This window comes from Episyrphus balteatus, chromosome 4, assembly GCF_945859705.1.
Source record: "Episyrphus balteatus chromosome 4, idEpiBalt1.1, whole genome shotgun sequence".
NCBI lineage: Eukaryota > Metazoa > Arthropoda > Insecta > Diptera > Syrphidae > Episyrphus > Episyrphus balteatus.
Window position 1 is genome coordinate 26,884,076 of NC_079137.1, and position 72,089 is coordinate 26,956,164.

General features: G+C 32.4%; 1 protein-coding gene across 3 annotated transcripts; it reads left to right on the forward strand.

The window, feature by feature from the left end:
• The first annotated feature begins 6,502 nt into the window (after positions 1–6,502).
• On the forward strand, positions 6,503–59,054 carry LOC129920110 (probable serine/threonine-protein kinase nek3). 3 transcript variants are annotated; one of them, XR_008773191.1, is made up of 6 exons: positions 6,506–7,419; positions 44,629–47,765; positions 54,398–54,571; positions 54,635–54,884; positions 58,262–58,409; positions 58,587–58,700. XR_008773191.1 is itself a non-coding variant. In XM_056001307.1 (5 exons), the coding sequence occupies exons 1-5, from the start codon at positions 7,092–7,094 to the stop codon at positions 58,832–58,834; spliced, it is 4,137 nt and encodes a 1,378-aa protein (XP_055857282.1). In that variant the 5' UTR covers positions 6,507–7,091; the 3' UTR covers positions 58,835–59,054. The 3 variants fall into 3 exon arrangements, 2 of the variants coding, with proteins under 2 accessions (XP_055857283.1, XP_055857282.1); XM_056001307.1 differs by lacking the exon at positions 58,262–58,409 and having other exon boundaries at positions 6,507–7,419; positions 58,587–59,054; XM_056001308.1 differs by lacking the exons at positions 54,398–54,571; positions 54,635–54,884; positions 58,262–58,409; positions 58,587–58,700 and adding an exon at positions 48,556–48,665 and having other exon boundaries at positions 6,503–7,419; positions 44,629–47,817.
• Positions 59,055–72,089: the final 13,035 nt, after the last annotated feature.

The following is a 72,089-nucleotide window of genomic DNA, read 5'->3' on the forward strand; positions in this document are numbered from 1 at the left end:
TCCAGCCGCAAATGGGATCAGCTCTCGTTCTTCTAACAGCGACAACTTCCTTTTCTTCTAGTCGTGTGCAATGCTTGCAGTCTTGCTTGCACGGGCGCCGAGATAATGCGTCTGCATTTGAATGCAGCTTTCCTCTTCGATGTTGAATCTGACATTGATACGTCTGAAGTATCTCGATCCATCTTGCTACTTGACCCTCTGGATTTTTGAAGTTCAAAAGCCAATTCAGTGCACCATGATCTGTGCGAAGAAGGAACTTCTGTCCATAGATGTACTTATGGAAGTGCTTTGTTGCCAATACTAGAGCTAGAAGTTCCCTTCTGGTCACGCAATAGTTTCTTTCTTGTTTCGAGAGTACCTTGCTGAAATAGGCAACGACCTTTTCTTCTCCGTCATGAACTTGCGATAAAACAGCACCAACTCCAACATTACTTGCATCTGCGTCAATGATGAATTGTTTGCCTGGAGTCGGATAGGCCAGCACAGGAGCTTCACATAACCGCAGCTTCAGATCCTGAAAGCTTTTCTCACACTCACCTGACCATTTAAAGGGTTTACCCTTATCCGTAAGTTGGTGCAAGCTTTTGGCGATTCTCGCAAAATCCTTCACAAATCGTCGATAGTACGTTGCCAGACCCAGGAAACTCCGAAGTTGATGCTTGTCCTGAGGGGTTGGCCAGTTCTTCACAGTGTCAACTTTTTCAGGATCAGTCTTCACTCCTTGGGATGAGATGATATGCCCCAAATATTTAACCTCGGTCTTGAAAAGTGCACATTTCTTTGGATTCAACTTAAGATGTGCTTCTCGTAGCCTTTGGAATACAGCCTTTAGGTTTTCACAATGGTCATCAAATGTTTTCCCGTAAATGATGACATCATTCAAATAGACTAGGCAAGATTTCCAGGTTAATCCATTCAAAACGCACTCCATCAAGCGCTCAAAAGTAGCTGGGGCATTACATAACCCAAACGGCATGACATTAAACTGCCACAGACCATTTCCTGTGGAGAAAGCCGTCTTTTCCCGATCTTCTGGATGGATTTCTACCTGCCAGTAGCCACTCTTCAAGTCCAAAGTCGAAAACCATTGTGCTCCTTCCATTGCATCTAGAGTATCGCTGATTCTTGGCAGTGGGTAGCTGTCTTCCTTCGTCACATCATTCAGCCTGCGGTAGTCGACACAAAATCGAGTGCTTCCATCTTTCTTTTTGACGAGAACTACCGGTGATGCCCAAGGGCTTTTGGAATTTTCGATCAGCCCATCTTTCTTCATTGTCGATATCATTTCTTCAACTTCACCTTGTTTGGCCAAGGGGAGACGTCTTGCTGGTTGACGAATCGGCCTAGCATCTCCTGTATCGATTCGATGCTGCACCAGTTGTGTTCGGCCGTACTTCCCGCTGGGTGAAGAGAAGATATCAGCATATTCGTGAAGAAGCCTTCCAGCAACATTAAGCTGATGTTGACTCAAGTTGTCTGATTTAAGAATTTGAGTCTTTAGTTTCTCCGAGTTCATTGTCATCTGTGTGTCCGCCTCGTTGATCTTAGTTATTGCGGACACAGATTCGCATTGCCCAACAACTTCTCCTTTCTTAAGCTTTATTGGGTACGGTTTGATGTTAAGTATCCGTACAGGTACCATGTTGTTCTTTGGTGCCACAAGAGTCTTTCCGATGATGACGTTTTGGGAACTTTGTTCAACTTCTGGCTCAACCATGAGGTATCGATGGCTTCCAATATTCCCCTTTAGTTTCGTCCACACAAAAACTTCTGAAGAAAGAGGCAGGCACATGTCTTCTTTGATGACAGTTCTAATTGTGGTTGAGTTTTCGTTGCCAAAGACCATTGGAATCTCTACGTTTCTGTATTTCAGGACTTGATAACCGATATCTAAGATGATTCCATGCTCCTTCATGAAGTCGATTCCAATGATGCACTCATCACATATATCTGCCACCAAAAACACATGGGAAAACTTTAGTTCTGCCAAACGGATCTCAAGACGAACTTCTCCGACACTCTTGCTGCTTCTCCTGTGGCGGTCTTCAGACGGTAGCTGTTGGTGTTATGTAGCCATGTCATCTTTACCAAGTCTCTTCGTACAATAGAGGCGGTGGCACCGGTGTCAATTGTAGCCACGTGTTGTTTGTTGTTTATGGTCGCCTCCACTGTCAGACTTTTGTTGTCTCGTTTAGTCTGTGAGACTTGAATTGTGGTTCTGGGGCCATCGATACCAGAAACCAGCTTCTGCCCCTCGAAGTTGGTTCTTACTCGTTTTCCCGAGTGGGAATCAAGCTGAGCATGAGTGTTGGTTGTATCGCTTACCTGTTGTTGGGCAATATTCCTGTTTCCACAGTGTTGGCAAGCAGTTCTTCTTGGTGGCAATCTGCACTGCCGCTGGAGATGTCCAGTCTTGTTACAGTTCCAGCATCGAGCAGCTCCGTCTCGCTGGTTTCTTTGAAATGCGAGTTTTTGACAAGAGCATTCCTCCACTGCAACTTCTCTTACCCGATGAACGCCTTGAGAAGCCTGTTCTGCTGCTTCCATAGTGAGTGCAAACGCTAATGCTTCAGGAAGGGAACGTTTTCCAGCTGATCGAATTGCTCGCTGAAGATTTATATCAGATACAGCACGTACAAAGGCTTCTGTAGCAAACTGATTGATAATGTCGTCTCCTGCTGTCGGATATGCCAGATGAGCTAACCTATATCTGCTTGGAGTTGTTGCAGAGTTTCTCCTCTTTTCTGGACTCTTGTATTGAGTTGGACGCGGAAGACCTCCTGCATATGGCCATCTCCAAAGCGTTTTTCAATGACCTGGACAAGAGCGTTAAAGTTACCATTCTTTTCTGGTGGTAAAGTTTGTAACAACTCAGCAGCAGGACCTCTAAGAGCAAGCGTCAGCGCTATACATTTGTCTTCGTCATCCCAGCCATTTGTTGTGGCAGCTGCCTCAAACTGTTTCTTGTAGATCGACCAAGAACTTTGTCCATCAAATGTTGGTGGATGCATTTCCTTCTTCTTTGGGTACTCACCAGAACTTTCTCGGATCTTAATTTTCCGAACCTTGTCAAGTTCCTCAGTAATACTTTGCATTTTAACTTCCATTTTTTCAAATTTGTCATCTTCTTTCTCGAGTTTTTCTTCAACTTTCTCGAACTTTTCTTGAGATTGCTTTTCAACGCATTTGATGGAAGCATCAATAGCAACGAACTTGTTCTCGATCGCGTCAAGCTTACCTTGGATGATGTTTTTCTGTTCATCTAATTTTTCGAGAAGATTCTGTTGTTCACTCTTTTGCTCTGTTCGTTGTTGTTCTATTTGTTCAAGAAGATTTTTCTGTTCATCCTTCGTTCTTCTGGGTTAAATAATCCTGCAGACAAATAATGAGGTCATTTTTCGATCCAGCAGTAGGAAGACCTCGCTTAGTTAATTCCGCCTTAAGCTCAGTCAAACTTAACTGATTTAATGTTTTACCCATTTTAACTTTTTAAAATGCGAGCACTTTTACTTATTTCAAAATGTTTTACACTTTGTTTATTGTTAAAACACACGCGCACTTTTTATTTTATTCGCGAAATTATCTGATTCGCACAAATAAATAAGTTTTATTCCACTTTTCTGACACCAATGTAATGTTTTATTACGGGTTCACAATAAAACTTATTTAATTTCCACTTATATTTCCGTTCAAATAAGAACACACTTTATTTCAACTCAATTTACTTTTATTATTCGCTCAAACAAACACACTTTTAAATCACTTTATTTACTACTAACAATTCGCAACACTTTATTTCACTTTGTACTGTACTCTTTCACTTTCAAGATTAAACTGTGTCCGGTCGGTGTCTACGCTGCCCTTTTATACCGGAATTTCGAGATTCGAGAATGTCTTCGAAGGTTCTCGTCTTTGCTTCTCGAAACTTCCTTTCCAGGAGGGGGCGCTTCATACTTCCAGTCTAGTGGGATATTTTGGGATGTGTTCAGATGGTAGGTAGTTTCTTAATTATTAAAGGTCCGTTCACATTTCTACCTTTGCAGTAGTAGGTAGTGTGTTCAGACTTTTATCTTAAAAGTAGTTCAGTAATTCATCATTACAATACCATTAATTCTAATCAAATGGAATCAATTTTTTTAACGTTCAGAGCTCTGAACGGAACTCACAATAATGTCAATAATGGTCGCCAGAGGCGTACACACTATTGGGCCAAGCGGGGCGGTGCTCCGGGGCCCCAACGCTAGGGCCCTGACTGGAGACAATGCAGAGAAGGAAACTGTTATTATAAATAAAGTAGAAAAAATATTACCTCAGGGACCTCAAAAAATGCTACTAAAATAATCTAAGCGACCAACAAATAATACTTCTGGGGCCCCCAAAAAAAGAGAAAGGCGTATACATATCCTTTAAAAAAATGTCTATATCGAAATGGCCCCTTAAAATTAATATTGTCCCGGGGCCCCGGCAACTCAACGTACGCCTCTGATGGTCGCATTCTGATTTCTGAACACACAGAAACAGTTTTTTGAATGAAAACATTAAAAAAAACTTTGAAGCTTTGAACACTAGACAAAAAAGATTGAGTTTGAGAATTCAAGTTCTGTTATTATGCAAAAAAAGAAAAACGAGTAACAAAATGAACGATGTCGATGTTTTGCAGATTTAACGTCGATGTATCGGCGATGTATCGGCTTAAGAAACATCGATGTATACATCGATGTTTTTAACAAAAACATCGATGTATCGTTTGCATGCCTAGCTGCATTTTAAGACCATGACCATTAACATTAGTTGCGTCGTTCTTGTGTTATAAGCGTTTGAAGGTAGCCATATTGATTTTTTTTTTCGAATTTTTAAAAATCAAACGTGGACTCTCTTTTATTTTTATTTGTAACTTTTCGAAAAAAACTTTGGTAAATTTATGTATATATTTGTTTAACAATCTTATCATGATCCATTTAAGAATTTTTTCTGAAAAGTGCATTGCGTATATACCGAAATATTCACATTTCAATGCAACCATGTCAAACAAATTTTTGATTATTTTTTTCTATGAGAGCTTTTTTCAAACCTCATTTGCTCCACTTTTTTAGTAGGTGAACGCAGCGTTACCGCTAAGCGACTTTAGTCGCTATTAGCGACCTTTTCGAAGCCTTAGCGACCAAGCGACGACTTTTTATTCAAAGCGATCTTTTCACCAATTTCATTATAGCGACTTTTTTTCTAAAAATTTTATTTCTTTTTTACCTCTCAACATTTAGAGCTTCAATTTCTTTTTTCGTTCTGAAAGTATTCTGAGCTTGTTCAAAGCGCGATCCATGGACTCAGAATAAGTTATTTTATTCTGAGTCCATCGATCGCGCTCTGAGCAGACCGAGTTCAATGCTGAACAAGCATTTAGCAATAGAAATTGAAAAAAATTTCAAACAAATAAAATAATGTTGCAAGAGTGCAGTAGTCGATCTAGAATTTTATTTTAATTTAAAAAAATTGATTTAATGGCGTGAGAAGATAAAAAAGATTGATATTTTTTGCTTTTTTTGATGAAAACTGATTGGGTTCAAAAAATTCTAGCTCTTTTTGTAGATGTCGTACAAACATGGTCTATATTAATATTTTGAGCTGAAATAATAGGCTTTCAGATGGTATAAAATTTATTATAAATTGTCATTTAAAAAAATGGACTTCAAGGTAATTGAAAAAAAATGATTGGGTTCAAAAAATTCTAGCTCTTTTTGTAGATATCGTGCAGACATGGTTGATATGAATATTTACAGCGGAAACAATAAAATTTATGTAACAAAAATGAATTTTTTACCTTTTACGCATTGTAAAAATCTAAGTATGGCTTTATTCTTTAGAAAAAATATTAAACTTTTTAATTGCGTAATTTTTTTTTCATATACAAAAATTGGTATAATGAGAAAAGAAAAAAAGATATTTGATTTAGCTTTTTCTTGTAAATTATGATAGGATTCAAAAAGTTATTCCGTTTTTGCACAAATCATACAGTTATACATATATATGTTAGGTCTTAATCTTTAGTTTAAGTACTTTACTATACAATTTATTATATCTTATAATTTTTTTTGCAAGAAAGTTGGCAAATAAATAATTATTAGATAATTTTTTTAACAAAAGCACACGACCTGTTTACTTATGACGATATCACGTAAAATGATTGTCCGTAAACCGGCTTTACAGACAACCACTTTTTAGTTTTTAATTTTGGTAATTTTTTTTGTTAATAAAAACTTTGTTTCAAGACAACTTGTGTTTGTTTTTCTATGTAAAAACATATGAAAACGGTTAAGCGACCTTTTTTTTCATATAGCGACTTTTTCGACAAAAAAGCGACTTTTTTTCAATTTTTTAGATTAGAGACCTTTTTTTTCTGAAAGCGACTTTTTTAGCGACCTTTCAAAAATTTTCAACGGTAACGCTGGGTGAACGCACCCACTCTAACTCCGAAGTCTGATGCTCATCAGTAATCGAACAGACCTAACACAAAAGACGTTTATTTCTTGGTTTTGTTGGTTTGGTGATTTTAATTTTTTATTAAAATGTGGAATATTACTGAATTAAATAAATGAAATATTTTTGTACTCATCAAACAAATGTTGGATGTCCTTTATTCGAACAAAAAGAATAAAATTGTTAGTAATTTGTCAAAAATTAATTCTAAATGGTGAACAAATGGCGTAGCTTTTTAATCGTCTACACAAAAAATCAATACTCTTCAATTTTCGTACAGTGCTTCTGTGGTTTGCCCTTTTTTCAAAGTTATTTTATGTTCTATTTAGTCAAACAAATTAATTTAAATTGAACATGTATCATAATGTGTTGTTAATTTGTTGTTTTTAAATATCATATTTAAAGATTTAAGAGAAAGGATACCAATCCAATTATTCAACTGAGTGCATTTCCATTAGATATTCCGGTACCAAGAAACTTGAAAAAGATTCATTATTTTTTTATTGGGCAACGTTTGCTTTTAACTAGTTCGACGCGCGCAACGAATTTTTTTTTTATCATAATTTACTGAACTAGTGCACAGGTGGTAAGAGAAAATTCTCGACAATAGTTAAAACATGGCGTCACCTGGATCAGATTCATCGTCGTCGTTGACAACGCTCGATTCAACAATTCCAGACATTAAGACTTCACCTAAATCCCAAATTGTAGCGGCGTCTTGCTCGTTGCGCAAAGAACATACATCATCATTGGTTTTTGATAACGAAACTTCAGTTTTTCGCAGCTTAACTTCTCCTAATAATCATCATCAAATGGATACAACTACACCATCACCTCCTAACGTTGGTTTTGATATACCTCAGTGGAAGAAGGATTTGATTCAACGCAGAAAGATTAACATTGCTAAAACTATTGCAGCTGCAAGTGGAAGTTGTTCCAAAGAAGGTAATTTATTAAAATTAAAATAAAATACCTACTTAATGAGTAGAAAAAAAAAAAAAAGATTTTTCGTATATGCAATGCAAACCCATTTGATAGAGAAACCTTACAAATTCCATTTAAATACAAACAGAATTAAGACAACAAAAAAATATGTTATGCGTTGTGTCGTCTTGTTTTTCATTGTATTTTTTGTTATCTTATGAAGAACACAGAACACACATTGAATCATGCATTATATAAATGAAAAGCTTGAACGACTAATTAAAAAAATATATATTTTTTTTTTTTCAATAGAGAACAACCAAATAATTCATAATTAACTCAATCGCAAAACTATGTTGAAAATAATATTGAATAAGGGTCAAAATCATGGAGGTGGGAAATTTTGATGACCGAATTCTTAAAAAAATCAACTTTGTTTTATGATACAAATTTCATGCTCAAATGTTCGCTATAGCCATAATTTGTCGGCTCATGAACGGGCAGAGCACAAAAATGTATATTTTTCAATTTACCGCAAAACCCCAAAAATTAGTACAAGAAAAACTTTCCTCGAAATGGTGGTGATCTCTTCAAAACTACTTTAGGGGTCTAGGAATAGTATCAATGTGAATGATGTATTATGATACTAAGATAGTAGGTCTTAAATAAATCAAATATAACTTTATTTCTTGGGGCAGAGACCGATTTCTACAATAAAAATGCTTTTATGCACCTCCGAAACACTTAGGCCATAAGTAATTTTTTTGTAATTGTTTTGATAAAATTGTTTATTACAGCCATACCCGTAGGGTCGAATTACGGCATACGTTCGTTAACGAATAGTTGCTATGTGTCCCTATCGTTTTCTAAAAATTAAATAGAGACAGAAATAATCAAAACGTTAACGTATGATCGTAATCGTGTGTCGTAATTACACCAGAGTAAAAATACCCAAAAAATGCAAAATTATGAGTGTAAGACTACATTATTTATTCAGATTCTAAGAGCGTTCCCGGAAATGACGTTTTGACCTTAATTTATTTTTATTTTTTATGTAACAAAGTAAAACGAAATATTTTTGAGATTATATTGTAGTGGCCTCGATTGATGGATCATAATATCACCAACAAATTCAAATTTCAATCTAGCTATACCCCAAAACAAGCGTTCCCGGAATGACGGTTAATTGATGTACGGTACTTAAAAATGAAACTAAAACCAGTTTCTAACATACATTTTATATATTTATCCATAAAAAAAGTGTGGAGTAATAAATCTATATAAAATTAACTTTAAAAAAAACTGGTTGCAGCACCCTTTTGTACGTTAGATGATAAAAATATTGATACATTAATAAATTTTGGGTCTTGGGACAACTTTTATCAGTGTATAAAAAATAACAAAACTTAATTTTTTTGTAAGAGATGTACCAATTAATAAAGAGAAGATATTGTGTTGAGTGTTTTACGCATTATTTGTTAAGCTTGTCAAAAACAACCACCTCGGAAAATTTCAGATTGTTAACATGTGTACATACATGGGTAAATTAAATATTGGATGGGATAAACTTAGAACTAGTAGAGCACAAGCCAGCATACTCTACATGGGATTACAGGCCTTTAACTATCTTCCAATCAACATTAGAAATATCAACAATTTGAATCAATTTAAAAATCAAATATTTATATATGCCAAAACTTATATTAATTAAAATTTATAGGTCAATTATTTTGAATGTAACATAAATATCAAATGTAAATTATCATTAAATATAAATGGCCACTGAGCCAAATAAGTTCAAAGTTCAAAAAAAAAAAAAAATACGTAGTTTCTGAGATACAGGAGTTGAAAAATCATAAAAACCTTAATTGACTGACCGATTTAACCACAGATGATTAAAATATCTAGTAGTATCTTAAAATTAAGTGTTATTGAAGAGTTTGTAGTCTATACAAAGGAACAAATTTGAACTTAAAAACTTTCTGTTCAGGATCCGTAGTACTTACCATCTCCTTTTGAAATATAAAGTAGTGTTGTTCATACCTAATATACCTACAAAGTTTTAAGCACTCAATTACCGTAAAACCGGGTGACTTTGGCACGTTTTCAAATTCAAATGTGAATAACTTCTGCAATTATTTTTTTTTTAAATAAAGATTTCAACCAATTTACCTACTTCGCTCATTCTTTAGGTATGATTAATCTTGAATAAATCTGTCCGACAGTTCTATAGATAAATGCCAAAATATGGGTGGCCAAAGTCACCCTCCATTCCGGGTGACTTTGGCCGGTAGGACGTTTGCTATATTTCCAATTCAACTACAAGTAGCACGTCAGTCTAATCCAGCCCAAATGAAAGAGCAGATTTTTTAAAACATGTGGGTATTGTTTTTATTTTGGTACACAGAATTGTCGGTTTTTATTTGATTAAAAAAAAAAAAAACAAAACCTTAAAATTAGCATAAATTTTGATATCCTTCAAAGGATATGGATAGCGGTCAACCGTTGGAACAGGAAGTTTCTTCTCCAGATCACTTTTGGTGACTTGTGCAACGTCTTTTTTCTCTGGGTATATGAAGCTGAGCCCAGCACCTCTTCGCAGGAATGACACTGTAACCTCATCGTTCAACAGATGCAGCCGACGTAAAATGTTATTTTTTTCTTCACTGTCTTGGCTTCCGGATGTGACTTATTTTTGAGTAGCCGGACTGATCCGTGGACATTTCTTCAGTGGCATCATCGGGTGCATCTACATTGGGAGAATGTGTTAAAACGCTCGACGATAATGTGAAGTCCGCCATAGTGACACTAGCACCTGGTTCAGTGTTAACTTTTTTCTTTCTTGGCTTCCTGGTTGAGGTATCCGGGGTCCGAAGGCTCTTCATATAGTCCAATACTGAATCGCTAATGTTCATCATGTTGCTGGAAGTATTATCTGTTCTTGATTCAGTTTTGTCGAGGTTACTTAAAACTTGTTGCCTATCGCATGGATAAATTCCAATTGCCCGGAAGCCAGATGTCATATTTTCCCTTGCCTTGTCGTTCTCATGTAAGCTGTCCCAGACTTTTTTTTGAAGCCTAGGAAACACATCTTTCGGCACTGTTTTGTTTTTCCAGTTTGCCATCTTATACGCTGTTAAGGTTTTTCTCCATAATAATTTTAAGAGGTCGAAAGAAGGCTACGTCTAGTGGTTGAGCTGCCAAATTTTGATATGTATGATCTGATAACATTTTAATTATATTGCCAAATATCAGTTTTGTCAATATATACCAATATATAAAAACAAAGTCTAGTGCAAAAATTAAGAGGGTGACTTTGGCCACCCGGCCAAAGTCACCCTACCATATGGCATTTTTTATAAAAAAATTAAAATTAATTTTTATGAAATAGTTACAAGGGTAGAATGAAAGTAATTCAACTTGCAAAACAATACACATAGCGGAGTTAAAGTCATTTTGCAATCCTATTTCTGCAACATGTTCAAAGCATCCAACATTTTCAGGTAATTTTTTTTTTAGCATTTTTAAGAAAACAAAATTTTAGTATAAATGAATATCTAATTTTAATTAAATAAAGCTAGTATGATCACTTTTTAATTCATCAAATTATACGAATTTACAAAGAAACTTGAAAAAAATCAGACAAGTCCTTCATATATTAACAATTTTTTAAAAAAGTGTCCATGTCAAAGTCAAAGTCACCCGCCAGGCCAAAATCACCCGGTTCTACCGGTACTTATTTTGTAAGAAACAATAATTGTATGGATCAGAATCAATACCCATTATATCCCAAATTATATTTTATGCCTAAGATACCAGATCAAAAAGTGTGTGAAAAATAGCAAAACCGATACATTTTTTGGTTTACTAAATTTATTTTTCTCCATTTACTCGAAATCTCTGAAAGAGGATAAAATGAGTTTTGATTCTGATCCACACAGTTATAAATGTACAAACTTAGGTAGTTTTAAGTTTCAAATTAGATAGAAGATAATTGAAAAATTGGTACAACCCATAGTACACATAAAAAGGTAATATCCACATTACACATAATAAGGTAATATCCACAGTACACATAATAAGGTAACATCTTCCGAACGTTGTCAAAGTTTGTTTGTCAAAAATGGGCACCAATCTTTTAGGTCAGCCTTTAATTTTTATATTTCAATCGCAGGAAATTTGTTTTTGTTTTAATTTATAAAATGTCTTTTGAAAAAAATATAAATTGAAAAATAACAAATTTTCTTCGTGTTTCTTCTCGGAAAATGGTCAATAATTGCTAAAATATTAGTGGTGTGCGTGGTACAACCCTTTAAAAACATAATATTGTGTCTTCTTTTATTTCTAAAAAATGGTAGATAAGTGAAAATTATTATAAATTCTTATAGTCTAAGAGCCCACAAAAAATTTTGAGAATAGAGTGATAACCAAAATGTGAGTATGCAGTTTTATAGCCTTATGAAATTCGGTCATATCCACTTTATAAAAATTTGGAACTTTCTTCAGAGTCACATTAAAAATCGCATGCCTTTATTTCCATATCATTCGACAATTATTCTATTTTTATGAAAAAACAAAGAATGCCATCCTAGGGCATTTATGATATAACATACCGTTGGGTTAAATCAGAACATTCGCTTCCTAATTCACGAGATCTTATAATATGTAGGTTAATTTATAATTTTGTTTTCAGGTACATTCCATATTTGTGCGTTGAACAGAAAATATAAATTATAACCTTAAGCCTGGTATGCAGATCGAGATAAATTTTAGCATATTTCTAATTTTAATTGTTCAAAACAAACTCATAATAAAATACATTTTACCTCCATACAAACTGTCGAAAAAATTAAGCCGAGCTAAAATTTATCTGAGCATCTTATCGATAATTTTTATGGGACCTAACATTTAACTCGGATCTGTGTACCAGGCTTTAAGCTTAAAATTATTAAAAATGTCGAGGGCCACAAAGTTACTCGTTGTGGGCCGCAAGTTGAAAATGCATGGTGTAGGTATTCAAAACTTCCTGATTTTTTACATTATATGTATATTAATTGGGGACGCCCCCTAGATTGGTTCCAAATCAGGAAAAAAAGATGCCCTAATTCATTCAAATTTTTATTCCTAACCCTTACTGACCCTATTTCATTAAGAAGTTTTTGTTTTGTTTTGTTTTTTTTTTTTTTTTTTTTTCAATTTTTCCATATTTCATCATTTGCTTTTAAAGGAAAAAAAATTACAGTCTAGAGCCTCTTCAAAAAACCAGTGGCGCCCACTTTACTTTTATACTTTCATACGGTATCATAATAATACTATCATACCTATTATACGTTTGAATGATCAAACATCCGCCATTTACCCAACACTGGACACAGATTATCGCCCCTGCTCTAGTAACAACCAGTACAAACTTCTTATCAAAATAGGGCCAGGAAGGGTTATAGGTCGTTTCAAATCAAAAGTCCTATGGAAAATTGAGCAAAAAATAAAAAACTCATTCGCTTACTGGAAGGAAGCATTTATGAGGCAGCTGAACTTTTTCTTAAATTACGATAAAATAATGAAGAACAGTTCTTGATATCCCTATTTTAATTAATTGATCCGTCTGTGAGATTCACTGGGTTAGCCTCAGAAAGCGGAGGCAAGTCTCCCGGGCTTGCATCACTCCATATCCGCGGACAATACAAAAAAAACATACAATTATTTAATTATTTATCATTTGAATGCAGTTGGGATAACTTTGCCGAAGATATTGTTATAGGACTAGGTGAAGATGGACCAGAAATGTCCAGTTTATATGATAGCAATTCATAACTTAAAATTCTATTCACATCTTTTCATTTGTATGATTGGGCAGTAAATATCTTATTTTTATTTTTCAATTATTTTGGAGTCGTCACCATAGAAATCATTAATAAACAAATTCAGATTTTTCGTTTGTTTATTTTTTTCTCTAGCATTTCTTTCATTCAAACAAGCATGATTTGTTGTTATTTTTGAGTTAATTTGCCATTAAATATTTTTTTAGGTTTCGATGGCTTAATTGAAAGATAATAATGCCTAGTTACTGGATTATTACAAAAAGTTAGTCAAATATCATACCTTTAATTTTTGTTTATCGAAAAAGGGACTGAAATTCACATTTTTTTCTTTTTTTTTTTGGAAAAAAAAAATTTTTTAAATTTATGTATTATTAATTTTGAAAAAAAAAATATATATTTTTTGGAATTGATTTAGGGGGTTTAGCACTCAATTTTCGCAAAAAAAAGTAAAATAAGTACCACCCTAATGCATATGTGTAATATTCTGTGTCATCCAAAAATAAAATAAACAAAACTCCTTAATCTTGTGAGAAATTGCGTTGGGTATAGGTACAACACCTATACCCAACGCCTATATCTTCGCTGTTCTGATGACCAGATTGTTCGTGTGACCAGTGTTGTTGTGACCAGTTTCTATGAAACAAAAATTGAGTTTTTCTTAATAATTTTAAACTTTTTAAACTTAATTTTCAATCCCTTAAAATAAAACTTTAATAAAAAAAAACCCAACCATAGCATATAAATGCATTTTAATAAGTTCCACTGCACATTTATTTTTAATTTAAATCGCAAATTGAAAAAAGACTATACTTCACTGTATTTTTTCTTTTTTTCGAATAATAGGAACACAGTTGACTTAAAAAGCATAAGAGATAACTTTATGATTTTCCAAGAAAAGGCAGGGATACCACCCACACTACCAATTTTATGTAACAATTACACATAAAACACATTTTTTCCAATGCCAATTTGGAAAAGAAAGTTCATTTGTTCTTCAATTGCCTGCAGTTTTATTTTTAACTGCGGTCGTACTGCAAATGCTCAAATAATCAAAAATCAAGCCTCAAAAATCAATCAATCAAGGATTTTGTATTGAAATTAAATTCACTATTTATTTATTCTTAGTCTATTTAACTGAAAAGTTAATATTTCCCCCAAAATGGGGAAAAATAAAAGCTCTATTATACCACTTAAAAGACAAATTGTATAGGAATAAATGAATGCATATTCAAGTCAAAACCACTAACACTTTAAATAGTACCTATCCGAAATATAAGGGTTAATTAAGTACCTTTGATGGTTACCGCGAAAAAAACCGTGCAAGACCACAGCTGCTGAACATAGAAAAACTACTTAGCTTCCCAGAAAACATATTTTTATGCCTGGGTTTTTAGAATTTGGTTGTTTCGAGTGACGAATTTAAATTCAAAGCCAGGATAATAGAAACATGTATATCACTCCGACACAAAATGATTAAGCACGGTGGTTCATCAGATATAGTTTAAGGATGCTTCCCTCGTCTGGAGTTGGTCCTATTGCGGAAAATGGGAAAATAACCGGTAAAATATATAATATTTTGAACACTCATTTAAAGTGAGAAAATCTATTGGGTAATATAATAAGTGCGGTTGCTGCTAGAAACAGCAGTAACGCATTCTCAACGTGCAGCCCTATCTGGGGCAATTTCGATGTAGGTAAGTTACAAGATTGCTTGGTTATATGTCCAATCGGGTTGATAAAATAGTCCGGTCAAATTGGACTAAAAAAGGAGGTGAGGTTACAATATTGGAATTATTTAAAATACCATTGGAAATCCTTATTAATACGATTTTGCTTACAGTAGCATTGTTGGAAACACCATCATAAATGATATCTAAAAAGTCCTCATCGATCCGAGACCTGGAAAAAAAATTTACTTGAGATCAAAGGTCACAAAAAAGGGTTTTCACGATTTTCAGCAAAACTTTAAGTCTTATCAAAAAATTTTCGACGTAAAAATTGTAGACTAGATTATTATCTATAAAAAGTGTCATTACTTTTTTTTTCTAAGACTCACCGTTTTTGAGATATAACGATTCGAAAAAGGTGAAGTTGAGTTGTAATCGTTTCGTCAACTTTTTGAATCGGTATATGTACCTCAAAAACGGTAACTTCCTTATAACTCTAGGTATGATAAAAACTATTACCACCTAGGTTCCTTTAGATTTATTTTTCACCACAGGAGTTTAAAATTTTTCATAACAGACTATTTTTTACATTTTGCAACGAAAAATAGATTTCAATGTTTTTTAAGCAAAAGGTGCAATATCTATGAAATTTGTATACTGTTAATGTACTCAGCCAATTATTGTAGAAAATTATAAAAACAAGAAAAAAAGAAAATTAATTAATTCGTGGTTGTAGTGAACGAAAACATAAGATGATAAAATTTAAAATACACTGAACGAAAAAAATCCAATATTTTATGAACTGGCTGCGATAGAACTTTTTTCTATCTGTTTTTAGAACAGTCATAAGTGCAGCTATCAGCCGTTTTAAGGTTGTCCATTCTCTACCGGACACCCTGTATATATTCAGACCTATTCTAAACGAAAATTCTCAGGGAAATGTTCTCGGGAGAAAGGCTCCCAATCGAAAAAATGGAGAAAATTCCCATTTTTTTTTGCTTTCCACATATTCTTAACCATTGAAGAACGAAATTTAAGCTAAAAGATAATGAAATTTCAGGAACTTTTCAATTAGGAGTTTTTTTCAGAATAGGCCTGATTATGACGATTACAATCCAACTTCAACTTTTTGAATCGTTATATATATCTAAAAAATGGTGGGTCTTAGGAAAAAAGTGTTTATTGATAATAATCTGGTCTACAATTTTTGCATTGAAAATTTTTTTAGTAAGTTTTGCTGAAATTTGTGAAAAACCCGTTTTTGTGACCTTTGACCACAAGTAAATTTTTTTTCAGGTTTCGGATCAATGAGGACTTTTTCGATATCATTTATGATGGTGCTTCCAACAATCCTACTTATTTTCAGCTTGCTGGGAATTTATGTTACCTCGGATGTCTAAATTGACCGGACTTAAATCTCAATAGTTATGTGTATAATTTAATGAATGAGTAATAAGTAAACAAGTTTGAAGTTACCAACTCATTCATTTACACTGTGGCTCCTTAAGCACAGACAAACAGGTAAAATTGTGGGACAAATTTTTCTCGCATTCTTTACAATACCATGTTTGGTTGTTATCTTAAGTTTGATTTTTTAGAAATGTATTGTTTTGGCGAAGTACCTTTATCGCAAATAAAAAAGCTCTCAAGATAAATAAACATTATATTTTATTATGAGTCAACTAGAAAGAGAAGCTTGTCTATTGAAGCTTTAAATAGTCAACGATATTTCGATTAAAAAAATGTATCGGATGCCTTTCTGGACTTCTTTTTAAAACTCATCTGGAAAAGAAGTTGTTGTCCATATTTCTTCTTGTTTTTTATAGATATATATTATAGCCAGGCTTTTTTGGTCAGTTTGTTTTTAAATACAAAAAAATAAATAAATAAATCTTAATTTCATATTTTTCCTAACGTTAGTATTTTGCAGTACTGTTGTAAATTGACTTTTATGAACTCGAGGAAAGTTTAAAAAAGTGGGTTTCAAAATACCGTTTGTCGTTTTGTGTTTGAAAAACGGCTTAACTGATTTGCTTAAAATTAGTTAGGTATGTAAATTCCCGTTTATTTTTGTTATTATGTATCTCATTTTTAAACGATACCTATGTATGTACATCATTTATACAACATTTTTTAATTATTCAGATTTTCTCGAAAACGCCTCTATTTCGATTGAACGTGGTAGTATGATGCATTTTAGTGCATAACTACGCTAAAATAAATGGTCAGGTGGTTAGCGACTATCGATCCAGAAAATCGAAGAAATACAGTCAGTGCCTCTGCGCGCAAGATTATGCCTTTTTTTCAACGTTTTGACTGGAGTATGACAAATAAATAGAAAGAAAGGTAGGCCTAAAAACTCCTGGTACAAGCAAATGCAAAACCACCAGCATTCAGTTGGCCTTAGAAATGGAACAATACAAAACCGGGAGGTTTGCCGCCGATTTCTGAGGTCAACCCGGCGAACCCCACAGGCGGATCACTAGTGTGAAGCAGTTACGTGGGATAGTTATGATCCCCTCGACATCGAGATCATAACAGCGCCGAGAAAAAGGAAGAAGAAGAAGAATGACCCATTAAGACTTAAATTATCTTATAGCAAGTGAAGCTTAAAAATTTGATTAAGATGAGCTACAGACCATTAATGTGTTTATGACAATATAAAAGTAAATGTCAAGGCGCAAGAACAAAATAAAAATATAAAAAATTATTAATTTAAAAAAAATAAACAATTATAACAATAATTTTAAAAAATATTATATCTACTTCTTATAAATACATACATTTTAGGTTTCTTAGACCCATTTCCTGAAACGAAACTTAAATATTTAAGTAGAACATAAAATCTTATTCCCTACTTTTTCCTCCACATAAGGTTTTATGTTGTATCTAAACTTTAATAAAAATAGGTTAAAAACTGTCTTAAAAACCAGTGTACCACGCTCATAAATGTTTGTGTTTATTTTTATGTCTTTTTTGTTGCTCAATTAATTATTTTGTTTGTATTTCTTTAATGTATGTTTCATTTAATATTGAATTCAATGTTTTTTTCTTAGTGTACGTTTTTTGTAGTTATTATTTGCTTACTAACTACTAAAACTGCACTAAGTGATGAGCCGGATAACACAGTTTTGTGTTGGCAAATAGTCGCAAGACGGTGCTTGCTATAAGCGCTCTTCGGCTATGAACTGATAGTGTAAAAAAAAAGTTTCGTTTCAGCAAACAGCTCTTAAAGAAAGAAATGCTCAGAATGAAAAAAAATTATTATAATTTAATGAATGGAATGGCTCAGTCGCGCGGGTCATATTCGTCGATTATGACCTGGTAGTGAATTTCATAGAAGAATATAGCTAACTTAGAATTGTCGCTGAAATGTTAAGCTTTTAAATCGTGGATGAATGAGTTGATGAGATCTGGTAGAGAATGCAAAGGGTAGTATACGAAGCCATATATCGACGGTTAAACTTCATAACCTCGTAAATCGAAAAATTCGAAAAAAATATTATTAATGCAAACAATTCAGAAAATTCAGAGCTATCTTTTGCTATATTCAGTTCAACAATGTTGTTTTGAACATTTTTCAGGAATGACGAAATTCAAAAGCTCGTATTGATATATCCCATACAAAAACAAGAAACACAACATATTGTTTTTTGATTTCTGAAAAACTTGCAAAAACGACTTACGAGGTTATGAAGTTTAACCGTCGATATGGCTTTTAAGCAAAATGTTCTAAAACGTCAGACTGTACAGTTTGAAGACATCGACATTTGTTCTTCTCTTAGAAAGCATCAATGGGAACTGTGAAGTCATTTTTTTTAATAAAAAAAAAAAAAACAATTTAACAATAATCTTTAAATAAACAGCAACAATTTAGCTAAAAAAATCAACAGAAAATTAATTTAACTCGAACAATCGTCTTAGATTGAACACATTACGCACGGTATTATTGAATGCAACATTAGTTTTTCTTTCGTAGATGCATTGCAATTTCTAAAAAATTTCACAGCCTTAAGAAAGAATAGAAGTATGAGTATTTTTGCCAGTAATAATTCGCCAGTAACTCAAGCTCTGAAAAGTGATAATAAGAAATTTTTGGTTTTTTTCAAAAAAAAAAAAAAAATAAGAAGAAAATGGCAGTTATTTCCAAAAATTTTAATGAATGCTTGGTATTTCATCTTCTAGCGCATATGACAACTTAGAGTCGTCTCTTCTTTCCACGAATTAAATATTTCTACAGCTCTTCTTTCATAGTAGATTCCGTTCCTCAAAAGTATCCCCTCAACAAAACCCAGGCATGTCCTATAAAATTGATGGTTCAAATTCGACAATTAACCTTGCACCTCAGTCACCGCCCTAGACGATGACCATGGGCATGGGTTAAAAAAAAAAAACAAAATTTGTGTAAGATTTATTTTTAACTGATTTTTAACTTTCTCCTCAATTAACCCCTTATTACCTGACACGTAATGGAAAAAGCTCTCAAATTTGCACAAATTATTCTCTTAAGATTTGCAAACATTTATTTACACAAATGTTTCATACGTAAATAAATATTTCAGTTATCAATTTTATATATTTAGAATTTTGAAGCTAGTGTATGTACACAATATTAAAATCACCTATTATGCCTTTGTTTTCAGTTCCTTTGACTTGAATTGAATATTTGCTTATAATATCTTTTAAATTAATTGAAATTTTGTTATAAAATACATTTTTCTGATTTCTTTGAATAATATATTAGGTAATAAGCTCTTCCAATAAAATTTTAACATTTTTTACTTGCGATATATGTGGGTATTATAATAGGGCAAGTTTATGATTCGATAACAATATCGAAAACGAAATAAAAATCACACATCATTACGATGATAGAGAAGGCGGCAAAAGTGGGTCCCGGAATACTGTCGTCTGTCCGTTTGTGTGTATCTATCTTCAGCTGCAGCTTAAACTACTGCAGCGATTTTCTCAAAAAAAAAATGTCGAATTCCTTTCAATTTTTAGAATCGCCTAAAAAAATCGAATTTTTGGAGTAAAAAAGGAATTTGAAAACAGATCAAATTCTTTTTGCGATTGTGTGTGTGTCATTTGACGACAATTTTTACAAGAACTAAGAGCTGAAATCAAAACAATTTCTACAAAATAAAACCAGAGATTCCTTTGATCAATAATTTTTTTTTGTTTTCTTCGGTAATATAAATTAAATTTAATCAAAATAAGTAGGAGATTGGATATTATCTGATTGAAGATGAAGTAGAAGTTAATTATTTTGGTCGTATGCCAGCATACGGAGAAAAATATTCCGCAAGACAATCACGGTAACGAAAGTCACAGTTATTTGACTTTTTCACAAGAACTATGCAAGGAAAAAAAAACATATATTTTGATCACATATTGTTTTTACTTTCGATATACAGTTGTGTTCATAATAATAGCAGTGCTCCCCAAATAAAACAAAAAGGCTAATATTTTTAACGTTATAATATTTTTAACAAAACTTCAAATAGCAAATTAAAGTATTTTATTAATTAGATCTGTCGTACCCTTACTAAGACGCCTTATTTTGGTCGATGTTTACCGACTCTATATAAAACTCACAGCATGAATATACTGTGAATTCTAATATTCAAAGGGAATTTGTTTAAATTCAGACCTTAGAAAAATGTATGCCCGTGGTCAGGCTTTATAAATTTGGAGTTGAGGTCACTTGAACTTTAAAATTGAATTATATTCAATCGCTCTACTTAAAATAGAAATAATTTAAATAATTTTTATTATTTTTGTTATTTTTTTCTTCGTTATTATATCAGCCTGACCACGGGCATACATTTTTCTAAGGTCTGAATTTAAACAAATTCCCTTTGAATATTAGAATTCACAGTATATTCATGCTGTGAGTTTTATATAGAGTCGGTAAACATCGACCAAAATAAGGCGTCTTAGTAAGGGTACGACAGATCTAACTGATGAGCCCACTGTCGTACCTGGGCGAAACGCTTTATAAATTTGGAGTTGAGGTCACTTGAACTTTAAAATTGAATTATATTCAATCGCTCCACTTAAAATAGAAATAATTTAAATAATTTTTATTATTTTTGTTATTTTTTTCTTCGTTAGTATTTTATTAATATTACCAGAAAAAAATAAGATTGATTTTTTACCGTTGCTTTTGTCACGGATACATCCATTTTAAAAATTTGTGGTTGTTCACAAAAATAGCAGTGTATAGCATTTTACTGCATCTATAAGGCAAAAAGTAAGAAAACTATTAAAAGTTGTATGAAAGTGTGTTAATTATTAAAGATTACCATTAATACTTTGTGGAGTAACCATTATTTTAATTACTGGAACGCATCTTCGGGGCATAGAGTCCATTTTAATTTGACACTTCTCGACCGGTATTGAAATCCACGAATCTCGCACTACCTGCCACAAATCTTTCTAATTTTTTGGTTTCACCTCATGGACCTCATCTTTTACATTCCCCCATAAGTTTTCAAAGGGGTTAGGGTCGGGGGATTGTGCGGGCAACTTCCTAGCGCATACCTTTTTCTTCTGAAATCATCATTTTGCCGCTTTCGAAGTACGCTTTGGGCCATTATCTTGTCGTATACCCAAACCAAAGGCATTTCCTCTTTAGCATAGGGTAACATAACCTCCTCGAGAATTTTTACGTACTCCAGAATACCCTTGATGGGCCCTGATGGGATTAATAGGCCCAACACCGTTGTATGAAAAGCATCAGTTTCGCTCTGACATGCTTCACCGTTTTCACGGTGTATCGTGGATCGTTTGATGCATTTTTTGGTCTTCTCACATACTCCCGACGACCCTTGGATCCCAAGAGGAGTATGTGAGAAGACCAAAAAATGCATCAAACGATCCACGATACACCGTGAAAACGGTGAAGCATGTCAGAGCGAAACTGATGCTTTTCATACAACGGTGTTGGGCCTATTAATCCCATCAGGGCCCATCAAGGGTATTTTGGAGTACGTAAAAATTCTCGAGGAGGTTATGTTACCCTATGCTAAAGAGGAAATGCCTTTGGTTTGGGTATACGACAAGATAATGGCCCAAAGCGTACTTCGAAAGCGGCAAAATTATGATTTCAGAAGAAAAAGGTATGCGCTAGGAAGTTGGCCGCACAATCCCCCGACCCTAACCCCTTTGAAAACTTATGGGGGAATGTAAAAGATGAGGTCCATGAGGTGAAACCAAAAAATTAGAAAGATTTGTGGCAGGTAGTGCGAGATTCGTGGATTTCAATACCAGTCGAGAAGTGTCAAATTTAAATGGACTCTATGCCCCGAAGATGCATTCCAGTAATTAAAATAATGGTTATTCCACAAAGTATTAATGGTAATCTTTAATAATTAACACACTTTCATACAACTTTTAATAGTTTTCTTACTTTTTGCCTTATAGATGCAGTAAAATGCTATACACTGCTATTTTTGTGAACAACCACAAATTTTTAAAATGGATGTATCCGTGACAAAAGCAACGGAAAAAAATCAATCTTAATTTTTTCTGGTAATATTAATAAAATACTTTAATTTGCTATTTGAAGTTTTGTGGAAAATATTATAACGTTGAAAATATAAGCCTTTTTGTTTTATTTTTATTATTATGAACACAACTGTAGGTACTATAGCTATAGGGCTAGTTTAGGATTCGAAAAAAAAAAAAAAAATAGAACTCGAGATAACTATCAGACATGACATTACGATCATGGAGAATGCCAAAAAATTGGGTCCGCCAATTCTATCTGTCTGTCTGTACGTACCTCAAGCTACAGCATAAACTACTGGAGCGATTTTTTCCATAATTGATAGTAAACAGTTTTGAGTGATTCCCTAGTACTCCAGTCAAAGCGTCGGAAAAAAGGGCCTCACCTTGCGCAGAGAGGCACTGTCAGTTTTTATTTCATGGATCGATAGGGGTATATTTAAAAGGCTTAAACCCAATTTCTCACCACCTGATCATTCTTTTTAACGGAGTTATTCACAAAAATGCATTTTTTGGGATATTTTACTTCTAAGCTAATATCTTTGCTCCAGATTGTCGTAGACCAAAAAATAAACATACATTCTCTTCCTTATAATATTTCCCATCGTTGTATGTAATTTCATTGTATTTGAGTGAGTAAATATAAAATGGCAGCCATTTAAAGTCAAATTCTTGTTGTTAAAAAACACATTTTTGTCATTATTTCGAAAAAAGCTTATATCATGATTGACATTTTTCTAACCTATTTTGTAGCCCTGTTCATGTCCTGCATTTTAAAGAAAAAATGAGCTCTTTATCACCAAAGATGGCCGAGCAATTGATAAATGAACGCATGCAAAACCGGTGCGAAAACACCCAAAAATATCGTTTTTTGGGAATAACTCCGCTTCAGAGTGTCCTACGACAAAAAATAGAGCTATTAATTGTTTGTTACAACATTTTCTATCGATTTGATGCACATTATTTTTGTTGAAACAAATAAAAAATAAGTAATATTAAGTCAAAGACGTTTTTTTGTTTAGCAAACTCTTGCCTTATTATTTTGTAAACAATGCAAGTATTGGCTAAAAAAATAAATTACTGGTGTAGCCCTTTAAATTATCTACAATTTAAAAAAAAATTAGCTCTCTACGACCCACACGAGCCGAGTAATTATAATTTTAAGAAAGCATCATTCCGTAAGAAAATTTAAAAAAAATTTCCCTTGTTTATGAGTCGAATAATAGTTCTCAGTGAGAGGGGTTGTTTTCATTGTTTCTTGTTATAGTGAGGCGGCTTAGCATTAAAAAAGAGTTCAATCGTGCACTTTGTGATAAAAGCATGAAATTAACATCGTTGGTAGTACTCAATTTAAGAGTTATTTTGAGATATTGGGCCACCTTGTATTCCATTCGGAAGGGTAGATACAAGACTTTTTCTGTGTTGCACTCGATTTGTTGCATATCGTAGTATAGGCAATGAAATATTGTATTAATATGATACATGATTTCGAGGTATTTTCTTACGCCCGATCGAATAAAATCAATACCAAAATGTCTCGACCATCATGTAAAAAGTTATTGGACTCTTTATGAATTGTCTTTTACTCAAAGAGCAAGAGTCAAAATATTATCAAGTACTCCTTGAAAAAAAGTGGTAGGTTGATAAAATTTCGTGTGGACGTTTCATATACCATAGAAAAAAATAATAAAATATGTTCATCAAAAAATTTCAGGTCAAAGGGTGTTTTTTTAGCGAGAAAGAACACTTTTGAAATGGTACCATTGCAGCACATGGAAAATTTTTGCATTTTTTTGAACCGCATATATATTTTATACATCGTATGAGAATCAAAAATAATCAAAAAATGAATTATATTTACCATGGAACATTGAATTTTCATGCAAAACTTAAATTGCTTGCTTTTATTTTTTATTGAATTTTCATACAAATTAATGTTTTGAAGGAGTGAGGTGCAAAAGTAAAAGTATGAAAAATAATTGTGCAGTTTGTGATAAAAGGATCAAATTAATAGGATTGTTAGTACAATATATAACCCTCATTTAAAGATAAATGAACCTACCACTTTTTTTCAAGGAGTACTTGGTAATATTCTGAATCTTGCTGTTTGAGTAAAAGACAATTTATAAAAAGTGCAATAACTTTTTACATGACGGTCCAGGCATATTGCTATTGGTTTTATTCGATCGGGCGTTAAAAATTACCTCGAAATCATGTATTATATTAATTAAAAGGTTTCATCAGCTATACTATGATATGCAACAATGCGGGTGCAACACAGAAAATCTCTTGTATCTACGCTCCTGGATGGAATACAAAGTGGCCCAATATCTCAAAATAACTCTAATATAGTCCAGTCAAGTTATACTTTTGCTGAGAAATAATTCGCAACTGCAATTCGTACCTAAAATATGAAAGTACACTAGTACAGGAACTAAACCCCCCATTTTCCGAACAAATGTCTGGACGACTTTGGCCGCCATTTTGTTTTGAACAGTTTTGCGACTATCGCTTGTAGTTCGGCTAGTTTTGGTGTTAGAGAAAAATGTTATGAGACAAACTTGTAGTAAATTTTATTTCCCACAAAATATATTTTATAACTTTTTACTCTAAAACCCACCATTTAGGAATTATAATGATTTTCGTAAAATGCTATGCTCACTTTTTTTTTATATGCACCATAACTTTTTATTTTAAACTTTTATCAAAAAATTGTTGTTATAAAAATTGAAGAACTATTAATTAACTATGTTTTTCTCATATAAGGTTTTTTTCTCCGACGTACCGTTCCCTCACTAGAACGAAAAATCAATAAAAAAAATTAGAAAAAACAGGGTGAGGGGAGAGCACGATAACTATGGCGCTGAGATTTGATAACTGTATTTTGTAGAAGGGTTCAATACAAGTATTTTTTACTTTGGGAGGGGGGGTCTATCTAACCCTGTTTAGGCGGGAGGGGAAATTTTCTAAAAAACAACCTAATATTTAAAAAAAATATTAAAAAACAACGGCAACACTAAGAGTTATGAAGGATATTTTTTTCAAAAGCCACAATTAAACGCTTTATTTTAATTTTTAAATAGTGTTTTTAAAATTAATAGTTTTTAAAAAAATCGATCTCAAAGTTAAAATTAGCGAGACAAATTAAAAAAAAACACATTCAATACTATTTTTGTCAGGACCATTAATTTCAATACAAATTAACTATTACAATAAAACTACCTTCGCTGATTTTCTAAGCCTTCTTGTTTTTAAGAAAATTGAAAAATGAAACAAAAAAAAAAAACATATTAACAATTTTTTATTTTGTTTTGCTGTTTTGATAACTTTGGTACTAACAATATCATAAACAAAAAAGATCTTATGTATTTATTACATATAGAGTTAGTTGAGAGCTTTATGCGTTAAAAAAAAAAACATTTTACGCTCACCACAGAGATTCTGAGAACTCGCAAAGCAGGGCAGTTAAGTTAAAAAACTGTTGACATTGGCGCCTACCTGACGACTTTTCGTACCCTTAGTGGAGCAGAAAATTGCCAACTTTTTTGTTGATGGCCAAAGTTATCAAAATAGCAAAAAAAAAAAAAATAAGTGAACATCTGATAAAAAAGTATTTTTTTTTTTAATTTTCTCAAAAACTAGAAGTCATGAAATATACGGTTTTCAGTGTTTGACAGAAAATCAGCCAAGGTAGTTTTATTGTACCTAATAGTAAATTTTGTATTGAAATTAATGGTCATGACAAAAATAGTATTGAATGTGTTTTTTTTTTTAATTTGTTTCGCTAATTTTAACTTTGAGATCGATTATTTCAAAAACTATTAATTTTTAAAACACTATTTAAAAATTAAAATAAAGCGTTTAATTGTGGCTTTTGAAAAAAATATCCTTCATAACTCTTAGTGTTGCCGTTGTTTTTTAATATTTTTTTTAAATATTAGGTTGTTTTTTAGAAAATTTCCCCTCCCGCCTAAACAGGGTTAGATAGACCCCCCCTCCCAAAGTAAAAAATACTTGTATTGAACCCTTCTACAAAATACAGTTATCAAATCTCAGCGCCATAGTTATCGTGCTCTCCCCTCACCCTGTTTTTTCTAATTTTTTTTATTGATTTTTCGTTCTAGTGAGGGAACGGTACGTCGGAGAAAAAAACCTTATATGAGAAAAACATAGTTAATTAATAGTTCTTCAATTTTTATAACAACAATTTTTTGATAAAAGTTTAAAATAAAAAGTTATGGTGCATATAAAAAAAAAGTGAGCATAGCATTTTACGAAAATCATTATAATTCCTAAATGGTGGGTTTTAGAGTAAAAAGTTATAAAATATATTTTGTGGGAAATAAAATTTACTACAAGTTTGTCTCATAACATTTTTCTCTAACACCAAAACTAGCCGAACTACAAGCGATAGTCGCAAAACTGTTCAAAACAAAATGGCGGCCAAAGTCGTCCAGACATTTGTTCGGAAAATGGGGGGTTTAGTTCCTGTACTAGTGTACTTTCATATTTTAGGTACGAATTGCAGTTGCGAATTATTTCTCAGACCTCCATACAACCAAATATAATTTGACTGGACTAAATATTGAGTAATACCCATGATATAAATTTCATGCTTTTATCACAAAGTGCACGATTTAGATGCTAAGCCGCCTCACTATTATAAGAGGATTTGTCTCATGTTTTTCGTTGGGCATTTGGAACTTTTAAAAAAAATTAATTTCTCGGCTCGTGTGGGTCGTAGAGAGCTAATTTTTTTTTTTTAAATTGTAGATAATTTAAAGGACTACAACAGTAATTTATTTTTTTAGCCAATACTTGCACTGTTTACAAAATAATAACGCAAGAGTTTGCTAAACAAAAAAACGTCTTTGACTTAATATTACTTATTTTTTATTTGTTTCAACAAAAATAATGTGCACCAAATCGATAGAAAATGTTGTAACAAACAATTAATAGCTTTATTTTTTGTCGTAGGACACTCTGAAGCGGAGTTATTCCCAAAAAACGATATTTTTGGGTGTTTTCGCACCGGTTTTGCATGCGTTCATTTATCGATTGCTCGGCCATCTTTGGTGATAAAGAGCTGATTTTTTCTGTAAAATGCAGGACATGAACAGGGCTACAAAATAGGTTAGAAAAATGTCAATCATGACATAAGCTTTTTTCAAAATAATGACAAAAATGTGTTTTTTTAACAACAAGAATTTGACTTTAAATGGCTGCCATTTTGTATTTACTCACTCAAATACAATGAAATTACATACAACGATAGAAAATATTATAAGGAAGAGAATGTTTGTTTATTTTTTGGTCTACGACAATCTGGAGCAAAGATATTAGCTTAATGGTAAAATATCCCAAAAAATGCATTTTTGCGAATAACTCCGCTAATAAGAATGATCAGGTGGTGAGAAATTGGGTTTAAGCCTTCTAAATATACCCCTATCGATCCATGAAATAAAAACTGACAGTGCCTCTCTGCGCAAGGTCAAATGACGCTTTGACTGGAGTATAGGGAAAAAGTTAATTTTTTTTTTAATAAAGTTTGTAGGAAAACATTATTTTTTTTCCAAAAGCAGTGGATCCCTTAATTTAGATTTAATTTTCGGGTACTTAACTAGCACTTAAGTAGCACTAAAATATCCAATAACAAAACTTATGTTCTGCTCACCTTGGAAAAATGTCGAAAAAATAAAGTTTGAGACAATTCGCCAAAACTCAAGGAAATCATTAAGAATTTATTTTGCACCAAAATTAATGGTACTTACAGTTCGGAGTTTAATTTTGTACATTATTTATCTGACAAAGAAGGCTAAATATCCCCGAAGCTTGCATAAAAAAAAAACTAGAAAATTTGACTTATAAAAATATCTAAAGAATCAAAAGCACCAAAATGTGTACACCAATTTTCGGTTCTATGTCCAATCAAAAACCAAAAACAATAAAAATAGAATACCAAAACAAAATACAAACATATTTGCATATTATATCTACACACATACATATATAGTCAAATAATTGAAATGCAAATTATGTGGATACATTTTTGTTCATAGATAAAAAATAAGATTTGTTTGCTAAATCAATTTTTTTGTTTATAAATATGTATTGAAAAATAAAAGATTGAATTCTTATCTTTCTACATGTGCCTTGCTAGTATTGCTCTACGAAATAGATCCCCAATTAAAAAAAAAAATACTTGCTTCTCTTGCATCCTTTTTTCCGAATTCAGGTTTAACAAGCGTTTCTCATAAACAACTGTATATATTGACCAAACTTTATATCTGTTTGACCTTTTATATAAAATTAAAAGCAAGGACAAATGAGTTATATGAATGTATAGGATATACAATATCGTATACATACTCGTATATATGTATGTCATACAAATGTTTTTGTTTTTAAGATCTTGTTCTAAAATAAGTAAGTATATAATCAGCTTCGTGATAAAAAATGACTTCAAGTTTGAATACATCCTACTTTAAGAAATTTAAACATAAAAACTTAGTGCAATAATTACGGTTTAATGTTTCTAACAATTATTTATATACATATAATAGGCATTTGTTAAATTTTAATTTAAGCCAGTGCTTTCGAAGATAACTTGACAGACGAAAATCGTGTTTATTTGGTTAACATACATACATATAAAATTAAATTATAATATTTTTTGAATTTAAGACGCTAAGGTGGCAAGTCAAGGCCCCGTTTTTTTTTTTAACTAGTTTCATATTAAATGCTACTATGTGTATTTCAATAGTAGTAAATATAATTAAAAGTGCAGGTTTTGTATACTGTTTGTAATTAAGTTAAATGTCATTGAATTGTTTAAACTAAAATGTAGCGATTTAAAGTGATGTGGATTTATAAAAGTTGCATCTACGATGATTCTTTGTTTTGCTTTATGAGTAGAGGTTTTGAGCATTCAGTCACATATTGACTGATCTGTAAGTTTTTTTTGTATTAATAATAATTAATAATAATATAAACCTAAGACCTAAGGTCTTTTAAATGCATACTGCACGGCACTAGGTAGAAGGAATAGAAAGATAGGAAAGAATTTTTTGTTGGTACAGTGAATTGAGAATAAGATGATTATTATCTCATATAATCCCACGGGTGGCTTCCAAGCTGGGGGATAAAGAAAAGAATGCTGCCTGAGGTAGGGCTCGAACCCACACCTCTATGTTAGCAGTCAAGCACTACATCCACTGCACAAACAAATGTATGCATGGTTTAAAGTTATAACTGAGCTTAGAGTTTTATAGATTTGATTCTTGCGAATTGAGAGATGTAATTAGTTTTCTGCGTGATTTGTTCTAATAAATCAGCTGTTGAATTCTTAGCGGCAGCGGTGGCATGCTTTTAACTATTTAAATATTTTGCAAAATTCATTAATTATTATGCACGATTGGGTAGCACAAACTTGCTCTTCAGTTCAAATTTCTAAAATGTTTCAGACTTTTTATACAAAAAAAAAAAAACATAAAATTCGTATGCCTTTTTATTTCTTTTACTAAGATGCATTTTTAGAAAAAATATTTTTAAAATCGTTACAGCCGTTAACAAAAAAAAAAAGTTTATCATAAATCAATTTTTGAATTTTTTTTTTATTTTTAATAAAATCGGTTTGCAATTATTTTAAGACATGTAAGCTATTGACTGTTTCCCCCTGTTTCGGACCTGAGAAATCGATTGACTTTATTTTATATCATCATCATGTTTATATTATTATGGAGCATAGGGTGGGTCAAAAAAATCGAAATTCATTTTTTTGATTTGGTACTCCGAAAAATCGATTGCTAGACACCTCTAGAATATACACACCAAATATGAACTCTTTATATTAATGGGAAGGTCCTCCGCTTCGCAATTTTCTATTTTTACATCAAGCTTCTACTAAAAAAAAATCAATTTTTTATTAATTGACTTTTTAGCAAATTTCTTTACATATTCTTGTAGGAAATTGAACGCTCTACAAAAAAGATATTTAATAGATATTTGAGGTCAAAAATCGAGAAAATCTTTAAAAATTTGTTTTTTGTTCTTAATTTGTAACAAATTGAAAAATTATAAGAATCAAACGTGCAAGACATATTCTTGTAGGAAACAAATTGCTCCACAAAAAAGGTCTGTTAACTTATTTCATTAATCTAAACATTCTAAAGATATTCGAGGTCAAAGTTAAAAAAAATTATAAAAACATTTTTTTTCTTTTAAAAATTTTTCAGTTCACTGAAAATTTATTATTTTCAATTAGCAAGATGTATTCTTGTAGGAGCTTAAACGTTCTACAAAAAATTCCTTGTCATCAAATTGATTGCTTTAACCGTATAGAAGACATTCGTATCCACATCACATTGCATACGGGTCATAAGAAAACTATTGAAATCAGTGGGCATTGGTTTGGATACGAATATCTTCTAAACGGTTAAAGCAATCAATTTGATGACAAGGAATTTTTTGTAGAACGTTTAAGCTCCTACAAGAATACATCTTGTTAATTTGAAAATAATAAATTTTCAGTGAACTGAAAAATTTTTAAAAGTAAAAAATGTTTTTATAATTTTTTTTAACTTTGACCTCGAATATCTTTAGAATGGTTAGATTAATGAAAAAAGTTAACAAGACCTTTTTTTTGGAGCAATCTGTTTCCTACAAGAATATGTCTTGCGCGTTTGATTACTATAATTTTTCAATTTGTTACAAAATTAAGAACAAAAAACAAATTTTTAAAGATTTTCTCGAATTTTGGACCTCAAATATCTATTAAACGGTAAGATAAACGAAAAAAGTGTACAAGGCTTTTTTTGTAGAGCGTTCAATTTCCTACAAGAATATGTAAAGAAATTTGCTTAAAAGTCAATTAATAAAAAAATGATTTTTTTTAGTAGAAGCTTGATGTACAAATGGAAAATTGCGAAGCGGAGGACCTTCACAAATATAAAGAGTTCATATTTGGTGTGTATATTCTAGAGGTGTCTAGCAATCGATTTTTCGGAGTACCAAATCAAAAAAATGAATTTCGATTTTTTTTTGACCCACCCTAATGGAGCACCATTTTCTTTCTTGACCAGACATAGGGACAAGACCGCCCTATCAAATTTTGTTGGTAGTATAATCGTTTCTTTCCCGGGATTGTCTTGTATTTCCATGCACTCTGATTTTTGTATTCAAAATTTTAAATACTTTGCACGGAAAACAATGAAAACAGTGGTTGGAAAATAAAAGTTATTCTAATTTTTCGATTAAAAGCAATAGTTTTTTTTTTTTTTTTTTTTTTTTTTTTTGAAAAACCAAGTTTTCAAAACGATGAAACGAATTTTGTATCTGTCCCAGGTTTCGCTACGAGAATTATGGTCACCGTACGTATACTTTATCTTCATCGGCTCTCACCACAACTCATGCTTCGTGGTACCATTTTGTACATATAGTGTATTTAAACCACCCACCTTTTGAATTGGATTTAAAAAGCAGCTGCAAGCAGAAATATTGGACTAACATAAAAAACAGCTGCTGCAGAAGAATCATTACTTACAGTATTATTTGACTCTTTCAACTGTCACCCCTTTTTGTTCTTTTTTTAAACTACTAGAGCCCATGGGCGGTTTTGCCCCCTTCATCACTTACAGTATTATTTGACTCTTTCAACAGTCACCCCTTTTTGTTTTTTTTAACCTACTAGAGCCCATGGGCGGTTTTGCCCCCTTCCGACCTTACCTGATATTTTATATAATATTAGGGTGGACCAAAAAAAATCACTTTTTCATTATTTTAATTTGCTCTACCGATAACATGTTTTCTCGACACAAAAAAATGCTACCCTAATTTTTTCAGAATTTTTCGATGATGTTTAGGGGTTGCGCGCACCCCTTTATTAAAAAAAAAATTAGCTCTTTTAGTTTTTAATTTTTTTAAAGCTTAAATAATTTTTTAATCGAAAAGCTGTTTGAGTAAGAAGTATTAAGTATCAATAGATCTACTTACTTCAATTTTTATTTAAAAAAAAAAAAATTTTTTGACTGATTCCCAGGCTTTAGAAGTCGAAATTAATGCTGGGAAAAAAGCCTTAAGGGGTTATATCTAGTTGTAAGTGCAAAAAAAATCTTCTTTTTTGTGGATTTTTTGTGAAGAGGGATTTAATTATATAAACATAAAGAATACATATCCATATAACAAATTTAATGAATTAAAAGAATTCGCTGTGTATTTAAAAAAATATTGGGTTCCGTTATTTTTGTAGTAGATCTCCTAGACGACCTCCAAAAAAAAGGTGTCTGGCGGTGAGCAAAATTTCTCCGAAACGGCTGGAGTAATCGGCTTGAAATTTTTACACAATTTTCTTAGATACTTTTGTCAGGTAATGAACAAAGGAAAAAGGTTTTTGACAATAATTCGATTTTTTAAGCCACTTTAAAGTGTAAATTTTCGTGAAAAAAAAAACGATTTTTTTCTTTGGGAAGCCGCCATTTTGTCAAAAATCAAAATTTTGACTAATCCTTCGTTCATTACCTGCCTTCGTCTATCCTGAAAATATATCATTTGATTTTTTTAATTTTAAGTGACTTGGGTCAGAGATATCTTGCTCACCGACAGACTTTAAATAATAAAAAAATATTTAAAACAAAATGGCAACACTTACAGTTATGAATGATACCTTTTTCAAAAGCTAGATTAAATTAAATTATCCCACGCCTCTTTCCCCCCAGATACCGCACGCGCTGGGGTCCATTTACACCGAGTATGATGGCACTTGCGGTGGCTAGTCAAATTGGCACTTAAATTAGAGTTTTTTTGAAGAAAAGAAAAACACGAGATAAGAGCGGGGCTGCTTATTACAAGCAGTTACAAAATGTAAAAAGTAAATATAAAATAAAAATGAAGTATTAAATAAAAAAAAAAAAGAAATTTAAAAAATTAAAAAAAGTGTAAAAAAAAAAAAACAAAAATAAAATGAAAAAGCATGCTTAAGCACTTGTTAAATCAGTTAAAAAAAAGTCCAGTTTCTCTTTTACTATTTACTAATATAAAGGTCCAAGAGATCTATAAAATACCATATAGGAGGTTTTTTTGTGTGATCTTGCTGTTAGTGCAATCAAATATATTACAATTTTTATTAACATTCCTTAACATTCTCGTAATAGGTTCATTTTTGCCATAATCAGTTCTATGAAGAGCTTGATGAAATTGCGGGGTCGTTCTGAGAGAGTAGGAACTTACTTTAAAACTAATTTGCTCAAGGAAGGTGGAGCTTTCAATTACATTAGACAAAATTTGGTGTATGAAAATAACATCGGCAACTTCGCAAACTGTACACTTTATTCTAATTTCAAAGTAAAGTTATTTCAATCAATTGTTTTTGAAAAAATCGATTTAAAAGAAAAAAATTGGGAAAAAAAGTTTAAAAAACACATTAAATACTATTTTTGTCAAGATTGTGGATTACAAAGCAAAAAATGGCTGATAAAATAAAGTGTCATAATTGATTCCTTATCAAATACTGAAGTCCAAATGTTTTAATACTTTCTAGTTTTTGAGAAAATTGAAAAATGAAAAAAAACTTGTTTTTTATCAGATTATAATTTTTTTGGCTGTTTTCGATTTTTTGCCACCATCAAAAAACATATCCGATATTCAATATTATAAGGCGCTGCGCCAACAACAACATCATTAAAAAATATGGATAGTTTTCAAAATAAAATTTCGTGGAACCAGAAGGAGATCTCGAGTAGGTCTGATAAAAAAGAAGTTTTTTTTCATTTTTAAATTTTTTCAAAAACTAGAAAGTATTAAAACATTTGGACTTCAGTATTCCCGCCTAAACTCCTCTACAAAATACCGTTATCAAATCTAGGCGCCCAAGATATAGTACCCTCCCCCATTTTTCCTTCACTTGTTTTGGTACGATCTTTTTTAAAAATTATTTTTCTTTTATCAATTTAAGAAGAATTGAGCAATATAAAAGCACATTTTTTATAGTAAATTTGATGAGGAACACGATAAAAATAATTTTAACCGTTATGAAAAACAGTAACACATAGTTTTAAGGCTTTTTTCCCAGCATTTATCACTAATTTTGACTTCTAAAGCCTGGGAATCAGTCAAAAATATTTTTTTTTTGAAAAAATAAAAATTGAAGTTGATCTATTGATACTCAATACTTTTTACTCATACAGCTTTTCGATTAAAAAATTTTTTAATCTTTAAAAAAATTAAAAACTAAAAGAGCTTATTTTTTTTAATAAAGGGGTGCGCGCAACTCCTAAACATCATCGAAAAATTCTGAAAAAATTAGGGTAGCATTTTTTTGTGTCGAGAAAACAAGTTATCGAAAGATCAAATCAAAATAATGAAAAATAATTTTTTTGGTCCACCCTAGTATATATATATATATCAGTGGCGTCTAGTCAGGGTGTGCAAGGTGTGCATTGCACACCCTGATCTAACGAAGAGTCTTTAAACGAACAATGTCTAATATGCACAAATATGCACAATTACACAACCCATAAAACCTACATCACACAGTCTACATTCATATTCTTTTTTTCTAATTGTTCTTTAAAAATTCCTTCATCGATCATTTTGAAGCAATAATAAAAAAATAAACACGTACGAAATTTTGCTGTGCACATTTTTTGTTGATGTCAAATAAATTCATCCAACTTTACTCCATCCGAATCCAAACTTTATAGTTCTAAGCTAAAACGCTACAAGATTTTCGCAGTATCCATCCCCATCGTCTTAGATGAATTTGTAGTTTGAATGTGTAGGATGAATTTGTAGTAAACTACTCGTGCGACGGTTTTCTGTGCACGGGCTTTTTTTTCTTTTTTCTTTTCTTGTATATCTGTCCTGTTCATTTTCTGTAAAGCTTCATAGATGAAAAATACAATGTATAAGATCGAATCTCGTGCGAAAAAAAGTAATGCACGAAAGTCTGAAATGTAGTTTTGTTTTCTGCTGTAGGTACATTAAGGGCATTTGTTGTTGTTTTTTTTTTTATTTAATTGTATCGAAAAAACCAATAAAGGTGAAGGGTCTATTTAACACAATTAATTAATTCATTGATATTTTTATATTTATCGATACCTGTAAGAATTTATAAGGGGCATTTCTAAAATTGTTCAGGAAGCAAACCAAAAATTATTCTTGTGAGGAGACTAATGGCTTGCAAAATTTTATTTTCTCTCTAGTTTCATTTGCATACAGGATAGGACAACCAAAGTAGAACCAAAACGTGGTGTTTAACTCATAGTATATTTCCACATCAAAAAGTAATTTTCGAAACAAATATCACCTAGAATTTAGGTAGATCCCAACGAAGGAGTGTTCCCACCAAGGCACTCCCAACAATTGACGGTAGCGGAAGAATTCATTTATAGAATCAACGGTAGCGTCACCAGTTCCAGTTAGGCCGAACTACTTGGTGAACCCCTTATACGAGCTACTCCGACATATTCAGAGCACAGGTCTATAAGGAGCAAATCACATCTAGGCAAAATAACATCGACACACACCAACATCTAAGAGCTTTCCATTAAGCGTGCATGCAATTCCTTGGGTTAGGCGACTGGAGATCACCAGCGTAGTAAAAGACGATCACATTACAAAATCAGGAGCATGCCAGTGTCGACAATTTGCGAAAAACGTTTTCGCGAAATTTTCCGAAAAATTTCGAGCATTATGGAAGTATGTACTTGCTAACACGAACAGCACTTCCCCGCCAGGCAGTACCGCTGCTACACACGGTACTGATCCTGGACCGATTAGAAATAATCGGGTCAGAGCTATACGGATTCCGGGGGCTAGCAAAGTAATGCACGAGGTTAGAAGAAAATTGAGAGTCGCGAGTTGGAACGTGGGTAGCATGAACGGCCGAAGCTGTGAATTAGAAGAGATGATGAAGAGGAGGCGAGTGGACATCTTGTGCGTCCAAGAAACCAAGTGGCGAAACACTGGAAACAGAGCCCGTTTGTTAGACGTCAAGACAAAACAATACAAGATGTTCTACTACGGAACAGAGCAAGGTAGAAACGGAATCGGTGTCATCCTTGCGGAAAAGCTTCTTGGCAGCATTTTGGCCATTTCGAAGTCCAGTGACCGATTGATGTCTCTTAAACTGGTGATGGAAGGAAAGGTGTGGAATATAGTCAGTGCATATGCTCCCCAAATTGGATGTGAGCAGGTGGAAAAAGATGCATTCTGGCTAGGCTTCCACAACCTCATTAAAGACATCCCAAAGGAAGAGCTTTTGTTTGTGGGTGGAGATTTAAATGGACATGTGGGGAACGGCAACGAAGACTATGAGGACTGCCATGGTGGCCTTGGATTCGGAACTAGAAACCCTCCTGGTGAAGAAATTCTAAGCATGTGCAGGTCACATGGTCTTATAGTGTTGAATACCATGTTCATTAAACAAAGCCGACACCTTATCACTTATAGCAGCGGTGGAAATGAAACACAGATCGACTACCATCTGGTATCTAGTTTCATGAAGCCGCTAGTGAAAGACTGCAAAGTGATATTAGGAGAAGCGATCGCCCAGCAACACCGTCTCCTACTGACAGAACTTTTTATGGAGACGAAGGCAGCAAACAAACAAAGAGATGCTACCGGAGGAATCAAGTGGTACAACCTGGACAAAGGAAAAGGCAATGCATTCATCTCTGTTATGAGAAATTATCTGTGCGGAACCATCAGCAGACTACAAAACGAAGAGTGCAGAGTACAAAATATGTGGGACTCTCTGCAACGAACTTGCTTGTCGAAGGCGAGGTCACTGCTAGGAACATCAAAAGGAAACTACCAACGGGAAAAAGAAACATGGTGGTGGAGCGATGAAGTCAAAGCAGTGATATCAAGGAAAAAGACCGCTTTCCAAGCTTGGTCCAAATGCCCCTCTCATAATAGAGATGAAAAAGCACGACTCGAAGTGGACTACAAGCGCTACAAGAAGGAAGCCAAGAAGAAATGTGCCCAGCATAAAGCAGAGAGTACGGAAAGCATGTATCGCGAGCTAGGGGAAATATCTGATCCAGCTGCTGATGCAAACCAGGCTCTCCAGGAACTGCGACATGCCAAGATGAACAAGGGTGCAGCCATCTTCAAAATTGCCGCTCAAAGGAGAAGGAATGATCAGGAAATACGTTCACCAAAGTTCATTAACGATGCTCAAGGCCTACTACTTGTGAATGACGACAAAATTCTCCACAGGTGGCGACAGTATTCTGATGAACTCCTAAATGAGCAATTTCCCAGGATATACTTTCCAACAGCCGAACCTAATTTAGACGAAGTACCCGACCTTACAGTCGAAGAAGTTAGCGTGGCGGTGAAAAACTCCAAGAAAGGAAAAGCTATTGGTCCAGACGAAATACCCTCTGAGTTCTGGAAGAAGAAGGGAGACATTGGGTGTAAATGGCTCACGATTCTCATCTCCAAACTCATTAGCGGTGACCAAATGCCAAATCAGTGGAGAGAAAGTTTCCTTCTCCCAATCTACAAAGGAAAGGGACACACACGAAACTGTGATAACTACCGATCGATTAAGCTGATGTCACACACCATGAAGATCGTTGAGCGGATTTTGGACGGCCGACTGCGAAAAATAATACGGCTGTCTGATGACCAGTGCGGATTTGTCTCGGGTAAATCAACCACAGATGCCATACAGAGTTTAAGAATCCGAATGGAAAAACACCGTGATTCCTCAAGGGATTTGCATATTGTGCTGGTTGATTTCGAAAAGGCATTCGATAGACAACCACGAGATCTGATATGGGTGTCCCTGAGACAGCGAGGGGTTCCGGAAGTCTACGTGCGGATGATCAAGGACATGTACAAGGAAGTAAAAACGAAGGTAAAATGCCCCGCAGGAGTCACCGAAGAGTTCCCAATCAAGGTCGGGGTGCACCTGGGAAGCGTCCTGAGTCCTTTGCTCTTTATTACAGTCCTTGACTTCCTGCTTGAAGGAAAAGTGACGGATCCGAAAGTGAATCAGTTATTCTTTGCTGATGATGGAGCCATCATAAGTGAAGATCCAACATCCTTGCAACGAGCACTTGATGTGTGGGTGGATGTTCTGGAAGGAAGTGGGTACCGGATAAGCGCGAAAAAGACAGAATATCTCTGCTGTCCATTTTCTGACCCAGACGGCCCTATTCCGGACATTTACCTGAATGGAACAACACTTCCCAAGTGCGAAAAGTTCAAATATCTTGGATCTATGATCAACAACCAAGCTTATTGTGATGACGACATCAATCACCGAATAAGTGTAGGGTGGATGAAGTGGCGCGAAAACTCTGCCATCTTCTGTGACCGAAAAATGCCCCCTAAACTGAAAGGAAAGCTCTATACTGCAGTTGTTCGCCCAGCACTTACATACGGTTCACAATGTTGGACAATGTACAGAACGTATGAGAGTAAACTGACAGCAGCTGAGATGAAGATGCTTCGTATGACAGCAGGAGTAACAAAGCTTGATCGAATCAGAAGCAAGAAAATCCGAGGAAGCCTTCACGTCAAAAACACCATCTTGGATAAAATACAGCATGACCGTTTATGCTGGTACTGTCATGTACAAAGACGAAACCCTGAGAACCCAGTTCAAAAGGCGATCGCTTACGACGTTCCAACGCAATCGCGAAGAAGAGGCAGGCCTAAGAACTCATGGAGAAGACAAATGCAACGACAACTGCATTCAGTTGGCCTTAGACATGGAACAATTCAAAATCGAGAAGCCTGCCGACGTTTCCTGAGGTCAACCCGGCGAACCCCACATGCGGAGCCGTAGTGTGAAGCAGTAGAGTGGGAGAGTTGTGACCCCATCCGAGATCATGACTATCGTCGATAATGGAGAAGAAGAAGAATTTAGGTAGATATAAGGTAGGTATGTAAATTCTCATGGGAAAATATCGATATGTAGGTATATAATTTTCAAGAATTGCACACCTTTCTTAATATCTCACGCGACGCTGCTGATATATATATATATTTTTTTTAATTGAATCTTTAGGATTAATTCTCTCTCTCCACCTTTTAATATAAAAAAGAATAAGTTCAAAATTTTAACTATTTCACTGTTAAAAGTGCAACTTTCTTTATATTGTAAAAGTTGCCAATTTTATTTATTTTCATACAACATAACACAAAAACGATCTTGTCCCCATAGGCGGTCTTGCCGGCACTTCCCCTATAGCTGGTAGAAATAAATTTTAAAAAACAAATTGCTGAAATGATTTTTTTGTCGATGTGTAAAATGAGTTGATGATTTTGTAAAAAAAAAAATTTAATTTAAAATGAATTTTTATCAGACGTTTGTTTAATTTGATCTCTTAAATATGTAAACAAATCACTCAACTTACGCTTAAGTTTCCGCTTCAGCGCACTGTACCACTGTGTGGCATTTTGGTCTAAAACCTGGCCAAAAATTTTTGGGCACATTTTTCACATCAATAGGTACCAAATGAATAAAAAATTGATTTGGTAGGAAAATTTTTCATTTTCTTGGTACAGTAAAATCCACTTAAGTGCTTACCTCTCGATTAGCCGTGAAAAAAATTATTAAAAATAAAAAAATGCACGTACTGTGATATAACTTTTCTTAAAGCAGTTATTTATTATTTATTTATTTTGTTTTTTTGACTCAAGTTGTTTCGTCAAGTAGTTTTTGAGAAATTAAGTCTTAAAGATGAAATTTAGAAAAACAAATTTTTTTTCGTTTTTTAATTAATTCTGTATAAAATTTGTAATATTAGCTGTGTTTTATTTTCCTTGTGATCCAGATCAGGTCATTGTATTTATTTGCGAAACAATAACAAAACAAAATCCTGCTTTTGTTGTAAAGCTAATAAAAACAATGATCTGATCTGGATCACGAGGAAAATAAAACACAGATGGGCAATTCCATGGTAACTCACGTTACATTCACAAAAATTTCCAACACATAAATAATTTTTTTTTTTTCAATTTTAATGTAAATTGATACGAAATTACTATCCATGAATCGAGCATAACTATTACTTTCATAATTAACTAAAAAAATTGTCTTTATTTTTAACATTTGCTTGGGAAAAATAAAAGTTTGATGGTAACTCACGTTACGAAAATCGGACACGAATTTTAAGAGTCCGACAGTATGAAGTTTTTATGTGAAATTAGGAATCTCAATTTGTTTTCAATGAAGATTCCATACATACAAAATAACAAGCTTTTAATATGAGTGACAAAACCAAACATTTTTTCAATATTTCGAGGGAAAATTTTAAAATATTTAGGTAACTCACGTTACATTATTTTGGTAACTCATGTTACCTGCGATTCGTGGTTCCAAAAGTAAAGAAAAGATGCATTTTCACTCAAGTTTTTTTTTAACCGAATAGTGTGTAACGAAGCTTGGTTAAATGTTAACTTATTTTAGCACTCACGAGGGGATATTGTCATCGTCACTATTAGACTCATCATATTTTCAGTTTGCTTGTTTTTCCATTATTTTCATGTGAAATTCTTCTGTTGTTGGCAAGCTCATGCTATAAAAATGCTTTAAGATTATTAAACTCCCTGAATCTTATGTGTATCCATAAGAGAATACAACAAAGAATCTTTTCTTGCAACTTGCATAAAGAGTTGCCGTTTGTAAATAGTAATTTGCTAATAAAAAAAGTAAAAAAGACTGCATAATTTGTTCAAAATTCGTGTCCACTTTTTCATGGAATTACCCAGATATTATGGACCTTTTTTGTCATTATTTTATGACCTGGTAGTTTTTAGTCAAATACTAATGAATTCATTCTAATAAATATCAAAGTTCCTAAGATTTAAAAAAAAAAACTGACACATACTTTTTCCTGGAAACTCCTGTTTTTTTTTTTGCATTAAAATAGTTTGCATTTTTTTTTTAATTTTTAACTGAATGCATTATATCTCAAGAATGTTTGTCAAAATTTTAGGTTGCTTGGAGCCTACCGACCGCGTTATGACACTTTCTTTTAAAACATTATCAAAATTGGTTCACTCAGTCCAAAGTTATGAGGTAACAAATACAAAAAAAATAAAATGCACGACTGGGGTCGCACGAACTTGCTCTTAAGCATGGAATACACGGTACAATTATCGTACCGATTATCGTACAAAATTTGAATCGCATTCGATAATTGTATCGTATGTGTGCACCAAAGTATCCGCTGTACCCATATCGCACGGTCGAATGTTGATGATGGAAAACAAAAGGTAGTATGCGATTGATTAGATGAGGGTTGTAGCGTGTGTGGGTTTTTAATTCACCCATGATTTAGTTTTTGAGATTACATAAATTGTTTTTACCTAACATCCAAATAATGGATAAAAATGTGAAAATTTTTTTGACAGATAATGAAATCGTAAGTGAATCGCATGGTGTATGTGCTTTTTTCGATATTGTTAACGATATCGGTACATCTCAAGTCGTGTACTATGATTGTATCGTGTATTCCATGCCTTAGAGTTAAAGTTGTTTAAATTTTTAAGACTTTTTATATAGAAATTTGGAAAAAAAAATAAAATTCGTTTTAAAAAAAAAAATAAAATCTGGAATTAAATTGCCCTCCAAAACAAGTATGCAGTTTTGATTGATATATTAACATGCATTTTTATAAAAAAAATTTTCAAAATCGTTAGAGCCGTTTTTTAAAAAACTAATTTTTTATAAATAATTTTTTGGAAAAAAAGTTTAAAAATAAAATTGGTATGCCATTTTGTAAAAATCACTAATCAACATCTAAAAACAAAATTTCAAAAGAATTAAATGTACCGTTTTCGAAAATTTGATTTTTCAAAAAAAAATTTTCAAAATTTTTTTAAAAATCCAAAAATTATTTTTTCCAAAATTTTATTTTTGGCTTATATTTAAATTATATAAATGCTTCTTCACAAAAAGTTTCGTTGAAATCGAATAAGCAGTTTTGGAGATAATCGGATTTGAAAAAAACGGTTCTATGGCAGGTACCGTTAATAATGATTTTCCAAAAAAAATTTGTTCATTAGAAGATAGACCTAAACTATAAACTAACACTTGAATTTTTTAAACAAAATCGTTATAGCCGTTTTCGAGATATTTCAATTTTACTAAAATCGGTATATGACAAGTACCGTTATTTTTGGTCCAAAAAAATTAATTCCAAAAACCCCTCTGGAGAGTCGCCAAATAACGCTGCATACCAGGTTTGACATCAATCGGTCCATCCGTTTAGGCTGCAGCTCCTTATACAGACAGACTGACAGACTGACAGACTGACAGACTGACAGACGGACTTCCGGGACCCACTTTTTTGGCATTGTCTACCATCGTAATGTCATGGAAAAATGTTATCTCAACTTTTTTTTTTTGTACGAATGCATAACTTGATATATAGTACCTATATCGCAAGTAAAAATACAGACGAATTGAATACCTCCTCCTGTTTGGAAGTCGGTAAAAATACATTAAATTCATACATTAAATACATATTCGATGTTGCCAAAAACGCTGCGAAATGTTTAGGTTTTCTTCGAAGATGCAAGAAATTCTTCTCATCTTCTGATCTAGCTGTAATCTATAAAGATTGCATTCGACCAAAACTTGAATGCAATTTTCACATCTGGGCAGGTGCTCCGATAACGTATTTGATTTTCTTGGACAGAATACAAAACCGTGCTTTCAAAATGATAGATGATAGATCGATAACTGAGACAATTGCGTCCCTAGACCACCGTCGTAATGTGTCATGTCTCTCCTTGTTTTATCGCTATTTTTATAAACAATGTTCAGATGAAATAGCTAGTTGCATTCCTCCCCTGAAAAAATTTAACCGTAATACTCGCGCTTCTAGGAATGCTCATCAGTTTACCCTTGAGCCCAACTTCGGACGTACCGTCAAATACAGAAATTCTTTCTTTAGCCGCACCACACGAATGTGGAATATATTACCCGCCTCTGTTTTTCCCTGCCATTTTAATGTCCAGAGCTTTAAAACTAATGTGCATCGGTTTCTCCTTTTAAATCCCTCCCTATTTTCCTGAAGCTCGCACTGTGTTTAACATATTAAGGGTATTTAACTCCCTTTAGTGCGCGTTAATTATAAAAAAAAAAATTCGTCTCTCATTTGCAAAGGGCTTAACTGCATATAGTCTACTCGTATCCGATTAATCGGTCAAATTTTGCGTGCTACTACTATGCATTAAGTGAATTCTTAAATTAGTTGGTTAGGACAATTTTGTTTGCTTTATTTCTAAAATTAAGAATTCTTCTTCTAAAAAAAGTATTAAATTAAACCACGGTTGTAAGAAATCGTTCTATTTTAAATGCATTTGATCTCCATTACCAATTAAAAAAATAATATTTATTGCAAATAAAAAAAAAAATTTAATTGAAAAAAAAGTATTATTGCAACTAAAAAATATTTGGTTAAAAAAAAAAATTTATTGCAACTGAAATACATATTTGCATTAAAAAAAATATTTATTGCAACTTAAAATATTTTGCTTTAAAAAAAATGTTACCTACTGTAAATGAAAAAAATTTTCAATGAAAAAAAAAAAATTATTGCAAATAAAAATGTTTTGCATTGAATAAAAAAATGTTATTGCAAATAAAAAATTTTCTGCATTGAAAAAAAAAAATTAATGCAAAATGTTTGCATTCAATGTTTTTTTATACTCCTCGAATTTCTTACAAATTTGACTTTTGACCTTATGTATTATTATTTTCAATATTATAGTTAAAAAAGTGTATGTATGTTCAAATAGCCAAAATTGTTAAGCTATGATTTGTTCTTGACGTCAGAGAGTCAACGCGTTGACCGATTTCGTTGACCGTATAATCATAGCTTAAGAAATTCGACGAGTATTAAAAAAAAAATATTTAATGCAAACATTTTGCATTGAATTTTTTTTCAATGCAGAAAATTTTTTATTTGCAATACATTTTTTTTTTTTCAATGCAAAATATTTTTATTTGCAATACAAATTTTATTTTCAATGCAAATTTTTTTCATTTGCATTAAAATTTTTTTTAAAATGCATTTTGCCTTGCATTTTCAGTTGCAATAAATATTTTTTTTTATTTCAAATGCATTTTTTTTAATTGATATTTTAACCCTGAATAAAACACACGTTACTGAAAACAATTTATTTTTTGAAATTGCACTGAACTGTAAATATTACAAAATGTACTTAATACGAATTTAAAAAAAACAATTCTTTCTTTTTAGATATTGTCAATAATGTAACAGGTACAACTGAGACCTTAGAAACGTTATCACCAAATTGCGATTTGAAAAATTCTCACATCCTTTCCAATAACAATAACAATGATAAAGTATTATTACATTCTCCAAGAATTAATACAATCGATGACACAAATAAATGTAATACAACTAGTCAAAATTCAATTACTTCTTCAGCAACAACTAGCATTGACAATGTGGTTAAAACGCCGGCTACACTCCAACTTCAACAAACGCAAGTCAAAATCGAATTATTGCGTGGAGGTCATTATACGCAAGTTAATAATAAATCATCTTCTCTTCACAACTACAATGAAAAATTGTCTGAACGATCAGTATCTACAGTACAACCGGAACATCAACAGCCACCAATTCCACTGCCTCGATCAGTTGTTGTTGGTTCTATACCTATAGAACAGAAAAGCAACGATGGCAGCAGTTCAACATTGCCACAAGAGAATGTGAGATTTCGAAAGAATTTGACTGAACAGCGTGAATCGACGACCAACACAACAAGTTCTGATTCTCTTTTAACTCCAATATCCCGTTCTAGTGTAAAAGTGGCGGCAGCAGCAGAAATGTATAAAAAATCTAACAAAGACACCAACTCTAGTATTACGGTATGTGTTAGTGAAGAACATCATTCACATGTATTCCAACAAGAACCTGATTTAACTACAACAAATATAAACAAAGGCAACAAAAACGACAATGGTGACGACGAACATGACGAAGACGACTACGACGAACACCAATTGCACCATCAGTTAATTTCTGAACGCGAAAGTGACAACTCGGTGTGTGCGGGTAACCTAAATGAGACTGAAGTTAAAGAGATAGCTTCTGATTCAATTTCCACAAAGAACAGCAATAAAATAAACATTTATAATAATTCTTCTCTAAAATCAGCCGTTGTGAATAATAAGAAACCATGTGGCATTGCAAATGCATCGGTTAGGTCGGGTACAACATCGGCTTCTGTGTCTTTTAAAAAGAATCAAAATATCGGCAATGCTAATGAAGTTTCCACACATCATAATTATAAAATAAATGCAAAGTTACGTTCAAATCAGAACTCTAGTTTAACCCCTTCGCCATCCATAGCGTCAACAACTGCCGCAAATAACGAATCGTCTACAAGAGTGACTAATAATAAAAAGAAAATGGTGGCCGTTCAAGAGATGAATGATATCACCAATAACGAATTGGATTTCGATCCATCTGAAGAGTTGCAATATGGTCCGGGTATTGTGTCAAAGTTGCGTTGTCGCTACTTAAGTTTAGCTTTGCGGCAATCCATTGGTAAACAGCGATTACCATTGGATTCTTTACGTCGGGCAACTTCATTAAATAATCTTCTTGATGGAAATGGCGTCCACGAAGATGAAGACGAAGAGGACGAAACACCAGATACTACTAACAAAGAAAGAACCAGTCCGTCTTTGCATGGATCATCTCAAATAGGAATCAGAGGAACTTCTACTTTAGCAAAAGTAAACGAAGGAGTGATTGAATGTAAGGAGAATACTAAAATGGATTCCTATGAAAAAATGACAGGCCCAATGAGATTATCATATAACAATCAGCATCGTTCACGGCATATAAAACGTGGAAATGATTCGTTGAAACGGGCGCGATCAGTTGAGGCCCTTTTATGTGAAAAATCACCCTGGAATTTTTCCAATAGTCAACAAACAACAATAAATAATGGTGCTACGGATTCAGTTACGATAGAGGATAAAATAAATAATGCACGAGAGCGTCTGCTATCGGGAACTGATAATAGTCCCCCTAAGCGCCTGACGTCTATTATAGACGACACAGAGCGACCACCACCGGATTTAGTTAAGCAAACACTTAAAATATTCGAAGCTTCGGCGAATCGAAGAGGCGGCACAGTCATTCGTAATAGTGGAGGAGAGGTTGCTACAAAAGTAGCAAACTATAAATCTATTATTACCCAAAACAAACCATCGATTTCGTTTGCCAAGCCTGCTTTAAATCCGAAAACTTCACATCAAAAATTTAAGCCGTCTACATTAACGGAAGTTAAAAATAATATTAATAATTCCTCACCAATTAGTCCAACTATTGCTTCTTCTTCTTCTTCAGTACAGCAATCAGAAAAAATTGTATCGCCTACAATTTCAACACCAACAACAAGTGGTCAGAGCAACACTTCAAAGTATTTCCGACCAAAAATGGATTCTACATCGATAAGAAACTTTGGGTGTGTCAGTAGTGTTGTTGAGGGTTTATCAGAAAATTCACCCGACATTATTCCGCGCCATAACTTAATTGATAAAACAGTCATGTCAGTTGACTCGCCAGTCACTGATTTAACAAAATCTATCGAAAAGCTCAGAATAGAATCACCCACTACAACAACGCAAGTAGAAAGGCAACAACAGCCGTCACAGAAAGAAAGTAGATTTTCATCGGAATCTTCTGAAGCTGAATCGGGAGACGACGACGACGATTCCATGGACGGAGAATACGTGGTTAATAACGAAGAATCGAATTCAACAAAAGAAATTTCAAAATCGGCTCTCGAAAGCATTGCTAAAGCTGGGACCAGCCAACAATTTATTTTTCAAAAAAATACCTCTGTGTCATTTTCAAAAGGAAACTACCTCGCCTCTGAACCTTTGCATGATATACCTTCTTTGGCAACTGCAGGATCGACGACAACAACTACAGTCAAGCAGATTGGAGTTATAAGGCCACTTTTAGCAGAATATCCCCAGAAGCAAATCAAAAATAATTGTTCTGAAGAAATGTCTAATAATCAGTCACCATCCGCTTTAACAAGTAGGGAGATTGAGAAAAATCGAATCAATAATGAAAAAAAAATCAAGACATCTGAAAGCAATAATCTAATGGACAATAAAAAGAGTTTGAATACGGTTACATCGAAATTAAAAAAGATTGAAGTGTCTGGAAGTGAGGATGTTACCAGCTCTCAAGCACCTGCTATTTTAATATCCAAAAAGAAGCGCGCTGGTGCTGGCAATGTGCCTGAAAACAATACAATGGTATTTAATTTCAAGGATCGTAAAGAAGTTCCCGACTACATTGAGAATGATGGATTAATATTCAAGCATAAAAGGGAGCTACCAAAAGTGAGTAATGTTTTTCCTTATTTATATTTTTATATATCCCGTTATAAGCTAGCTTATGTCGAATTCCTTTCAATTGAAAAATCGAATTTTCGGCGATCTCGAAGCGAATTTTTTCTGAAAATCATGTTCCATAGAAAAAAAATTCGCCTCAAACGAAGCAGAATTCGAATTTTTTTTAATCCTTCTTTTTTGAGAGATTTACACGGATTTGCACACACACTTGGAACATTTGACATTTCTCAAACGTCAAGCTGAAAGTTTTTTTTCATGTTGTTTGTTCATTTGAGAACACCAACTTCAAATAAAGAGTAAATTTCAATAGAATATCGTATTTTTATTGCGGAAAAATATAAAATAAATAAAAAAAAACAATGTGCGATCAAAATATATTTTTCCTGGCATAGTTCTTGTGAAAAAGTCAAATTACTGTGACTTTTCTTCTCCTAATTGTCGTCAGAAATTTTTTTCTCTGTAAAACCACAGCATACGGCCAAAATAATAATTTTCTACTTCATCTTCACTCAGATCTTAGTAATAACTGCAATTTCCCTTTGATTCTGATTAAAATAAATTTATATTACCGAAGAAAATAAACAAAATTATTGATCAAAGGAATCTCTGGTTTTATTTTGCAGAAATTGTTTTGGTTTCAGCTTGACGTTCGTGTAAAAATTGTTGTCAAATGACACACATACAATCGCAAAAAGAATTCGGTCTGTTTTCATGTTCCTTTTTAACACCAAAAATTCGATTTTTTTGAGGCGATTCAAAAAATTGAAAGGAATTCGACATTAGTCATATTTATCTTGAACAACCAGCGGGTAAAGTTTTCATCCTCATAAATTAAATTTCAACACGAATATTTTATTTACAAAATAATCTAAAGCTTGTTATCAATGTCATTTTTGAGTAAGAAAGAGAATTCAGTTCATATCGTTCTCACTTTCTTTAATGGAACGCAGAAATGTGTGCTTATTGATACCAAAAGTTGATATGTATTTATTTTGTTGTATATAAATTCACACTGATCTTATATCGGGTATGGAGACGGACACAAAGCATACAGTAGTAGTAAATTATGGCTCTTATATACACACATGTATTACATTTTATTAATCACATTGTGTTAGTTATTTGTTATGATGAATTTAGCAACAATTCTACTTAATTTTTTTTTGTTTTTACTTATCAATATAAACAACAAAGAACTACACAAGGAAATATATAATAATGAAAGATTCTGAATGAAATGTTATGTGCTATTATTTTCAGATTTCAGTTAATGGCTGCAATTATTGTAAGCAATTCTATTATGTAAAATCATTTTAGATTTAAAATTTTTAAGAGATATTATGTGTATATAAATAAAATAATGTTGTACATATAAAATAATGTTGGTGTATTTAAAATGCAAATATAACATTCATTCATTCGTAAGCACCTAAACATTTACTTTGAATAGGAAATCAATTTAAAATCTGGTTCCATTTGATTCAATTGATAATATATACAGTAAAACCCGGATAAGTACCTCACCTTAAATGCACTATTTTGACAGGCACTAAAGCGGGTAAGGTACTTACAAAAACCCGGTTAAGTGCTCATAGGCACTTATCTCTATATTTATTAAATAATAAAAAAAAAAATATGTTTGATTACTAAAAACATAATCTTCACAAAAAAAAAATTACTTTGAAAGTTTAAAATAGCTAACTAGTTAATTTCTACCTTTAGTAGAATTTTTGAATTTAAAGCGGCTTAGGAAACGAAGTTTTTCTTACAGTTCAAACTTGTTTCAAATGTGTACTTAAAAGAATTTTTTGCAAGTAAATTCAACTATAAGTATTTGAAAAGCCAGGCAATTAAGCGGGGAAGGCAGTTAAGCGAAAGGTACTTAAAAGATGAATTTTATATGAAAAAATCCTTAAAATTTTGGTTCTAAAAAACAAAGGTACTTATGCGGGTTAGGCACTTAAGCGAGAGGCACTTATCCGGGTTTTACTGTAATAATATTGCTTAACAGGAGGAAATGTTTTTGGCCCATTTTAATTTAATACGTTTATAGGCATCAATTATTTATACTACACTAGCCCAAAAAATTAAAGAAACACAAAAAATTCGTGATTTTTTTAGTGATTTTCGATAGGCTGTATCTCAGTAAAAAATGATCGCATCATGACAAAACAAAACGGTAAAATAGCTAAATCATTGGAACTGTCCAAAAACCAAAATTTTCCAATTTTTTTTTGTTTTTCTCTTAAAAAAGTTTTAAAATTTTTTCTGATGAAATGATTACTATTTTTAGAAATGCTTTTTATTTAGCTCTAAGATTCTTTTTGTTTCAAACTTCTACGATTTTTTTTAGACTGCAATATCAGTCAAAAAACCACACTTTTGACTTTGACTATCAATATCTCAACAACGGATCACTTTACAGAAAATTTAAGGACACATTTAAAAATTTCATTTAATTCTCTACAAAGAAATAAGGTTTACTTTGCTAAAAAAAAGCTATCGAAATAGGCTTTTTTATAGTTTTTTAGAATATGTGCTGCTATTTTATAAATATGGGTGATAAGTACGGTGACCATCCGCCCCGGTTTACCCGGGACTGTCCCGTAATTCTACAGCTTGTCCCGGGTTTTTATTTAAGAAACCAGGGACGTATAAGTGTCCCGTATTTTGTAATTTGTCCCGTGATTGCCCCGTATTTGCACATTTTCTAATTTTTGTATTCAATATTTTAAATACTTTTGTACGGATAACAGTGGTTGGAAAATAAGCCTAGTACGCTGCTGAAGCAAAACGAACATTTTTCTAAGTCTCCAAAGTCAAAAAAATGTTGCTGCAAGAAAAATTGCCTCGACAAATAAATGTGATTGACAAACGATTGAAAACTCTCCATATATTCTAGCACAGGTAAGAATTTCGTTACCTTGGCTTCGTACTGTGCAACGAAAAGTAAAATTTTCGTTCACGATTTCGTTGTGCTGGTTTTGTATGAAAATTTTCGTTTCGCCTCTAGACAAGGCTTTAGTTTTTTTTTAATTTTCTTCAATTATTTAGTTCCAGCAGCTGTTTGTCAGGTTGCTACACCAGTTAGAATGTTTTCGAATAAAGAACAACATATGGAAGAGTAAAGAACCCAGATAAGTTTTAAAACTTTTAAGGACATGTTAAAAGTTGTATTAAAGATCATACAATTTCAAAATCATTTGAAATAAAATTAAAATGTTAAAAAACAGCTCTCCCGATTTTGATTAAAAAAATATTTTTTAGAAGTTATTAACAGACATTATTATAAAACAATTTAATTGATTTCTGATTTCATAAACGACTTAAATGATTTCAACAAAAACGCTCTCATAAAATCGTTTAGGAAATCTTGATAAAAGGATATAAGGAAAAATTATGAAAACTCATTTAAAAAAATTTAATTTTTTTTTTTTTAATCAATATTTTCAAAACTATCCAACGAATTTTTTATCTGTCCCGGGTTTCGCTTCCAGAAATATGGTCACCGTAGTGATAAGATTAAACTAAGGCTTAATTATTGAAGCTTAATAAACTTGAAATTAATCTGCAAAGTTTCAGGCTTATTCATCAAACAGTTTTTCTGTTGTGAGGGTTTGAACTTTTGAGATGAAGTAAAACACCACATTTTTGCAGCTGTAACTGGCTTACTTGTCATTGTATAAATACTGTTAAAAATAGTAAAACAGCTTCATTTTCATGGATTTTAAAATTTTCATTTTTTCTGAATCTTATAACTTTATAGAGCCCGTTGCTTGGACTGATTCTATCTATTGCCTCCTTTTTAATTATGGTTGTTTTCTCCAACCATACAATACATTAATGCTATTGATGTAAAAAAAAGTAATGTTTTTCACTCGTTCCCATAAAAAAAAGCCAATACAGTACCAGATTGGATCTGGTAAATCATTTTCAAAACAATAAAGTGGCACAGTGTTTTGGATTAACCTTGAATTAATCAATTTTTTTTTATGATAACTCCTGAAAACTGACCTGTGAATTTAGCTTACCCTGGGGCGCCCACCGCCCACGCTGTTTTATCTGTAAGGGCCTAAAGGCAACAAAATTGTACTTTTTTTAATTAACAAGAGTTAAAAATTGTTAAGTAAGCAGTTGATAATAATAAGAAATTAACTTTTTAAATCATGTTTTCTGATTTTTGAAGATTTCAAGAGAAATATTTTTTCCTAGATACCATTTGAATTGTCTTCCTCAGTTTTTGTCTTTTCTCGTAATTGATTTACCTTTGAGAAACACATACAGTGGTGGAAAAATTATTAGAAACACACTCTTTCTTTTCAAAATGTATGTATGTTCTTAATATGTATAAATAAAAAATATAAGAAATATTTTTTAACAGAGACATTTGAAGAGCTCGATATTTTATTAAGGATCTCCTTTTTATTGCACCTCCTTTTTTTTCAAATAAAAGGGGTTGGTCTGTCAGGAATTGTTAAGGACGTTTTATTTTTTTTTTTTTTTTTTTTCGGAACATGTGGCATTTTTTGAGGACTGCAACCACATAAACCAACTTATAGAAATCAGTTGATGATAGTCCTTTTTATTAATTGTACGTTTAATTAATTCACTAAGTTTTGCAAATGTAAATGCTAAAAATCAAAAACAGGATAATTCTTAACAATTTTTCCTCAGTGTTTCTAATTATATTTCCACACAAAATTGGACTATATTTTTCTTTTGTTGGATAAATTCTAAAATTTTTTTCCTAAAATGTTACAAGGATTGTATCATCACTCATGTTTGCTAAAAAATTGTTAAATATTTTGTATAGTAAGAAAAAAATAACATTTTGTAAACAAAGGAGAACGTTTCTAATTATTTTGCCACCACTGTTTTTTACTGGTTTTTTTCTCATTAAAATACATTAGCTGTGTTTTTTTGGCATTTCTATCCGTATCCGCAGTTGCCGTTTACATGCATTACAAAAACAACACGCAGCTGCCGATAGGAATAGAAGCTAAACCAACCTGCGGATAGAATTTTAATCAGGGGTGTAAGTTTACGTTTTCCTTTCTCTTGGTGCGTGCATATAAATTTTTGTTCAGTGTTGATTTTTTGGAAATCCTGCTACGGATAGAAATGCCAAAAAAACACGCCTATTGGCAACGGTTGTCCCAGCCATGGTAAGGAAAATTCACAGGGAAGTTTTCAGGTGTTATCTAGGAATAAAATGGATTGATTCAAGGTTAATCCAATACAGTGTCACTTTATTGTATTATCATTCAAGTCTAAATGTTTAAAAAACTACATATATACGAAGGCTTAATGTTTCTTAATTTAATTTACCAACAAGTCCAGCCACGTAAAAACAAAAAATCAAGAGGTTTCTGAGAAGTAGTTGTGTTTTTATTAATTTTTGCATATAGTTTTCTGTTTTTGTTAAAAAAAAAACAAATAAAAGCATTGAATTTTGAAAACTCAATTAGTATATTATCACTTAAAATTTCCAAAAAAATGGTTCAATTTTTTTCAAAATTTTGATTTAAAAAAAAAATCAAAAACTGTGTCAGAAAAAAGTAGTTTCATTTAAAAAGAAAATCAAAGACGAGGTTTGGCTTTACAAAACGGTATAACACGTTATTGGTGGTAAAACAGTTGATTTCACTGTGTTCGAAAATGGAACTTTTTTCTGACAGAGGACCCTCATATCTACTAATGATAATTCCAGTCGACGTTTTTTTGCCATAAAATAATGATTTAAAAAGATTTCCACTGATTTTTTTCAAATAACTTCTTTTACGTATAATACTTTCAAAAAAATAGATTTTACATCGATAAAAAATCAAAAATTTAATTTTTGGCATGTGCAAACAAAATTTCAAACTCAAAAATCTTTTTTATTTGACTAAATCCAGAAAAACTAAGTACGCCATCGTGTTCAGCATACTCGAATTATCTTTAGACATGAGACCCTTCTGTCGGTTTTTTTTTAATTATCTCAGTGAATAATTTTTTTTTTTTTCCAAATTAAGTCAATTTTTTGTTTGGTAAACGGTCTTTTGTTTTACATTTTAAAACAAATTATAACAAAAAAAACTTCAATTTCATGGATTTTTTATCATGATGCGGTTTGTTTTAACTATTTTAGCAGTAAATAATGTTGTCAATCTTTTTCAATTATTCTATTTTATATTGATTTTACTTTGAATTATTTTGTTTTAGTTAGTTATTTTTCATTTTAACTTTTTGATCTACGAAATACTAGAGTCTTGATATTCGCTTAGAACAAAAAAGTCCATAACTCCGCTTAAAAAAATGATCAGGTAGTGCAAATTTGGTTTAAATGCTTTTTAGGCAGATCCCTATCATTCCAGACAGTTTGTGAAAGGTATGCATATAAAATAGTAAATGCTTTTACTTGAAAATTGTAAAGTATGATCTTTATCACATTTTATCCATATCAAAACTTGTTAATACTTATTAATTCTCTTCTTCACCTATTAACTATTTTTAATGCATACAGACCAGTGTCTCTGCGCACAAGGTCAAATGACGCTTTGAATCGATTTAGAGTCGTTTCTTTTATTTTCGTATTTTCCAGTGCATTATTAACTAATGAATATTTTTATACATTTTAGCCAAACGAGTCAGGTTTTGTGCTGCTTGGTGACCTCTCTCGAGAAACCTCTACAGATCCCGACGACGAATGGCCTATGTGCCCACCTTCACCTTGTGATGTAGAGTTTGAGAATGCTAATATTATCATAGATGGTAAATCTAACATTAAAAGTCGTCGACCCAAAGAAGCAAACGTAAGTAATTTTTAAAGAAACATAATGCAAAAATATCTATTTAAAATATCTTTTTAATAATAGTTTCGAGTACAATTCAACGATACACTCAATTCGACATTTGAATATCCATCAGAGTCATCAGTAATTGAGGACTCGGGCAGCGAATATGCTGACTTGGCAGCTGAACTTGATGCATCTTCGTCTCCTTATGGAGCTTCAGGAACTGAAACCCATGAAGAAATGGAATCGCCAATAGTCCATCATCATGTTAAATCTGAAGAAATAATACAACTTCCACATAACAATAAAGTTTTAGGAAATTTGTCTTTAGGTAAGTAATTCAAAATTTAACTAGAACCGAAACATAACAATCCTGCACACAAATCAGATAGTAAAAAAAAGAAAACAAACACATATCATGAATAATTCATAAAAAAACCCCTTATATTTTTTTTGTTTGCAAATAATCGGATTTTTCATCATCTTATACCATTGAAACATCAAATTATTAATTTAATTAACACATTGTGCCTTACGTGCAGAATGTATTGAAGATTGTAAATATTGCTCTGCAACATACAAAACAATTAAAACAATTCAATATAATATGAAATTTTACAGGAAATATTTCCGCTGATATGTTAAAGTGTTGCCAAGCGATAAAACCATGTAAAATAAAAAAGAAAAACAAACTATTTAAAATCTTGCTTTGTCCATTCCGCAGGTTTTCCAGGTTAGTTTTTGAACCAATAAAAGCATTTCATTCACTTGGTCTAATTTAGAAGAATCGTATTGACGCTAGTTTCCCGATACAAAACCACATGTCACAATTCAAAATTTGTTAAAAACTTTTTGTGCTGATAATCTGCATTTCAATAAACTTTTTACAGATTGTTCAAGTGGTCCGAAGAATATAGTGTCACGTCGAGTTCTTCTGGTGCCAAATAAAACTAAATCGACCAATGCAATTTTCAATAACCCACAATATGCTCGATTTTTTAAAAATGACAATGAGACAAAGAAAAATCAAGCAGTTCCTGCAAAAGTTAACATATTTAAATCTTCTTCGTTTTCTTCAACAACCAAATATGCTAATATTCCCTTAGAGTAAACACAATTAATTACCCGTAAGATGATATGCTCATTTTCAAAGGAAAAAAATAAACAATTAAAACATCAATTTAGTAGGCTTAAGTTAATTAAAGGAGAATAGCTCTTTGATCAATAATAATAAGTTATACGCCGTTGAAAAGGTCTTTTCACTGCGGTCAAATGTCACACACATCATTTTTTTTAAAATTAAACATGCTCATGTCTTTTAAAGTCGTCTGCTAAATCAGAACCTTCACATGGCAAACAATCTCACTAACAGATGGAAATTATTGCATTTTTTCTGATGAAGTTAATTCCCACTAAACGTGAGGCCCAACTCCACATTTTCTGTGAGCAGGAAATTCACTTTTATGTGAAGTTGTTACCTGTGGACAATGGTTTGAGCTTTAAATACATTAAAGGCTGCTGTAATTTACTTTTCAAAAATTGTATGCAATGGTACCCTTTTTTCAAATATTTGGACACTTTTGCTTTGATGAATGCAATAAAACAAAAAATCAGTAATGGTTAAAATCATCAATATGTTACTAGAGATTATTCAATTCAATTATATATCCTTTCTTAAAACCATTGTTCTAAACTTCGATACAACCTTTTCTAAGAATCTTTTAAAAAAATGTTGTTTCAAAAATTTTACTTCGAAAACTCAATTTGATATTACTGTACATAAATGTAAAATCTATTTTACATATTTTATCAATATACATGAATATAAACACATCTTTAAACGTATGCTTAGTTACAAAATTTGTTTGTTTTTGCAATTGCATACAACTTATGCACTGTGCTAAAATCTCTTGGTTATTCAATGTGATGAATCTATTTTTCAAACGAAATTATTCGTTGGTTCCAAGCAGGGCAAACGAAATGATGTAGAGTATCACAATAATAAAATAAATACAAACGCAAATCTCAGAAAGACATGCAATGACAAAATTAACAACAAAAACAAAGAATCAAAACTCAAATGTCATTCTTCCGCGCACAATTAATGTCCTGGCAATTATGTGTGCGAAAAAGATGTGGAGACTTCTTTAAATAAACTGGTATAGTTTTCAATACATTTTCAATAAAATTAACAGTCTTTGCAACTCTGATTACGTTCTTATAGAAATCAAAAGTTTTGAATATTTTTTTTTATCAAATCCATCACTGGAGGAATATAGAAGATTATATACTTTAAAATTGTAAATTTGACTAGATAAATTATTAAAAAAAATCATTTAAATTTAAAATCAAGATAATTATATACATTCCTTCCGAGCCTGCAACGACCTCTCTGCATTGTCGCAATCAAGTGCAACCGAATTGAGAAAAAATGATGTATAAGCATTTGATCACTGTAAACAGTAACCTTTACTATGGTATAGCACTGAACATTAATGGTCACTTCACATACATTTTTACCATTGTCCTTTCATTGATTTATATGTTTAAGTAATCAAATTAATTTCGCTTAATAAGTACTAAAGTTGTATTACTTTCCCTTCCTCATCTCATGAAACTGCTCTTATACATTGAAGTATTTAGGCTATCATATATGTATTTATATATACAGGGTGTCCCAAAAGTAATGGATCAAACGAAATATGCTGATAGGCCAACTTTAGAGCTCTCAGATTTTGGTAACTTGTTCATCCCAAATCCTCACGGTTTTCGAATTAATGCAGTTTTTGTGAAATTTCGAATAATCCCGACTTTGCAACAGTATTTTGCTTCCTCCGCTCATATTTTTTTGCATTCAAATTGTAATATCTTTAGTTCTAACTTCAACTTTGAAAACTTTTATACATTTTTGAAAACTGCAATAACACGGCAAGTTTTTAAAATAATAAACCCGTACCACACCATACAAATTTTTGTCAGGGTGTTGCTCTGAACTAAAAGTAAGAAATTGAGTTTTTATAAAACATGGAACTGTTAATTAATTTGCAGCAAAATGGAGTATGCAATAAAAAAAATATTTTGATTAATTAATTATTTCTTATTATTAGACAATGTTTTAGTGAAAGAATTGTAAAAAACAAAAATTAAATATGAACAAAGGAAGCAAAATACTGTTGCAAAGTCGGGATTTTTCGAAATTTCACAAAAACTGCATTCATTCGAAAACCGTAAGGATTTGGGATGAACAAGTTACCAAATTCTGAGAGCCATAAAGTTGGCCTATCAGCATATTTCGTTTGATCCATTACTTTTGGGACACCCTGTATATTATTATTGTCTCTGCTAGTTTAATTCAATTGAAATTATAGTTTTTCTGATGCAATGCATTTAAAAATATGTATAAGAAATTTTCAATATCCACCCTTCATTTTCTTTTATCGCTTAAATGTATTTATTGGTTATACACTTTACATGATAAGGAATTGCAGTTTATAGGAAATAACACTTCTTACATTCCCTCACTTTAATTTTTTTTAAACTTTTTAAAACGCTACACATTGAAATTACAATTATTAAACTAAACGCAAAATAATATCAAATTCATACTCGCGATTTAATTAATTTTGTTTTTATTTTCTTCAATACAGATATTTTTTTTTCAAAATAACTTACCCTAACAAAATTTACGTTCAAATTATATATTTCCAGATATTGTTTAGAAAATTACGAGTATTATTCACTTCATCAAAAATTTGTTTATCCATAATCCATAAAAAAAATCATCAACAAATTAATAGCTATTTTTTCATTGAATCAAGAGTTTAAAATCCCAAACAGTAGAACTAATGATTAAGAGGTAACTAATATTTACTAATATTTCATTTTAACTGTGCAGAGATTTTCCTTATGGTAACATAACATTTATTCTTAATATTTTTTATCATTCATTCGTCGCTAAGGTGTGAAATTTGGAAGATACATTCTACTGCCACGTATAGATTATTTTAATTTGTGTTTTGAAATATAATTTTAGGCTCAGCGCCCCTAGGCTGTTACACTCCCATAACGGCTAAAACCGAAAACATATTTCAATTAGGTGTAACACGTGTACCAAATAGTCAATCGGATAAAAGTGGAGATAATGCTCAGACAAATGAAAAAAAACCCGCGGACTACTATGACGAGCTTGATAAGCCTTCATTGGAATATCTGAAACCTGCATCCGATGATCTCACAATAGCCTACAGCGAAGGTTCTTTGAAAACCGATTTGCTGTATTAATTTATATATTTTTTGTTTGTTTAATATTTTTTTCTTTTTGTTTAAATATCATTTAATGTTATAAAACCTTTACATAAAGTGAATAGCTTCATGTTCATTCCAAAATTCCGCAATATTTGTAAATAAATATGAATTTCTAAAATTATCAACAAAAAAAAGGTTCGCTGAAAAATTGAACATATTTTTAAGAATTAAATAAGTTTAAGTTTCGTATAATTTATTCAAACACGGATTTTTTGCATTTCGACAAATTGTTTACATTCCAGGAAAACACAATAAGTCTGATACAAAATAAACCCGCATTTATTACATACAGAAAATGCCACGCTAAAAGCTGGATAATTTAAAATTTAAACAAGACTGTCTGAAAAAAAGTTAATAAAACTATACTTTTAATAAATGTAAACCAACACTGCGATGCCAAAAATATAATATTTTGCAAAAAGACTATGATTCCTAAGCATCTTTTTTAAATATTTGTTTGGTGAAAAAATATAACACAATATAATATGGATAATCGGAGAAGAATCAAAAAAGAATATATAAAAATAATATTATATCTCTATACAACATTCAGTGAACATGTTATTTAATCATGTGAATTTGTGTGTTGCAATTTAAAAACTTGCCAAAAACCAGTTCTTAGAGAAAGGTTTATTAAGAAAATAAAAATTAATCTACACGTAAATAAAGGAATATTTTTCATTATTATTCAAATAATTACATAAATACATAATTATACAAACAAAAAATGTTGTCATCTCATTTTTATACGAATAGGTAGCATGACAATTAAAAATATGAAAAAAAAAAAACAAGAAAACATTGTTCGATTTTTTTCCTTTTAAATTGTACTCTTACAATAAAATTAAGTTACACAAAAGCGATAAAATAATTTAAAGTCTATTTGAATTTGTATTTTTTGTTTCTCTTTTATATTTAAAAAAAAAATATTAACACATAAATACATACTTAGTCCATACCCACTTCTTATTTTTCTTTAGTAAATTGGATATGATTTAATCAAAAACAGTGTACGAATTATAAATACAAAATATTGTATTTTATGTGATAAAAATAAATTCGCTTTCCACATAAATATTGACTTTTTATTTGGTGTATTTTTTAAATTTCAGCACTCTAAAATAAAAACAATACCAGAATAACTTTTAGTTGCGATATGGTTACTATAGGTAAGTTATGCATTCGTACAAAAAAAATGGACCGATTTACATGAAACTTTATTTGTAGCTTTTTTTTTATATGAAGGAGTTTTTGAAATTAATTTTTTGGACCAAAATTAACGGAAAAAATTACCAAATTTCTATATAAAAAGTGTTAAGAATTTTATCATCTTGAATTCTAAGAGCAAGTTCGTGCATTTTTTTTTTTTTTTTTCAATATTTGACGAACGTGATTTGAACATGAAAGAGGTAAGCGAATAAAAACCAATAATGGACAAAACATTAAAAATCTTATAAATTTCTAATTTTGTTTTCAGGTACATTCCATACTATTTGCTCATTAAAAAAAGAGGTGACAAAATTCTGTATGTATATCCATTATTCTGCTTTTCTAATGTCGTTTTTAATTGGCAATTCGGAATTGTTCTTCGATTCGGAATCCCAATTGAACAGTTTTTTTTTATTCCGAAGAATCTGATGTTTGGTGTGAATGTATTGTTTGAGTTTAACATTTTTCACATATATGTGTATTTGCGCCAAATTTCATTTGTATTTGTGCTGCAAACATTTTGTACTGCTGACATTTAAATCTATGAATGTGTGAGTGATTCTGCTTCTGATTTTGTTTTTAAAACCAGAAGAGAAATTCTCTTTTTTTCAGAATCAGAACTGTCAGTTTTGCCCAATTGAACGCATTCAGATTGCTTTTTTTTGCTTCCAGATTGCCAATTAAAAATGCCATAATATTATGTATTCTAAAATTCTGTAAATCCAAAACATTAGGAGTAAACACGGAAAACCCATAGAAACCGTAGAATTTTCTATCGGTAGAAATGAGCTGTCAAAATTAGCATGGGAAAAATATTCCGCAAATCATACAATTTTATCTCACAAATTTGAAGCAGAAACCGTAGAAAAAAAATCTGATAAACTTTGGGTGTGTTCAATCACCTATCAGATAGGCTATCTGGGATCCCCGTATCTGGAATATCTTTTTGAACGCGATTTATGTCTTATTATTCAGATAACCAGACATAAAATATGTTAATATTGAAAAGAGAATATTATTTTATCTGAGCAGATTACATTTTTTTTATTGTTGCATAGTATTTGCAAAATTAGCTTTACTTTATTTTTTTAATTGAACAAATTTTATAAGTTCAATTTGACGTTTAACAAACAGCTGTTTGTTTCCCTTGTTTACGCAATTATTTTCTGCTGGGGTGTTCAGTTAAACCTATTGCGAAATTTTCTATTTCTAAAAATTATCTCGTTACGTGAATACCCTAACTATTTCAAAAACATTTTTTTATTTTTATTGTTTTTTTTTTTATATAATTTCCCCTCCCGTAAGCGGAGGGAGATATACCACCACCTCCCCTCCCCCTGTAAAAAAAAATGCATTGCATATAGCCCCATAGTTCCTCCCTCCATGTGACTATTTAAATAGTCACAAATAACTATTTTAATAGTCAAAATTGACTACTTAATTGTTAATTTGGAAAATACTTAGATTGACTATTAAAATAGTCACAAACAACTATTTTTAACTACATATTTAAAATAGTCATCCCGGTTTTAACTATGAAACTAGTTAGTGCCAACCCCCGCTTCCGGCAATATTTTGAATGGGAAACCTGGTTTATTTTAAATAGGAATAATAAAACTTTTATTTTGTATTAGAATTAAAAAAAAAAAAATCAGATGACTGTGACAAAGTAAGCTTACAAAGCAAATAAAGTACATAGTTTGTCTATTTTTCAATTTTTTTTTTAAACTAGAAGACATAGAATCACACAGTTTTTCACTATTTGGTAAAAGATCAATAGGGACAGTTAATTTTACCAGTATATTTTTTATTTAAATTCAAAACCTTGAAAAATTTATCAGTGAATGTGTTTTTAAAATTTGTTCCTCAAAATTTTGACTTTAAAACCAAGTAAATATTTCAAAAACCTTTATTTGGAATAACTTCATTTAAATTTTGTGATTAAGGGTGAAACTTTTAAAAAAGTTATTATTTATAATTTTTCATTTTTAGTAATTTTTCAGAATTTTAAATTCAAAGCCTGGCAACCCCTGCTTGCGGCAATATTTCAAATGGCAAAACAGATGGCTGCAATTTTCACAAAAAATGTACCTCTTTAAACCTAGCGACCGTAGGGTTGCGGCAGGCTGAGAATTCGGAATTTCGCTCATCTGTCAGTACCAAACGAACAAAAGAAAATAAAAAAAAAAATATCTCCTAAACCGGGTGAAAACCAAATCAAACCAAATTTTTCAAGGACGCGCGCAATTTTAAAGAACTGTTTTCTTACAAAAAAAAACTTATACAAATCGATTTTAAGTGTTTTTTTGGTAATAACGTTCTACTATAACTAAATCTAGTGTCTAAAAATCGAAAAAAAAATCGAAAGTAGCAGACAACAGACAAAAAAATCTTTGGCAGCGGATATCTAAGAAATAAGAATAAAAAATGGATTTCTGTAAATGGCGATTTGTTGTAATTTGGATTTTGAATATGTGCCATTTTTTATTTTTTTTATTTCGGTAATGTGTAAAATTGTATAGTAAAAATAAAACTTTGGCAAGCTCTCCTGGGCTAACGAATGGACATTATGTAATGAAATTGAAACAGTATACTTACTTCTCAAAACTCTAAATGTGCTATTTTTTAGTTTTTCGATTTTTTGCTTAGATCATTTGGCAGCTCATAACTCCCTCAAAAATGACTATTTTTGAGTAAATAAAAAATATACATAAAGTATTTTGAATAATCTACATGTAACATGTGCTATTTTTTAGATTTTTAAATTTTGTAATGAGTGATTTTAAATTTCAAAAAACTAATTTTTAAAAGTTTGGCCGCGGATATAAAAGCCAATATTAATCTTAAAAAACAAAAAAAAAATATGTATTTGTTTTTTCAAAACCTACATGTGCTATTTTTTAGATTTTCAAATTTTGAATTTTTTAATTTTAAATTTTTAAAAAAACTAATTTTTAAAAGTTTGGCCGCGGATATAAAAGCCAATATTACTTAAAAATGTTTGAAAAAAATTTGCATGTATATGTTTTTTCAAAACCTACATGTGCTATTTTTTAGATTTTCAAATTTTGAATTTTTTAATTTTAAATTTTTAAAAAAACTAATTTTTAAAAGTTTGGCCGCGGATATAAAAGCCAATATTACTTAAAAATGTTTGAAAAAAATTTGCATGTATTTGTTTTTTCAAAACCTACATGTGCTATTTTTTAGATTTTCAAATTTTGAATTTTTTAATTTAAAAAAAAACTAATTTTTAAAAGTTTGGCCGAATCAGCATTAAAAAATACCTCGAACTCATATATCATATGTGTATTATTATATATACCATTGTCTATTATTGCTAATTTTGAAAATCTCGATTCGCGCTTCGACCTTCAAAATCGCGACTTGCGGACATGAGATTATTCTAGACTTTTGAGGTATGTTATAGAATGCCAAACCGAAGGTATTGAACAAAAAAAATTTCTATTAGCATTCATTCCGAGGTTAAACTCTTATTTGACTGGATTAGTATATTTTTGTTTTTTTTTTTTTTAATAATATTTTTAAAATTAAGTTTTTTTTATTAATTTAAAATTCAAAAATTAAAAATTTGAAAATCTAAAAAATAGCACATGTAGGTTTTGAAAAAACAAATACATGCAAATTATTTTCAAACATTTTTAAGTAATATTGGCTTTTATATCCTCGGCCAAACTTTTAAAAATTTAAAATTAAAAAATTCAAAATTTGAAAATCTAAAAAATAGCACATGTAGGTTTTGAAAAAAAAAAATACATGCATATTTTTTTTTTGTTTTTTAAGATTAATATTGGCTTTTATATCCGCGGCCAAACTTTTAAAAATTAGTTTTTTTGAAATTTGAAATCACCCATTACAAAATTTTAAAATCTAAAAAATAGCAGATGTAGATTATTCAAAATACTTTATGTATATTTTTATTTACTCAAAAATAGTCATTTTTGAGGAAGTTATGAGCTGCCAAATGATCTAAGCAAAAAATCGAAAAACTAAAAAATAGCACATTTAGAGTTTTGAGAAGTAAGTTTCAATTTCATTAAATAATGTCCATTCGTTAGCCCAGGAGAGCTTGCCAAAGTTTTATTTTTACTGTAAAATTTTACACATTACCGAAATAAAAAAAAAAAAAAAGGCACATATTCAAAATCCAAATTACAACAAATCGCCATTTACAGAAATCCATTTTTTATTCTTGTTCCTTAGATATCCGCTGCCAAAGATTTTTTTTGTCTGTTGTCTGCTACTTTCAGGGTCATGGTTTGTTTTGGTTTTCGCCGAGTTTAAAACGTCATAATGGTAGCTGTAAAAAGAAAGAGAACACAGGGACATTTGTTCGAACTTCCCAATATGCAACCCTGTTTTTTTTTGTTATCTTTGCATCATTTCCTTTAAAATGACGTACAGATACAACAGATACCTGCAAAATCGAGCGCACTTTGGGCTAGAACGCTATTTTAGCAGGAATTAATTAAAAAGTCAACTTATTCCAATATTGCTAATTTTAGTCTTATTCGATAGATAAATGGACTAGCTATAATTGCCCATTCAAAATTTAGGTCAAAACATTCATTGGCTACATAAAAAACACAATCTTTTTTTTTTTTTTTTTTTTTTAATTTAACTATATGCCTGTAAGACCTTAGGTCTTTTAAATGCAACTGCACGGCACTAGTTAGAAGGAATAGAAAGATAGGAAAGAATTTTTGTTGGTACAGTGAATTGAGAATGAGATGATTATTATCTCATAAAGTCCCACGGGTGGCTTCCAAGCTGGGGGATTAAGAAAAGAATGCTGCCTGAGGTAGGGCTTGAACCCACAACCTTCAGGTTAGCAGTCAAGCACTACATCCACTGCACCATTGCCACCCGCAATCGAAAAGCAAGTTTTCAAAAAAAATACAAAAAAGGCCACTTTTTCCCCTATCCAGATGTTCGTTAACTGAGTTTGTTTTAACGGATCGAAAGTTTTGCTAGTTTATCAATAAGTAATGTATCCAAATATAGTATTGGCTAATAAATTGTTATTATATTCAACTTTTGTTTATAAATTTTAAATTAAAGTATGCTACTTGCACCAATTTCATTTAAAACGAATGTTCCTAAGCTTTTAAAAAAAGGCACGAGGAGGCACACTCTAGAAACAGTTTTAAAAAGTAGCTAGACTATATGGCCTTATGTTTTATATAAAACTATGTCCTACAAGTGCAAACTTTTTTCACTCTAAAGCCTGATACGCTGCTCGCGCTAAATTTTAGCTGAGATAAAATTCCCATACAAGTTATCGATAACTTGTATGGGATCCATTTTATCTCCGCTAAAAATTTTCGATAATTTGTATGGGAGCTAAAATTTAGCGCGAGCAGCGTACCAGGCTTAACTCTGAAAGTATAGTGAGCAAAATATTCAGAAAAACCACTTACGGTGACAAAAAAACGAGTTGAATGTTTTCAAATAACGGTTTTTTTATTTGCACTAACATTTTACCTTCCATATTAAGTAAAAACAACTTTTGTTCGCGTTCAGTGACACCATTTTCGAATTTGATACGTTTAAAACTTCATAGAACTTTTTTTTTTGTTTTTTACCAATAATATTTGTTGTAAATTGGAAAACCTTATTTAACATAATATTTCGTTTATTTTTGTTGTTTTTCTTATTTTTAGTGTCTGTTGCACCATAAAATTATCATTATTACACCATTCAACATCATCTTAATACCTTAAACTGCATTTTTAGACTATTTCAAGAATTTCTATAATTAATTCCAGCTAAAATAGCGTTCTAGCCCACAGTGGAGCGGTGGGATCTTATGGTGTTTTCGTTTGGCAAAAAAAAAATTTATTTTTTCATTTAAATCTGTCAAAATCTGTTAACAATTAAGTAGTCGCAACAACATTTTTTTGACAGATTTAGATCAAAAAATAAATTGATTTTTTTACCAAACGAAAACACCATTAGACTATAAGCAGGACTGTATGCTGTGTTTTATTATATAATTTCCCTTCCCGTAAGCGGAGGAAGATAATAATGCAAAACCACCAGCACTCAGTTGGCCTCAGAAATGGAACCAGGAGACTTGCCGCCGATTTCTGAAATCAACCCGTCGAACCCCACAGGCCGGTTTGGGATAAGATATAGGTGTGAAGCAGATACGTGGGAGAGTTTCAATCCCCCTCGACATCGAGATCATAACAGAGCTAAGTTAAAGGAAGGAGAAAAAGAAAGTTTTTAGTCCGTTTTACATTTAAAAATACTGCTACCATAGTTACGGAATAAAATCTTTAGCCGACGAAAATATTCTTCTGGACCACCTTCACTTTTATATCTTGGTTCCTCTGTTTTAGCCTGGTACGCTGTTCGCGCTAAATTTTAGCCGAGATAAAATTCCCTTACAAGTTATCGATAATTTGTATGGGATCCATTTTATTTCGGCTAAAATTTTTCGATAATTTGTATGGGAGCTAAAATTTAGCTCAAGCAGCGTATTAAGCTTAAAGCCCGGTACGCTGTTCGCGCTAAATTTTAGCCGAGATAAAATTCCCATACAAGTTATCGATAATTTGTATGGGATCCATTTTAGCTCGGCTAAAATGTTTCAATAATTTGTATGGGAGCTAAAATTCCCATACAAGTTATCGATAATTTGTAAGGGATCCATTTTATTTTAGGCCGTGTGTGAATTGCATTAAATAGTTAACACCGTGTTAAATTTTTGACTCTATTGAGGTGAAAAAAAATTTCAGCTGTATGAATTATTGTTTAATATTAGCTGCGTTCCTTTGGAAATATTAATCTACTGCTTAGTACTTAAAGCTGCTTTGAACTACTTTTTCAGTATAGCAAAAGTAGATCAAAGTAGTTTTAAGTACTAAGCAGTAGATAAATATTTCAAAAAGGAACGCAGCTATTTTTCTCTGCCTCTTTTCTGCCATGAAACTCCTTTTTAATAGGTTAGGTTAGGTTAGGTTAACGTGGCTATCAGCTGGAGAGCTGATACACTTAGACCATGATTGGTCCGTTGTGATACCACAATGAATCTTTAATGTTAATTCTTCCTATTCGTTGAACCATTTAGAGCTTCTAATAAAGCGAGCGAGACTACCTATGTCTATATTTGCCAGCTCACTAGGATTGTTAAAGTAGAATTCTCCCAAATGGAGTCTACGTCTTTGAGATAACGCAGGACATTCACAGAGAAGGTGTGGAATCGATTCCACCTCCTCCTTATCCATGCAGCTTCTGCAGAAATCATTGGAATATATTCCGAGGCGTGTTGCGTGCTTGCCTATTATGCAGTGTCCTGTTATGACACCTATTACGGAGCTGATTTGTGATCTGCTTAGAGATATTAAACAATTAGAGCGCTTCAGAGCTGCTTTGAACTACTTTTTCAGTATAGCAAAAGTAGATCAAAGTAGTTTTAAGTACTAAGCAGTAGATAAATATTTCCAAAGGAACGCAGCTATTTTTCTCTGCCTCTTTTCTGCCATGAAACTCCTTTTTAATAGGTTAGGTTAGGTTAGGTTAGGTTAACGTGGCTATCAGCTGGAGAGCTGATACACTTAGACCATGATTGGTCCGTTGTGATACCACAATGAATCTTTAATGTTAATTCTTCCTATTCGTTGAACCATTTAGAGCTTCTAATAAAGCGAGCGAGACTACCTATGTCTATATTTGCCAGCTCACTAGGATTGTTAAAGTAGAATTCTCCCAAATAGAGTCAACGTCTTTGAGATAACGCAGGACATTCACAGAGAAGGTGTGGAATCGATTCCACCTCCTCCTTATCCATGCAGCTTCTGCAGAAATCATTGGAATATATTCCGAGGCGTGTTGCGTGCTTGCCTATTATGCAGTGTCCTGTTATGACACCTATTACGGAGCTGATTTGTGATCTGCTTAGAGATATTAAACAATTAGAGCGCTTCAGAGCTGCTTTGAACTACTTTTTCAGTATAGCAAAAGTAGATCAAAGTAGTTTTAAGTACTAAGCAGTAGATAAATATTTCCAAAGGAACGCAGCTATTTTTCTCTGCCTCTTTTCTGCCATGAAACTCCTATTTAATAGGTTAGGTTAGGTTAGGTTAGGTTAGGTTAGGTTAACGTGGCTATCAGCTGGAGAGCTGATACACTTAGACCATGATTGGTCCGTTGTGATACCACAATGAATCTTTAATGTTAATTCTTCCTATTCGTTGAACCATTTAGAGCTTCTAATAAAGCGAGCGAGACTACCTATGTCTATTTTTGCCAGCTCACTAGGATTGTTAAAGTAGAATTCTCCCAAATGGAGTCTACGTCTTTGAGATAACGCAGGACATTCACAGAGAAGGTGTGGAATCGATTCCACCTCCTCCTCATCCATGCAGCTTCTGCAGAAATCATTGGAATATATTCCGAGGCGTGTTGCGTGCTTGCCTATTATGCAGTATCCTGTTATGACACCTATTACGGAGCTGATTTGTGATCTGCTTAGAGATATTAAACAATTAGAGCGCTTCAGAGCTGCTTTGAACTACTTTTTCAGTATAGCAAAAGTAGATCAAAGTAGTTTTAAGTACTAAGCAGTAGATAAATATTTCAAAAAGGAACGCAGCTATTTTTCTCTGCCTCTTTTCTGCCATGAAACTCCTTTTTAATAGGTTAGGTTAGGTTAGGTTAGGTTAACGTGGCTATCAGCTGGAGAGCTGATACACTTAGACCATGATTGGTCCGTTGTGATACCACAATGAATATTTAATGTTAATTCTTCCTATTCGTTGAACCATTTAGAGCTTCTAATAAAGCGAGCGAGACTACCTATGTCTATATTTGCCAGCTCACTAGGATTGTTAAAGTAGAATTCTCCCAAATGGAGTCAACGTCTTTGAGATAACGCAGGACATTCACAGAGAAGGTGTGGAATCGATTCCACCTCCTCCTTATCCATGCAGCTTCTGCAGAAATCATTGGAATATATTCCGAGGCGTGTTGCGTGCTTGCCTATTAGGTATGCAGTGTCCTGTTATGACACCTATTACGGAGCTGATTTGTGATCTGCTTAGAGATATTAAACAATTAGAGCGCTTCAGAGCTGCTTTGAACTACTTTTTCAGTATAGCAAAAGTAGATCAAAGTAGTTTTAAGTACTAAGCAGTAGATAAATATTTCCAAAGGAACGCAGCTATTTTTCTCTGCCTCTTTTCTGCCATGAAACTCCTATTTAATAGGTTAGGTTAGGTTAGGTTAGGTTAGGTTAACGTGGCTATCAGCTGGAGAGCTGATACACTTAGACCATGATTGGTCCGTTGTGATACCACAATGAATCTTTAATGTTAATTCTTCCTATTCGTTGAACCATTTAGAGCTTCTAATAAAGCGAGCGAGACTACCTATGTCTATATTTGCCAGCTCACTAGGATTGTTAAAGTAGAATTCTCCCAAATGGAGTCTACGTCTTTGAGATAACGCAGGACATTCACAGAGAAGGTGTGGAATCGATTCCACCTCCTCCTCATCCATGCAGCTTCTGCAGAAATCATTGGAATATATTCCGAGGCGTGTTGCGTGCTTGCCTATTATGCAGTGTCCTGTTATGACACCTATTACGGAGCTGATTTGTGATCTGCTTAGAGATATTAAACAATTAGAGCGCTTCAGATCCAGTATTGGCCAGATCTGTTTAGTCGCTATGCATGTGGTGATATTATTCCACCTAAGGTTTGTTTTATTTGTAGCATCTTGTTTGAGCATTAGTTTACACGTAGCGATGGGGATACCTATGTTGACCTTATTTGGTAATAATGGTATCAGTGTTCCACTTTTGGCAAGTTCATCAGCTCTGCAATTTCCTGAAATGTCTCTATGACCCGGCACCCAGCAAAGGTGAATGTTAAACTGCTGTGCCATCTCCATCAGAGATGAACGACAGTTAAAGGCAGTTATTGAATTGGTAGAGACATAATCAAGAGATTTAATGGCTGCCTGGCTATCTGAGAAGATACGGATATCTCTGTTTGATACCACGTTTTCTTTGAGCCAAGACAGGACTTCTTTTATTGCCAAAAGTTCCGCCTGGAACACGCTACAGTGATTTGGAAGACGAAATGAGAGACTTAAATTTAGTCTGTCTGAGTATACACCTCCCACCAACTCCATCTTCAGTTTTTGATCCGTCCGTGTAAAAATGGATCGAATCATCTTGCAGGAATTCCCTGTCCTCCCGGACTGATCTAGAGGGGATGGTTACCCGACAGTTTCTATCAAATTGCAGTTGCGGGATGGTTTAGTCTATTTTACTTGGTATTGATCCGAAAGAGTTCAGAATATTGGAGTGACCAATGTTATTTTTGATCCATTGTGAAGAGGCTTTGAGACGAATATCTGTACTTGCAGCCATTTGTTTGCCATATATGTCGAGGGGTGTTAGATGGAACAGCGTGTCCAGTGCTGCGGAAGGGGTTGTGCGAAGTGCACCTCCTATGCACAGACAGGCTGAATGTTGGACTTTGCTTAGTTTAACACAATTAGCATTAATATCTAGAGCAGTCCACCATACTGACACACTGTAAGTTAGAATCGGTCTGATTACTGTTGTGTAGAGCCAATGAGTAATTCGAGGTTGAATCCCCCATTTATTTCCCATGGCTTTTTTGCATGAGAAGAGTGCCACTGTGGCCTTTTTAACTCTTTCTTGAATGTTAGGTTTCCAGCTTAACTTTTTATCTAAAGCCTGGTACGCTGCTCTCGCTAAATTTTAGCTGAGATAAAATTCCCATACAAGTTATCGATAACTTGTATGGGATCCATTTTATCTCGGCTAAAAATTTTCGATAATTTGTATGGGAGCTAAAATTTAGCGCGAGCAGCGTACCAGGCTTAAGATCAGACCTAGATATTTTGCCTCGTCAGAGAATTTAAGTGGTATACCGTTAATGGAAGGGGGTTCTATATGAGGAATTTTGTATTTCCTGTATAAGAGGATAAGATCTGTTTTGTGGGGATTTACATCTAGTCCACATCGATCGGTCCATCTTGTTAGCTTGTTTAAGGCATGTTGAAAGAGATCTTTAAGCGTACTGGGGTGCCTTCCTGATACGGCAATAGCAATATCATCCGCATATGCAATCACTCTGTAACTCTCCGCCTCTAAGTTTCTCAACAGTTCATTTACTACCAAGTTCCATAAACTTAAAAAAAAAAAAAAAAAAACAAAACAAAAGCATCTGCAAAAAAAATTTAACTCAAATTTAACCAGGTCCTAGAGCCCAATAAATTTTTAACAGCTGAAAATTTTTTACTCACCTCAATAGTTTCAAAAATTGTACACGGTGTTAACTATTTAACGCAATTCACACACGGCCTTAGCTCAAGCCTGGTACGCTGTTCGCTCTAAATTTTGGCCGAGATAAAATTCCCATACAAGTTATCGATAATTTGTGTGGGATCCATTTAAGCTCGGCTAAAATTTTTTGATAATTTGTATGGGAGCTAAAATTTAACGCGAGGTGCGTACCAGGCTTAAAGCCTGGTACGCTGCTCGCGCTAAATTTTAGCTGAGATAAAATTCCCATACAAGTTATCGATAGCTTGTATGGGATCCATTTTATCTCGGCTAAAAATTTTCGATAATTTGTATGGGAGCTAAAATTTAGCGCGAGCAGCGTACCAGGCTTAAGCCTTAAAGCCTGGTACGCTGTTCGAGATAAATCCATTTTAGCTCAGATAAAATATTTCGATAATTTGTATGGGAGCTAAAATTTAGCGCGAGCAGCGTACCAGGCTTAAAATTTAGCGCGAGCAGCGTTTCAGGCTTCAAGCCTGGTACAGCGTACCAGTCTTAAGCCTGGTACGCTGCTCGCGCTAAATTTTAGCCGAGATAAAATTCCCATACAAGTTATCGATAATTTGTATGGGATCCATTTTAGCGCAGATAAAATTTTTCGATAATTTGTATGGGAGCTAAAATTTAGCGCGAGCTGCGTACCAGGCTTTAAAAAAAGAGCCAACTTCTCCTATG

Bases quoted from the DNA above. Each gene is read 5' to 3' on its own strand.
- LOC129920110 (XM_056001307.1), top strand. From the start codon at position 7,092: ATGGCGTCACCTGGATCAGATTCATCGTCGTCGTTGACAACGCTCGAT. The intron at 7,420-44,628 runs GTAATTTATTAA...CTTTCTTTTTAG, and splicing joins TGGAAGTTGTTCCAAAGAAG to ATATTGTCAATAATGTAACA. The intron at 54,885-58,586 runs GTAAGTAATTCA...ATATAATTTTAG, and splicing joins TTTAGGAAATTTGTCTTTAG to GCTCAGCGCCCCTAGGCTGT.